Raw genomic sequence first — 72,089 nt, 5'->3', positions numbered from 1 at the left:
TCTCTGATTGAGTCTGGTTCCTCTTAAGGTTTCTTCCTATTGCCATCTCAGGGAGTTTTTCCTTGCCGCCACCAACACCGTGACCCTTGGCTTGCTCATCAGAGAAATTTCATTCATTCATCTCATTATTATCTAGACACATTTTTCCCACACATACACACTTCCAAATATTTTCTTTTCTAAAAAATTCTTTCATTTTTGTGAAGCTGCTTTGAGACAATGACCATTGTTAAAAGCGCTATAAATAAAATTAAAATTAAATTGAATTAAATTAAAGGGCCATGGACCTAAACATTTAAGCAATAATAAAAACACGAATGCCAAACTATCACTGACCACAGCATAACAACATCGGGTACGTAAACTCTAAGAACCATAGACACATGAAAGAATGAAAACATAAAAATAAAATAATGCATTAAGTGTTAAAAACTTTAACTGGAATTGTCAGTCCAATTCTGAAAAACTAAACTAGCTAAACACACGATTCCCCAGAGGAATTAGAATGAACAGAGGGTGGCCATTCCCCTGAACAAAAAAAATGTAGTTAGTCTTCTTCTCTGGGTTAGATAGTTAGTGTTTGTATTAATTTATATTGTCAAGTCAATCTGTCCTGTCTCTGCTAGCCAGCTAACTAGGCCTCTTGGTTAGCTAGTTTAGTGTCTCTGTTAATTTATGTTGTAAATGTATGTTGCATGTAGCACCTTGGTCCTGGAGGAACGTTGTTTCGTTTCACTGTGTACTAACTGTATAGGGTTGAAGTGTCAATAAAGCCTACTTGAACTTGAATTTGAACCCCCAGGCCTTAGCTGAGTCGTATCAGAGTTGGTATTCACGTCATGGTCCAATTCCAAGACAGAAAAACGAGTTTTAAAACCACCATGTAAAACTCAAGCAGCATATTTATATCAACCCCAGAATTTTTTGCTGGTTCATTATATCAATAAATCTTGTAACTGGTTTAAACAGTCTACCAACTCTTGATCTTACATGACTTAGTGACATTTCAGCAGAAACGTTGCGGCGAGCACTAATATTAGAACCTGAATTAGTTTCAACATGGTGGATAATATTAGGGGGCACCGGTGGCTCAGTGTTTCGATTGCCATGCGGAAGGCCTGGGTTCGATTCCCAGCCAAACCCCCCAGCCACTGGATGCAGTGCCAGTCCCAAACCCAGGTAAAATTGGAGGGTTGCGTCAGGAAGGGCATCCGACGTAAAACCTGTGCCAAGTTGTTGTGAGGACTGGATATTCCGCTGTGGCGACCCCTTGCCGGGAGCAGCCAAAAGACAACCAACAACAACATAATGAATAATATTAGGCCTTGCAGCACTAAAGGGAATAGGTGCAGATACAGTATTTCAACTTGCTCTGAAGTTGTTCCAGGTACACTCTTGTCCGTACCATCTGCTGGTGTGGGTCCACTGTGTTTTATAAAACAAAACAACCAAAACTTGTCCTTTTTTCCACCGGCAGGACAAGCTTTATGGAGATGTCCATTTAATTTTCCAGCAGGACTCAGCACCTGCTCACAGTGCCAGAACTACCACCAATTGTTTTGGTAACTGTGATACTACTGCGCTTGATTTGACCAGCCAACTCACCTGACCTGAATTCCATAGAGAAGAGCTACTGTATATTGTTAAGAGGAAGATGAAAAAGACTTAATACAGATAAAAGGAAGGCAGCCATCAAAGCAACCTGGTCTTCAGTGACGTCTCAGCCGTACCACAGGCTGATTACTTCCAGAACATCCAGCATTTATACAGTAATTCATGCTAAAGCAGCCCTAACCAAGGATAAGTTATCATTTCAGAATTGTAAATCATTTTTAAATTGATATTAGGAAATATTCTAATATTTTGAGATACTAAATTTATGTTTCTTAAGCTGCAATGATCAACACAAATAGGCCTAAAATATTTCACTTTACATGTACCAAATCTATGATATAGGAGTTTCAAATTCAAACAAATTAACCTTTTCACAATATTTTGATTTTGCACGATGCACTTGTACATAAACGCAAAACCTTAGCGATCTTCAAAACACATGTTCATTTTCCACTTGAAATACAACTCAGGTCCTGCAATCTGGCTTCATGTTCTCTCTCCTTCACTCCTTTTTCAAATGCGCAGTTTCAGTGCCTGTAGCTTTAAAAACCAACTGCCACTGAACGGGAGAAAAATGTGTGTTAATAGCTGATGTATCCTTAATATTTAGCGAAACATTAAAATACAACAAGAGCTGAAGAAGGCCATGTTAGCCGTTAGTTTGCTTTAAACTCAAAAGAAACACTGTTGTACCATTGAAAAGTCATTCATGGTTCACAGTAGAGCACTACAGGAAAGTGTTCTCCTTTCTACCAAGTAGAACCTTTTTTCAGGTGCAGGTGTGAAACTTGTTCTTTTCACTACCTAGAACCCTATGACTCTGACTTCCAAAACCTTTCAGATACTGTAGGGGTTTACACAGAGAACCTTTAAAGTATTTAAAAAAAAAAAAAAAAAAAAAAAAAAAAGCCCTCACAAAAAGCTTTACACAAAAGAGCTTTTATTGAGAATGAGCACTTTTTTCCCCCTCAAAAGACGGATGTTTCAGCATTTTTTTTTTTACATATTAAGGAGAAATAAAAAAAAAAGGTTTGTTACATGGTGGCACATTTCATCATATATACAGACACAGAAAAAACTAAACAAAATAACGCTTTTATTTGTCCTTGAATGACTGAACTATATACGGAGACAGCTTTCAGCCTGAATAACACCACCAAAAAAACCTAAACAAACAAAAAAGAAAGGAGATTCTAGATGAAATGCATATGGTTGGATTTAACGTCACAACCGAATGTCTACTGATCCTGTGAGTGCGAATATTCCCGTGGCGTCAAACTGACAGCAGCCAAGAATGCGTATGAACAACACTGCGCCTTAAAACGAAAGGCTGACATGACGGAGAAGTGAGCAGTGACATCACTACACTCAATACAGTCGAGCAGCAAGCACACAGGGGGACAAAAGAATTGAAACGAAACACTTTTACCCGTCGATCTGCAGAGCTCACAGAGTCTAGCTTTACTCATCACTCACCGCTCCGAAGTTTGTCATAAATATCTCACCCCTCCCTGTTCAGAATGGACCACTTTAACTCACTGTGCCAAGAAATTTATAAAATAATAGTAATAAACGCTCATAAAAATAATAAAAGTGTTTGTCTAGGGTGTGTCTCGGCATACGCGCAGGTCCGTCTGTCCGTTTTAGAAGAGCAGCGCCCCCATGCTGCCGACCTCGCTCTGCTCTTTAACGAAGATCTCAAAGTACTGGTAGATGATGGTGACGGCTAATAAGATCCCAGTGCCTGAGCCGATCGCTCCCAAAAAGTCAGCCATGACCGAGAGACCACCGATGCACAGGCCACCGAACGCAGCGGCTGTGGGGATGTACCTGCTCTCACACACAGGAAAATATAGATTAAAATTGCATCATGGATGTTATAAGTAGGAAATAAAAATGCAGTTCAAGGGAAATAATAAACAGTAATGTGCGATTATACGCCGTTCCTGTTGCCACGTTAAAGGTTGATAAATTTTTCTGCAACAACAGTTTTTTATTCCCCTTAACAATATAACACGCATAATATAACACATTGTTTAATCTCATTATACTTGCATATATGAAAGGTTAGTTTGAGTTTGTGTTCTCACTGTCTTACATTTGCTCTAAAATCAGTCTTTCCTTTATCTTTACTTTCTCTTAAAGCTTCTGACAAAATTTCAGCTTTTCAGTTTCCCCCCCTTAAGAGAATTACATAAAGCATAAAATCTAATCCAGTGTAAATCTTTGATAATGGAGACTCCTTCCATAAAAAACACCATATGAGCAATTATCCACATCATTATTCTTATTTTAGTATAGATGGGGGTGCACAGATTTTATGAGGCGATCTATAAACAGTCTGCAAAATTATTATTTCTTTAAATTAACTTTTGATTTTAGTTTGCATGAGGTCAAATGTTGCAGTTCCTCCATCATCCTACAGGTGGTGCTCTTTAACCTATTCACACATTGGCAGGCAGCAAAGCATCCTGTGTGGTATGAACAAATTATTTAAAAAAAGTCTTCAAAAAAAGTTCAATACCACATTGGGATATTTATAAAATTGTTATTCGTCAAAAAAAAAAAAAAAAAAAAATCTATAAAATCACCCCTAGATATCGTGATAATATTGTATGAGGCGATGCCCCCCCCCCTTTTATAACCATTTTATGGATAAGCAGCGCATTATAATAAACTGAAAATCAATCAACACTTTTGGACTAATCAGACTGAAGATAAAGCTGAATGACACAGACCTGTTGAGCTCGTGCACCATGGATGTCTCTCTGTGTCCCCTCATCACCATCTGCTGCTCCTTCAGCTGTTTCGCCACCTGAAACACAAGCAAACGCGTCGTCTCAGAAACACTTATTTACTAATGGAGCGCATGACAATTCCAGCACTGTTTCTTAAAAATTAATGAATTAAGTTAAATAAAAACCCTGAGACGTACATCTTTTGCAGATGATCCTGACACTTCGATCCACGTCTTGGAGAAGAACGCGCAGGAGCCCAGCATGAAGACGATGTAGATGACGGCGTGCACCGGATCATCTAACACGGAGCCGAATGATTCCGGAGGAGAGAGGTAGTAACACAGACCCCCCACGGGGTAAGCGCGGGCTGGACCGCCAGTCGATGTGTCCTGTTAAGCAAATAGGTGAGACTTAAACAAGTCTTGGCACTTGGGAATCAAAATACACACAGATTTTCTAGACTTTTAAAAATCATACATAAAGAATTTGTGAAGTTCTAAATGAAACCTGACGGCCAACATGAACACCAGTTTATTCCCCTAAACGTTACTTACAGACCAGGTTCCCAGCAGATTAACCAGGAAGTTTCCGCTGAAGCGAGTGGAGAGCATTTGAGATATGACGTAGAGGTTGGACACCAGCGCAGACTGCAGGATGATAGGAATATTGGAGGTGTAGAAAAGTTTGATGGGGTAGGTGTTGTACTGGCCACGGTAGCGTGCTGACTTGATGGGCAGGTCCACTCTGAAGCCCTGAGATCGAGACAGAGTTATTAATGAGGCTTTTTAAAATCACTCATCTGGTTTGTTCACATCACTCGGCCACAGACGCATCGAACTCACCTGGAAGTATATGACCACGGCGAAGACGAAGACGGTAGCGATGAGGTTCATGAGATTGGGCAGGTTCTGCCTGTAGAAGGCCTCTCTCAGTGCACGCACTTTATCTGTACGAGTGGCCAGCAAGTGGAACAGAGCGATGATGGCGCCTTCAAACTCTGTGCCTGGGAACACAACCGTCAACAAGGATTAGATTAAACTCATCACTGCCTGATTTATGGGGTTCATTCAAAGCGCTGTTGAATTTTAGATTCCGTTTATAGTAATGTGCTCAATCCAATATGCTGTGGTTTTTATAGTAACTCATCACAGTGACTCAGACTTAACATTAATGGAAGGAGTCTCCAGTGTCAGGGGGTTTGTATTATTCAAAAATAAATCTGTGGCGATAAATTTATTTTTTCTTGTTGCAGGGTAATACTACACTTTCTGTTATTGACTTATTTATAACTGCTTTAATTCCAGCATGTACTAACGTAGGTGTTCTAGTTACACCCTGTGGTCCTGTATCTGCTCTGTCTATACCTGTATACCTGTATTACTACACTGCTCACAGAGACAACCGTGCCCGATGTTTTTCCCAAGTTGTTAATGTTAACTAAAGCAGAAATGACAAAACATGGACGGTTACCCAAGTTAGAGGGGAAAAATGAACTCAGCAGCTAAATAAAACCCAAACCATGAACTTGAACGATCCATTGTTATTAACCCTTTGGTCCCACTTAATTCTTACAGGAAGACATTTTGGGTAGCAACTATCCAAAGTAACCATTATGCTAATCATTCTGCTAAAGTAATCATTCTGCTAATTATTGAGAGGTAAAACGCGAGGAATTAAAAGTTCGAGCTAATGCTAAGGAGTTACTCGCTGAGGTACAAGATGGGGGAAAAAAAAAAAAAAAACAAAAAAAAAACACCCATTCAGGGCTTGCTGTGACAATGGAATCAACATCAACGTTCCCGTCAATGCACGCCCAGAGTGTTTAAGTCTCCTGAATACATCATTAATCTCCCCTGACCCACTTATTCCACCTCCCTTTCATCAAGACCTTCCTTGTTCTACATCTAATAGGCAAAACCGTGCTGCAGGAGACAGGTCAAACATCAGCTGCAGAACAACACCTGGACTGATCATCACTGACCATGACGTGATGACGACCCGTACTAAGAGCGTACCTCTGCCAGTGTTCACTGTGGTTGGACTGAAGGCTTTCCACACGATGGTCTCACAGATGTTGGTGGCGATGAAGAGGGAGATACCCGAGCCCAAACCATATCCTTTCTGAAGCAGCTCGTCCAGCAGCAGCACGATCAGACCGGCCACAAACAACTGGGGAAAACAAAATAAATTAATTAATAAATATTCCACACTAATTCAAGGCTGCTTTCTAGACAAGGAAAGGACCTCGTCCCGTGTTTTTACATCTGCATTTAATGGAGGAAAGATGAGGGCGGAGCTAGATCAAGTTCAGAAATCATATAACATACAAAACTACTGCACAGACTACTTTTACAGGCGTTAAATACTCGATATTTTTTAAGGAGAACCTAAATACTCGATCTTAAAAACTACATAAAATAATAATACATTTTAGAAAATTAACCGACTTGATATTTGCGCCTGTTTAAAATGCAGCCTACAAGTTGCAGTGATAATTGTTGTATTCAGGACATATTACGATCAACAGTCATTTCTTTCACATGTAAATGAATAATAAGCCAAGATACTGTGAATGACGCAGCACTATATAAGCCAAGGGTAACATTAGGTGACGTGACATTTTTCAGGATGGAAATTCAGTGTTCCTGATAAGAGGTAAAGGAGAGTAAAGAAAGAGTAAAAAAGTCCCCTTGGACTCTCCTTTTGTTAAACTGCAAAAGCTTCTGAGGTTCCTGATTATTTAGAAAGAGCATCAGGAACATAATCATGGTTCCCAGGACAAGACACGGGATTGGACTTCGTTTTCTTCTAATTAATTAACTTTCTAAAAGCTGAAATGAAAAAGTTAAACTTTTGTTGGTTATATTTACAACAGACCAAAAGCAGAGCCATTTAGCGCAGAACTGCGTCTTATCGAATGTGTGTGTGTGTGTGTGTGTGTGCGTGTAGAAAAGTTTGACCTTGACACTGACCTTGACTGATCAGGTCAATCACGAGCAACCAGAAACCAGACAATGTGTGCCGTGTACTTTACCTGAATGATGATGAGGAGACAGATCCCAGCTCCCATCTCTGACGGGTCTCCGTACATCCCAGTCATCACGTACACGATCGCCTGGCCTATAGTGATGATCATCCCAAACACTACACAAAACACACACACACACATTTTATTAGCATTGTACGCTCCCACCTCACTCTTTTCTATATGCACCCCGATATAAAAATTAAAAGAAAGAACTCTCCTGACGTGACCACAGCTCACTGCAAAGAAAAGTCTAAGACAGAGGAACTGTGTGTACTCCCACACTCTCATGTTCACTGCTGTCAATCACAGAGACAGAGATACACCAATCAAAGTCATCAGTCAGCTTGTGTAGGCAAGTAGCGCTTTCCTCAGAGTGCATGAGCAGCATTTAAAAAGCCGGTGTCTATTAGTAATGAAATCACTGACGACCTTCTGATGCAATATTTCTCTGACCCCAAGGTGGCGATTCGATTTATATGGCGATTCTCTAAGTATCACAATTGTATAAATATCCTTATTCAGCAAATTTTCCCTAGATGTTGTGTGAATAGTTGTGCACCATCTGCAGGATTAGAAATGAACAGCAAGATTTTTACTATTCCAAAGCAACCATACATAAGTAAGACTCTATGGAATCCTAATGGCAGCAGATTCCAACATGTCTGCTCACATTCATTTCTTTTTCAGTAAGACTCCAAAAAGCCCCGGAGGGCCCTTGATGCCATAGGGCTGATGTCGTTGTGCTTGGGGACTGAAGATCACTATACCTAAGTTGATTCCTGAATGGACTGAATTTATTCAGACTCCTGCTGTAGTTTCCTACTTCACAGAAGGATCTCTGTAACTGTTTCAGCCATGTCCGGGTTTGTCTTACTTTAAATTGAGAGAAATACATTTCGTATTGCTGCAGCAGTCTTGTAGGAGTGCGTAAGCAGGTTCATCCGTAAAAAGGAACTCGACCTTCATGTGGTAATTTTATTTTATAACTAACAGCTCCCTGATAAAATAATCCAATCTGAACAGGGCTGCTGGTTTCCTCTGTCAGGAAGCTCCATCTGTGCCTTCACCTTACTGTACGTAGGAGGTAAAGATTATAAAAAAAAGCAGTTGAGCAGGACGCGCTTACATTTCTGTGCTCCGTTAAACAGCGCTCTGTCTTTGGGCGTGTCTCCGACCTCGATGATTTTAGCTCCAGCCAGCAGCTGCATGATCAGGCCTGAAGTCACGATGGGGGAGATACCCAGCTCCATCAGAGTCCCTGCAACACATTATAGTAACGCAACAACCTTAAATATGTTCTACTGTGCTGCAGTCATGCTTTTAGCTTGTTATAACACCATCGTAATGTGAAACAGCGATAAGGATAGATACTGAGATGGATACTGACCCCTGTTGGAAGCCAAAATGACTCTCATCCAGTAGAAGGGATCTGCTGAGTCTGAAGACATGATCCCAAACAGGGGGATCTTACAAAAAAATAAAAAATAAAGGATTTGTAACCATAAGCACCATCCTGACATCTTTTATACCACTTCTGTCACAGCAAGTTACTTAATAGAATTAAGAGATTTCCCTCAACATGTTTTATTCATCCTTTTTTCATGTATACAGATATCAGAAAACGAGTCATCAATACAGACAAACAAGCATCACTACGACAGAAAGTAAAGTAAATGTGTTAATAACGAGTGTGTTAATATAGAGTTCTGTGCAAAAGTTTTAAAACACATGCAAACAACTGGTGTAGAGCAAGAATATTTCTACATTAATTTTTTTTTTTTTTTTAAAGGCAATGACTGGTTACACGACCCTTTACTTAAAATACAGTCTCAGGTACAATGTGTGCAGTTTTATAAGAACATGAGATGCGTAGTTTGACTGAACATCCTGTAGAACCAGGGACCGTCCTCCTGAGGACTTTGTCACACCTGCTTATTTTCTCATGCAGCAAAACCCTAAAACTTTATTTGCGAAAACTGGCCTTTTACACAATGTGCTGCTTTCTTTTATGACCTACGGATATTTTCCTGTAAGATGTTTGGAAATCAGATTTTTTTTAATGAATCAATAATGAAGATAAATTTATAAAAGTTTGTACAAAAAAAATGGCTAACTAAGACTTTGGTGCAGTAATGTACAAAAACAAACATCGTCTGACCAAAGAGAATGTAGAATGCTACAACACTACACCTACGTCTTGTATTATTCATGATTAGCCGTGGGGATTAGTAAAATATTTTATGGGTTTAAATATTGTGGAGTTTAAGTGTTATATTATTAATTTTTATAATAATAATAATAAATACCTGGCAGCAGACGAGAAAGATAAACAAGGTGATGGCCGTCCATAGTACCTTTTCTCTGAACTGGATCTGAAGGAAATACGGGACAAGTTAAGACAAGTCAAAAGAGACAGGAGGACAGGATCATCCTCAAAATTCCATTTAAGTTAAAACACTATAAGACAAACCTTTCTTTCTGGTTTTTGGATCTCGGGTAAAACCGCACAGAAGGGCTTGATGACTTCCAAGAACTTAACTAAAAATAAACATAATTAATTAGAAAACAGTTCAACTAAGAGTAAGAAATTATTCATTGTCCTTGGAGCTGGATAACATACAGTGAACCTATTCACACTAGGCTTAAATATAGGCACTAAAAATACGGTAAAACAATATTACACTCAAGGTCATGCTGTCGTACTAAATATTAGCACTGCTGTGATACAGCCATAGACAGAAGTTGACTAATGACATCACAGCCATGCAGGTATGCAGGTATTCAGCACAACTTCGAGCGTGATATTGCTTTTATATTGTTTCACAAAAACTATTAGATTATGATTTGTTTGTTTGATTATTTATCCAGTTAACACATCCTTTCATGCCTGACATGATTAGTCTGGTTGGATTTTCCTGCTACGGAGCCTTAAAAGGGACATTTGTTTAACCCAAAATACCAACACTCTTAATCTGATGAAAATGTAAAAAGCATCTCATAAGCAGACAGGAAATGTATTTCCTGTTTTTAAGACATTACACCATGAGCTTATCTTTATCGCAAAAGTCATAAAAGTGTGCACTTAAAATTTTAACAAGATTTTAATTTACCAGTTTGTTTTCTCAAACGGTGAACGCACGCGCGCACACACAACGAGCCTCAAACCGTTGCCCTGCAAACCTTTCTGCCAAGTCTTTTTTTAATTATTATTTAGTTTTTTTAAATAAATAAATTAAAAGAAGTCTGTTTTGTTATATACATCAGAAGGTGTAAAAAAATTGTAATTAGTGACTGAATGCGATGTCACTTAATTAACCACTTTTCTGCTTTTCGAGCTTTGGCCCTAACAACACTTGGGCCCCTGATGATGATAACCTTTTTATTACTGCTAATTACACACTTATTTATTTTTAGTGAAAACCATTTTTGCTTATTTTATCAACTTAGTTTCTAAAAAAATCTGCAAATTACATTCTTATCTGTTTAAGTATTATTACCACCACCATCATCATCTGTAATAATAACCTTACTGCTGTAGTTTTTTTTATTATTTTTTTATCTGTTACACACACACACACACACACACACACACAGACTGACTCCCCTGACGTCAGGAAGTTTGTCTCATTTAATGTAAGAAAGAAAAAATTCCAGAGTTAACGCGTCGTCACCACACACACACACAGTGTAGTTAGCATTTAGATCATGACATCTGGATCTTACTGCTGTATAATAAACAGTCCTCACTGTCACGGTCATTATTTAATACACACTTTAATAATTAATATTCTTCTAAACAAAACAAAGTCTCACTCAGAAATCAACGCTGAGCAGAAAAGAGAAGAAGAGAAGAGGAGCTAGCTGATGTGTAGAGCTAATCAGAGCTAGCTAGCGACACAGAGCTACTGACAGGATTCTGAAGTCAAAAACAAACTTGTACCATAACTCTATATTTATAAAAACACTAGTCAAAGTGTGTGCGGGTTTTTTTTTTTATTTGTATTATTTTGGCGTATATAATTGCCTCGTATATAATAATGTTTTTCGTTGTTGGCTCGAGGACTTGCGCTAACTAGCTTAGCATCCAATCAATGGAGCGCTAGCGTTAAAATCAGCACACTTTAACCAGCTAAAGAGAAAAAACTAGCGGGTTAATACATTACCACAAAAAAAATGTGAATAAATTCGGTTTAAGCAGTACTCACTCCCCATGATGTTGTTAGTCCGTGTGAGACTCGGGCAGGATGTGTGCGCCGGCGGAGCGCCTTAAAGACACGTCACCTCTATACAGCGCCTAAATACACGTCAACCATGGTAGCCGTCCTAGCTAGCTTCAGAGATACGTCTACGCGTCAGCCATCTTAGAAAGGGCGCCCCAACCAATCAGAGCGGTTATTCCGTTACCATAAATACACCGTGTGTAGTATTCGTGATAATGTAGGAACTAGGACATTTCCGACACGACTGAGTTAGGTCAAAATAACATTTCTGACTTCCAAGTAGGCGTGAATAGTTTACGAAAACATGTATAACTCGTAATTCCTACGCAGTTCGGATTCCATGACGTCACATAAATAGCTAATATGGCGGCGCTCATAATAAGAACAATTTTATAATTACGGCGTGGTTTAAGCATGTAAAGCAGTCTTTTTCGTTTAAACTCGAACAAAGTTTATTTGATAAAAAATTAATTACCTATCATCACTATTAATGGTAAATTATCACATACAGTCTTTTCCTGAACCATGGGAAGTTGAATAATTCGAGTCGGGAATTTCCGAGTTCCCAGTTAACTTGTGAACGCTACTGTCATATGACCCGGATGGAGACTTCTTCCACAGATTCTCAATTAGAATTAAAAATGTAATGTGTGTAAAATTGAATGTAATCAGTGATATTATTATTTCATAAGGTACATGTCCGTCTGTAATGAATACAAACCACTTAATTTTTTAAAATGTCATTTTACAAAATTTGACAAGTTTATACGGTATTGGTTTCTTCTGGATTGGTGGCTAAATATTTGGAAACTGTACAAAATGTACATAGTCCATGAAAAGATTTTGAGATCTACTTTCATTTAATCTTATTACAATTAATGAAAAAGAGAAGATATAGAACAGTTTATGTTTACGCTTGTTTACACTAAGTTGTACTTCTTTAGTGTTCAGACAAATACACTCCATGTTTAGTAATCGGAGAGTGAATCACAGATGAGAAATCGAAAAAGTATCAAAGCATGCTTGTATATCAAAACACTCACAGCAAATTTCCCCCTAAGAAATAAAGAAAATTTTGATGATTCATTCCACAAACCCAAAAATATACTCTGTAAAAATAATAAATACAATATATAAGGTAAAAAAACAAACAAACTGCACTTAACCTTTGAAAATAATTCCGACAGAGCAGTGTTTCCATTTGTGTGTGTGCGTGTGTGTTGTGGAAATACTGCTCTGTCACAATTCTTTTCAAAGGTAAAGCACATGTTAATTTACTTTATTTTTACTTTACAGCAGTAATTTCCTTAGCATGTTTGTGCACGCCAGTGTCATGAAAAGTCTATGGACACTGTCCCGTGCACACACAACAACGTAATCTCTGCTTTCTGACAGGAAGAAGTGACTCTGGATCTTTAACAAGGAACTTCTCTAATGACACTTCCTTTTTTTACGCATACGTGCACACACGTGGTGACAATATTATAATAAACAGTACACGTGCCCACAATCCTTCACTTGTACTATTGTGATTTCACTTATAATGCAGGTTTAACTTCAGGCAAATACCAACATATTGCCAAAGTTTCATTAAATTTTGTTCAGCCAGTTTTGTTTTTTTTGCTGTGACATAATTTGGCTGGACAGACAGACAGACAGACATTTTTCTTAGACTAGTCCCTCCTTCAATATATGTAACGTAAAGATAACATTATAAGAGTTCTGACTAATGTACGGGGAAAAAATATTTTATTTATGCAGTTATAAGAATGCTTTACATTTAGAATCCGGATCAGTTGAGTCGATTCCACAATAATTATTTAATATACACGTAATCTTAAAAAAAAAAATCTTTTTTTTTTGGTAAGGTTGTGCTAATTCTGCAATTGTGTCAATATTTACTTTGCTCCAAATGACTCGATATATTACACTGGTCTGGTGTGATTCACTTTCCTGTGTGGATTCGACTCACTTTAAAGAATCGACTCTTTAGTGAATCGACTCGCTACTTGCTGTGTGCGCGCGTGCCTGTCGCTCGTGAGGTATTTTTTATCGTTTAAAAGCTGATTTCCATTTATGCTATAAGGTGAGTTATATATCTGTAAAATCATATATTACTATATATTTACGAACCTGCTTCGGTTAAAATTTAAACAGTAAGTAAATAAATTACACACAGGAAATTTTAAGTTCTGGTTGTTAAGCAAGTTGTTAATTACCACTTAATCTGTGGTGAAGGTGGGCTAGTTTCTGGCTGACTAGCCTTTAGCACAAACTGGACGCTGGAAATTTAGCAAACTTGACCCAAAACTAATGTTCTATCTTCAAAATGGTGCACAACAACACGTTTTATTTCAGTATAATATTAAATAGGTTTGTAAAATAGAAATAATCTGATTTTACTAGGTATGTAAAAAAAAATCCCCCAAAATAAAAAAAATATGTAACTTTATTTAAAAGAGAATGACCACAGAAACCAAATGATACCAAATGTATAAAAACCTCAAATAACTTCGCCATTTTTAAAAATATGATAATGAAATTTTGCAACTGGGTGTATAATTTGTCATTATTAATTTAGACAGAAGCAGAATTATTTTATATGAATAACATTTTAATATCACCTCATTAAATCATGGTAACATACAGAATTCTTCATTAAAGCTTTCTAAAGCCAAAGTATACACACCGAGACGAGAGAGGAGAGACATACTTGGAGAATATACCAGTAACCCAATGAAATGAATAGCTTAAAGTGCTTCTTTGTTTTTTAAACACAGCAAAATTCAAATTCAAATTTTATTTGTCACATACACAGTCATACACAGTACCAAATGTAGTAAAATGCTTATACGACTGCCAGTGACCCTAAAAAAGAATTAAAGTTTACAATAAGAAATAAATATGAATAAAAGAAATACGATAGAAAAAATTAAATAGAAAAATTAAATTAAACTAGGAAAAATAGAACTAAAAATAAAAATGGAAATATGATGTACATAAAAATAGAAATATACTGTACAAATTGAAATATACTGTACTGAGAAATATACTGTACAAATTGAAATATACTGTACTGAGAAATATACTGTACAAATTAAAATATACTGTACTGGGTGTGCAAATATGCATAGAACAAAGTGTCTTTGTGCAAAGGTTATTAAAGTGTCTTTGTGCACTGGTCCAGGATGTAAACGTAAACATGTAGTGTAGTTGTAAAGGTAGGTGTGCAAAGTTATTAAAGTGTCTTTGTGCAATGGTCCAGGATGTAAACGTACAACATGTAGTGTAGATATGTAGGAAGGTGTGCGTGTAATTGTCCATAGTGTCCATGGATGTAAAAAGATTGATTGATTGATCAATTATGAAAAGATTGTGTTAGTTCTGCATAGTGGTGTGGTTGAGAGACCTTATCGCCTGCGGGAAGAAGCTCCTCCTCAGTCTCTCTGTGTTGGCCTTTAGAGGGCGGAATCGCTTCCCAGACCGCAACAGAGTGAACAGTCCATTGTTGGGGTGGCTGAGGTCCTTCACGATCTTCCTGGCCTTGGTCAAGCACCGCTTGCTGTAGATCGAGTGCAGGTCAGGGAGCTCGATGCGGATGATGCGCTCAGCTGATCGCACCACCCTCTGTAAAGCTCGTCTGTCCTGCATGGTGCTGTTTCCGAACCAGGTCGTGATATTTCCCGTCAGGATGCTCTCTATGGTGCAGGAGTAGAAATTCCTGAGCACCTTGGAGGGCAGTCTAAAGTCTCTCAAGCATCTGAGGTGGTAGTGACGCTGCCGGGCCTTTTTATACCATGGTGTTGATGTGACAGGACCATGCCAGGTCCTGCGTGATGTGAACACCGAGGTATCTGAAGCTGTCCACTCTCTCCACTGGGCTCCTGTTGATGATGGGGGTCTGGTAGTTCCTCACCTGCTTTGTACTGAAGTCCACTATCAGCTCCTTTGTCTTACTGACGTTCAGGAGGAGATTGTTCCTCTGGCACCAGTTCTCCAGATTTCCAACCTCCTTCAGGTAGGCCGTCTCATCGTTGTTCGTGATCAGGCCCACCACAACAGTGTCGTCAGCAAACTTGATGATGGTGGTGGAGTTGGTAGTGGCCACGCAGTCATGGGTGTACAGAGAGTACAGCAGGGGGCTCAGAACACAACCCTGGGGGGCTCCAGTGCTGAGAGTGAGGGAGGCTGAGACATGTCCGCCCATCCTTACTGCCTGTGGTCTGCCAGTCAGAAAATTGGAGATCCACTGACACATGGATGAGTTGAGTCCCAGGTGCTCCAGCTTGGTGGTAAGTGTGGAGGGAATTATGGTATTAAATGCAGAGCTGTAGTCGACGAAGAGCATTTTCACATAATTCCCCCTCCGAGTTTCCAGGTGAGTGAGAGATGTATGGAGGAGATGAGAGATTGCATCGTCCGTGGAACGGTTTGGACGATAAGCGAACTGTAGTGGGTCCAGTGTGTCTGCACGTCGACCAATCAGATGGGGCCATTGGGTCACATGACCCGTTGTTATAAAATTGATTTAAAATATCACATTAGAAATCCACATCTGTTAACTAAACATATGTTTAAATATACAGCATAAATGACCAAATTAAGAGCCAAATGCCGTCAAGTTTTTGTAGAAGGCAATTTGTGGGATGGCATCAATGTTTCAAATAGTTTAATAGAGCCTAGATTCAAGGCTCCTTCTGTCATGATGCATTTACAGCTTCCTTGAAAATGATAGAGTAAATTCCAGATAAATAGATATGTTTACTAGATACAATTCTACATACCTTTCAATAAATACTGTTATCCAATGAAGTTTTAGTTTGTTGAAGTGAAGACAAATTTTCAAATCGTTCGTATCTTGTGAAAAACCTTAACTCGATCTAAAAGCCAATGAAAAACTCAGCTTACAAGCCAATGATAAACCCCATTGAATGAAGTAAAACTCGGTGTACTTTGCAAATTCCACAGCAGCTACCGGACGACAAATGCGTTGAACATTATTGCGTTTTGTAACATGCCTTTTTTATACACACTTGCCATAAATTTGTTTAAATTAATCTTATGCAGCACATTTGGTTTTGTGCAGTGCATCAAGTTGTGCACGTTTCATAACTAAGATGGATTTTCTAATAAGCATTATAGATCTTTAACAGGCATGTCACTACAAGAGGATACATCTTTAAGACTAAATCACTCCACCTGCTGATGATTAATTAATCTCCATCCACAGATTGTGGTCCTAAACAGTAGCAGCTCTTCTGATCGGTCAGGTGTTGAGCATCTCATCAAGCTGGAGATGTTTTCAGAGGAAAACTATGTGGAACAAAAGACCATGCACAAGCAGGATGGAGAGGCTGATAATGCTGAAGCTTCATCTCCTCTGCGAAATGTCTCAACTCCAGCAGTCACGTTGACCCCACAAACTTCATTTGACATGCCATGGATGGACACGTCCCACAAACGTGTCAGTTCCTCTTGGAGCCCGTTGAGAGAGCGTGACTCGACTGGCAGGAGAGGTACGCATCGACACAGTAATCCAGTGGTAGCATTGGGGCGGTTCCTCAGTCCTAAGATCGGATCGACTTCATCATTGACATCTTGCTCAATTTCTCCAAACGAGCTGTGTGGGTTCTCGCCGCTCTTTAACCACCAGTCCTCATGCACACACATGCGCTATGAGTTAACCACGTCCCATACCGATGACCCTATCACCCGCAGACGGTCAGTGGGCTCAGAGCCTCTCTGGCTGTCAGAACCCACCTCACCGGGCTTCATCGACACCCACTGTCACCTGGATATGCTCTTTGGGAAGTTGGGCTTCCATGGAAGCTTCCAGAGTTTCCGTGAAAAATTTAGCAGCAGTTTCCCTGCGGAGTTTCGCGGCTGCATTACGGACTTCTGCAATCCGAAGGTCATGGAGAAAGAAGCCATCTGGGAGGGGCTGATAGAGGAGGAGTTTGTATGGGGGGCTTTTGGATGCCACCCCCACTTTGCCAAGGAGTACAACTCCAGGTATGAGCAAAGCATCATGGAAGCCATGCGCCACCCCAAGACCGTTGCGTTCGGGGAAATCGGTCTGGATTACTCGCATAAGAATACAACCCACCCCAACACACAGAAAAAGGTAGATCTGCTCATGGTCATAATTAACATTCTGAAACGTCTACAAAGTATTTTATTGTTATTATTTTCTAACCTGATCCATTAGTCAAAGTGAAAACACAGTCATTCCCTTGGAGTTTGTGTGTGCAGGTGTTTGAGCGTCAGTTGCGCTTGGCTGTGTCTCTGGATAAGCCTCTGGTTATACACTGCCGGGACGCTGATGATGATTTGCTGGACGTCATGAAGAAGTGTGTTCCCCGAGACTACAAGATACACAGGTTAAAAAAAAAAAACTGTACGTTAAAGGATTTCACTCATGCTTTGTTGTGACGTGTCGCTTTTTAATCTTTTTGTGTGTGTGTGCATTACAGACACTGTTTCACCAACAGCTACTCCGTAATCGAGCCTTTCCTGAGTGAATTCCCGAACCTACATGTAGGTTTTACGGCGTTGCTGACGAACCCCAAAGCCAAAGACCCCCGAGACGCCGTGAGAAAAATTCCACTGGACCGAATATTGCTGGAAACCGACGCACCCTACTTCCGACCCAGACAGGTATCACACAGCCTCAGTCTTCAGGGGCACACACCTTAATCTACAAGGTGATCCAAAAAATTATCTTCATCCCACAGCATTAAGTTTAATTATAAGAGGATGAAAATCTGATTGTGATGATTTAGGAAATTAATTAAGTGGTTAATTAATTGTGGTTTCAAGCTCTGCGCTTCATCACATCTCCATGGTGGTGATTATTTATCTATAATATTTCTACTCTCCCCTGCAGGTCCCTCAGGCTGTGTGCAGGTTTTCTCACCCGGGCATGGGCGTACACACCCTACGAGAAATAAGCATCCTGAAGGGAGAGCTTTTTTCTAACGTGCTGCAAAAGATCCGCGGAAACACCACACACATCTACGGCCTGTAGGTGTGTGTCAGAAATGGTTTCTTTTTTTCTTTTTCTTTTTTCACAAGATAAACACTGACAACTTTGCCATGTTATCATTTTATTTTCATATTTCACATACAGTTGTTTTAATGTTGTTGATTTTGCACACACGTTTTCATTAAGTATCCTTTCCACTGGAATTAATATGGTCTGTCTGAAACAAGAACAAAAAAGAACAAGCAGCACATGTGACTTCATTGTCTCAGTATTATTAATTAAGAAAGTGTGTGTGTGTGTGTGTGGTATCAGAACGCACCCGGGGTCAGTGGATCTCCCAGGACATCCAGTAAGATCTTCTGCAGCACAGGACCGTAATCCTCATACTCTGTGTCAGTGAGAGACACGGCCAGCTGGAACGGTGCGCTCACCTGCAGAGCCACCAGAAACATTCACAATGATCGCTGTAAACCTTTCAAACCCACTCACACAAACTGACTGAGAATCCTGGCCTCGGCTAGAGACATGCGTAGACGTGTGTAAATCTTAATTTTGTTTAGGAATCTGTTGTTTTGGTTTAGTTCAGTTTTCCCAAAATGCGAGTCAAAAATTATCTGCATTCTGGCTGTGTTTTTTATTCTTTTACTTTTTGAAAAAACAAATATGTAATTTTTTCAACATAATTGCATTCCTTCACAGTACACTCTGTCCATCTGTCATCTTCATCAGAAGTGAATCTTTGTCCTTGTACGGCTGCTTTCAAGCGACCAAACAGCTACAAGTCTGATGGAGCGAGATCAGGACTATAGGGAGGATGCTTTAACACCTCAAAGTGTGGGCAGATATGTGCTGTTTCCTGGTAATGTTCCAATACTTCTGGTTCTTGGGAATCCAAAAAGACTGTAAGCGTCGATGAATTTTTCAGCTGATGAAAAATTGTTGATTTAAAAGTTGACTTTTAAACTTGACCCTTGGTGTTTCCACTTCATACTCTGCCGTTTACTCTCAGGCTCGTAGTGATTAATCCGTGTCTCGTCATCAGTAATAATTCTTTCCACTGAAAGAAACTTTCACCGTCTTTCGGTGTAAGTATCCGTCCAAATTTTGTTTGCAAATATCCAAACTCTTTCGTTTATGCTCTTCTGTTAGTTGTTTTGGCACCAGGTACAGCGAGGCCTACTGAAGATCTGATATAACCAGAATGCGGATCATTTTTAACTCGCCATCTAACGTGACCCTTATGAAGCAGTGACTAAGAATAAACGAGTGCTGTAACTCTTCACACAGCTCTGAATGTGTGCTTTATTTGTCCTGAAAGATTCAGATCTGTCCTGAACTCTCAACACCTTCTCAGTCGAACTTTATTTCTGTGTTGCGGAGGCGCATGTGTGTGTTACTGACTAAACTGAAGCTTAACTGATCATTTGATAAACAGTTGTTATTTTAATCAGTGTAGATGGTGTGTGTGTGTGTGTCGTGAACCACTGAAGAAAGTGAAATGTTGTTAATGTCATGTTTTTACTTCTTCTTTTACTTTTGGCCTGAACGTTTGCGTACCATCATTTTATCCTGTGAAGGAAGAGGAGCCTCGAGTTCAGGTGAAGTCCTCCGTCCCACTCGAGGAGGCTTTCGGTCACTGCGATTCTAACGCGCGCGCACACACACACACACACACACACACACACAGATCTATGGAGTGAAACAATTTTTATCCTCTCTAAATATAACTGTAGACAGAAACAGAGAAACAAGTCTTCAAGTGTACACAGGTGCACACAGATTTATTTTCTGTCCTTATGAGCAACCTTAATGTAACTAATTATTAATATTACTGATTGACTTGAATTTAACCCTAATCTTTACTTCTCTGATCCAATATGTTATTTATATTACTGTGAGAACATTTTAACTAGAACTGACACACACACACACACATACTGACCTGTGGTCTCTGGGCTGGACTGAGGAAGCTTGAGCCGCACATCACTGTTTCAGTCCACAGAGATGAAGCACAGAGGAGCAAAACCACATGACAGATACGACCCTGATCCAACATGGTGATCTCTCTCTCTCTCTCTCGTTGGCGTCGATCTAAAGCAGTAAATCAACAGCATTTAATAAAGTAAAAATTAAAAATCCAACACTGTGATAACATCAGAGATTGGAATCACTGACAATTCACAATAAACCACAAGCACATCAGGAACGTCACTTCTCTAATACTCATACAATGTCTGTAAAGTCTAATCTAATCCAGCTGTATCTGATACATGCACACTACTGTTTAATGCTCTGTTGGATCGGGGAAAAAAAACAGATAGAAGGGAAGATATTTCTCTCCCCAGTTTGATCACCGCCAGCAATCGAGGAGGACTCATCTACATACATGAGCTCCAACACCTTGTCTTAAGTTATTCTCCTTGATCAGTCCATCCACATCTCTTTTTTACTACCTTGCTTTTTTAGACGTCATTATTAATAATGTTCGCTTAAATAATTAAAACACAGATACGTCTGTAAGCGTGATGTCTTACCTGGAGTCGGGATGGTGTTATGTGATGTTCTGCTCCACTCGATCCTCTTAAATACGCTGAACCTCTGAGACTACAGCCACAGGAAGACAAACACCGGAGAATATCACTTTATCTATGAACACACTAAATATTTCCAACTCTACAATAACAGGGCTGTTTAAATATCTGAGGTGTGTGTGTTTAAGCCATATCAGCTCTGATATGAAATTCCAAGAGGAGATGAAAAGATTTCTTACGAAAAACATGGTATGATAAACATAATGATGTTTGTTCAAATTCAAACAGCTGCTTGTCTCTGGGAACCAAACCATCTCACAGTAATGGAGACGAGTCTCGTCAAACATTTTATCTATGGTGCAGCAGAGAGGCAGGAAGCTGGAGCCGAAGATCTTGACAGCTTGTTTACTGAAGGCGACGTTGCTCTAGTTGTTCTTCTCTGTACATTATTCATTGTTTAATCTCACTACTATGTTGTAAATTAAAGAGTTTAGGATTATCTTCCAGAAACTCCAGAATGAAGGATGGCAGATTGTATTGAGCAGAGATCTTCTTGAGATAGAGGTCTTACAGAAAATGGCACAGACTGAAGAGTCTGAGGATGTATAAGAGCAAGAGGTGAAAAACAGAATTTTAAAGTTCCAGTACAGATATTTTATATTTATGCTCGGTCAGTTTAAAGAAATCAGACATCTTGAGCAGGAAGTGAGTGGAAGAAGAACTGGAGCAGTGGAGGAACATTCTGCAGAACAGTTTATCTGGACTGAAGACCGATCTGTGAACGTGATTTGAAATCTCACACTGAAGTGACTTCAATTTGTCACTGATTCTTCTCTTTGCATCCTGTTTCTTATGTGTTTTTAATGCCCTGGGTTCCTCCACTGGTTCGATATTTGATTGTGTCCACTTGTTCGGCGTTAGTCCTATGAAACAGACAGATTTAGAAAAAATCTGGAGATAAGAACAAAACTCTAAATCAGATTCTAGCTGATTTTATGAGGAAAAAATACAATTGCTTCCAAACCACCAGAGGGCAACCTCATACTTGATTTTGACTTGTTTATTTAGCTGACACACACCTGCTTCCCGTCTTTGTGCACACTGGTTTTGAGACCCCACTGGATTGTTTGCAGTATTTAAGTTCTGTCCACATCTCTGTATTCTCCCGAGGCATCCGCTGTGATCACGCCACCTTTTATTCCACCGTACAGCAGAACTGACATTGACATTGACTCCTGTGAACTTGTAGTTCTGCTTCGACTTCTTTGTAATGCACTATGAGCTTTTCCATGCATTACTTCATAAACCTGAATGCGAACCCAAAACCCTGACAGTTATAATGCCAGATCTTTCTCTGTGGTAAAAAAGCAAGCTGTGGTCAGACTATGCACATTACTGTACGTCAGTCACAGTTTCACTATTATTATTATCATTATTATAGTTGAGTTAGTTACCACAGTAACACCACAATAATATGGCAGTAAAGACGCGGCCAAACCAGAGTTATCATAAGATACCACTGTAAATTTGTGGCAGGTAAATATGCAGTAACTAGTCATCATGAAAACACTATTTCATGAGATTTAGTGAAGGATAATATGCACATTCCTTGACTAGTATTGTTAAAGGCCAGTGGTTTAAATGAGATATAATCCACAGATATTTTCTATAAACTGAGCATCTTAAGAAATATACAGTGTGTGTAAACGATCTAATGGAACAACAATGTACAGAGAACAATATCTGTGTGAAACAGCCATCCATGACCTCAAGAGACTCGTTTTACTCCACAAAAAGGTGAAAATTTACAGTATTTATCATTTAACTGAACACATCTGCTTCACATAAAAACCTGACTACAGATTTATTTGTTGATTTTAGCTAACTGCTTATCTGTCTCTGTCTATCTACCCATCTATCTAAAGGTCTCTCTCTCTCTCTCTCTCTCTCTCTCTCTCTCTCTCTCTCTATTTATCTATCTATACTGTAAAAATTAGCTGCCTAAACATAAAACTTTTTAAATATTTAAGTCAGCTTAAGTAGTTCTGTTTGTGGGCTAAACTAATAATATTTTTCCAGAGTTGACTTGGCCCAACTTTTCATCTACTCAAAAAAGATAAGTTGTCTCCCATTTTATCCCATTGATGTAGTTTTTTTGTGTAAGAACAAGGTGCCTAACAACAATTAAATTTAAAAACCTTAAGTAAGTTAAAACATAAAACAGAATAAAAACGTAAAACAGGAGAATACAGATTCGACTTAAAATACGATAAAATACCTGAATAACACCAGATGCTTATTAGTCTTTTACTTATTGTTAAATATTACAATATCATAACCATTCTTAAAAACTAGCAAAGAACATTTTTTTCTCAATGTGTCAGACACAAAAGAGTCTCTATGGCAACAAGAGACTTTTTTTTTTCTCAGCATGTGAATCTGAGGACAGCGTGTCTCTTCAAGTTCAATAATAATTGTTTGGACGGCTTCATAGGTGTATGTCCTGTCCTTTTGGAATTAAATGTTTAGAGCACAGACCTGAGCAAACATCACTCCTGAAGCTGCTGCATGTGCATGTACCCAGGTGCTCAAGGACGACTACAACTTCAGCTTGTTGATGCTCCTCCAGTAGCTCCAAAAGGCCAGTCGTCACCCCTCTGTAGAAAATATAACTGTATAAGATAAGAACGAAATATATATCAAACTGAATTTAGATAGAAATATCCAGGGAGTGTGCTAATATGCATGAATGTATATATGCAATGTCCATAAATGAAATAGAACAGTCCAGGGTGTGTAATATAATGTTAATTTATTCAACATTTATCTAGTTTTTTTTTATGGTGTACTTGTCTGTTTGTCCCTCTATCTACTCTGTCTGTCTATTCATCTATTTAATTGTCTGTCTATCTTTAAGACAGAGGGTGAGCGATAAGGTGCTGGTGATGGATCGAGTGTCTATCTCCTATAGTATAATACAGGTGGCAGATTGTTGTAGTATAAGAGGAATACAATTTTTATTTTTATACCAAGTATTTTACTCCTAACATATGCTAAAGATTTCATGCTGTTTTTTTTTCAGTTTGTGAAGAAGACAACACAGTAAGGCTTTAGATTTTATGTTGCATGAATAATTTCACGTCTATGCTGTCAGACTCAACATTCCTTCAGTAAATGAGGTAATCTGAGTAAATCAAACACGGAAAGGTCAGGTCTGTGATGTCACGTACATGCAATCCTGCTCTCCTTGTCCCTGCAGTTCAGTTCACACCCACTCACTTCTTTATTTTTCAGTAGGTGTCATCTTATCTTTACAGAGTTTCATTATGACAGAGGTGTGAATTCTTTATTATTATGGTAGGATGATGAAAACCATTGAAGGTGCGGCGCAACAGCGTCAGGTTTGTAACACACAGCCAGTCGTTGTGAGCGCGGTGTCTCACCTGTGTCCACTTGTCCCATCTGAAATGTGTCATATGGCAAAGACTGGAACAACTGATGTCACTGTCATTATACCTGACTCACTTATCCTCAGGTATGTCCGAGGTATGAACACACACACACACACACACACACACACACACACACTCACACATACCACTAATACAGATGCTGTTCTCCAAACCTGATCCACATACACTGCCCTTGTAACCAACCTAGAATTACTACAGATTAAAACAGATAAAAGGTTTATTCTACACCCACCGCGCACACACACCCACTGCGCACACACACACACACACACACACACACAACTGTCTGTAATTGTCTATCTTTCTATCTGCCTGCCTGAAACTCTAAATTCTTCGCTTGAAATTGTCCATCACTCGGGCCAACAGCTGTTCATCAATTGTGAGCACTTCTTATCGGATGGCATCCTACAATTCACTTAAATTATGGGGTTTGTGAGTATAAACACGGCTGTTCGCATACCGCCATAGGAAGGAATAACATGGTGAAAAGTCAATTCACTTCAATTTAATTTTATGTTATTTGTATAGCGCTTTTAACAATAGTCATTGTTGCAAAGCAGCTTTATACAACCAATAGACTGTTATGGAAATGTGTATGAAATGTGAAAATTGTGAATGAATCATAATGATCAGATTTACGCTGATAAATAAGCCAAGGGCGATGGTGCTGATGGAAAAACCCCCTGAGGAGGAAATAGAAAGAACCCTTAAGAGGAACCGGATTCAACAGGGAACCCATCCTCATTTGGGTGATAACGGACAGCTGGGATTGATCTGCAGCCATACTGTGTGTAAGGAGACTAAAAGTTCAGTAGAACAGCAGATGTGTTTAAATTAATATGGAGTCCAGTTCATTATGAAAGGCTCAGGTAGACTGTTGAGAGACTATCGACTTTCGAGCAACTACAGTCAAAAGTCCTCATAGAACCGTCTTCATGGTAAAGTGGAACCGTCTCCAGTCACCACACTCTTCCCTGACAGACCACATGGGGCATCCATTTGATGAGATCTCCAACCAGGACGAGCCAGACAGGTCCAGAGGGCAGAGGGGGTCGGATGACGGGGGAAGGGGGACAGGGTAAACACCTAGCTCGTCCTCCTCCCATTACCACTCACCGTGTAGTACCTGTTCTAAAAATGTCCGACGCCCGTTGCTCATCCTGTACTTTCGTTTCTTTTAAACTGCAGTAAAAAAAAACAAAAAAAACACAGGCATTAAAGTCCTGCCTTCATTCTCTAGGTTTCTAATTAATCACGTTTGAGACAGATGTCTCGAAACCAAGCGTAACACAGAAGGCCGATCTCTTATATATTTCTCCTCTATATATATTTTATAGAAGCTGGCTAACAGATTGCAATTTAAATTATAAAATTTTTTTTTTATTTCTATAATCATCATAATGAATAAATCCCTAAACTAAACATATATATGGTTTAGACTGACACTGAGATTTAATAATTACAAACATTTCGGCTAAAAACACACTGATTTAGATCACACTCTTATGCGCTAGGTTTTTATAAATGGGACTTAATTCTTCCAACCGATCATAATGCAGAGTGCAGGATCTCTTAACTTCACAGAGGCTTGCTATCAGTTCTGCAGTTATTTTTTTGTTTTGATTGTTTTGTAAATTAATTTACAAAAAAGATAAACAAAAACAAATTACTTGTCTAGTGCGTCCACTGTGCTTCTGTAAAGTCTTCAGTAAATGTCAATCAGTTTTACGCCTTCATTCACCAGGCAAGTCCTGGTTTGACTTGAACGGCCCTTGTATTTTTACATTTATTTGGAAATGTATATGTTAGAGGTTTATAGATGCAGTTTAAGAAGTGCAGGTCTGACCTGAATCAACTAAGAAAAAAACTGTAATGAAACTGTAAACTGAAAACAGAAATATGACACTTCTTTTTTTTCGCTTGAAGTTATTGCATTTCCTCATTACGTGAAGTAAAAGGTGTACACAGAACTTAAATGCCTTCACACGCCTGAATTCATCCCCCCCAACACACATACGTGTGTTTCGTTTCATTTTTAATGACCACGCTTGTTGATAAAGCTCTGTATAACCCCTAGTGTGTCTTCGTAATCAGTCATGTTTATCAGAGTTATATAACAAAGCTGGCGTTTATGAGTCCGAACTAACGAATACAAAATCACTCACTCAGCTGAAACAGTGGACAGACTCTGTACTGTATAAACTACTTTCTTTCACTGACTTCATTTTTTAAAAATATACTTATCTAAAGTTTTATAACTTGATAAATGTGTGTTAATCTTACAAACTCCAGGCTTTAAACATTTCAGCGATTTTAGAGCGTCTCACATACATTGACCTTTAAAGCTGGGGACATTTGGTGAACTTTGTCCAGCTCCAAGAGGAGAAGGAGGAGGAGGTGGTGAACGGCATGTTCACAGTCATCGCCAGGAACAAAGTCTCTCTGTGTGTCTCCTAGAAAATGGAAATGCAACTATCAGTGAAAATAAATAGGCCATCACGAGTATGCTACAAAAATCAGTGACAACAGGAAATAAGAGGAATAAAACATTTCTTGGTGTGCGGAAAAAAAGGGAAACCAGTAAACGTTGGATTCATAAATGTAACTCCACTTCATTACTCCTCTCCATCACTGATCACTTTCCTATAACAACACATAGATTATTTCCAGCCTTGTCATCCCATCCATGGTACGTTCCTTCTTTGTTGACAGTTTTCCAGCAACTTTGGCATTTATTCCACCACCCTGGTCAGGACAGAGGGCTTCTGACAATGAATGAGCGGTTTAATTCATAATGACCATGTTCTTGAAATTACTCTATATACTGTATCATTACAAAAATATATAATAATAATACAAAAGGAATTACAAGAGGATATTGTGACTTTTTTATCAAGTCGAACTTGAAGCACAGTACGGTAATGAGACTCTTGAAACATTTGAACGGTGCAAACGTCTTAAAGAATTCTGTACGTCTGTGAATGACGATCCTGACTGTGATGGCTTGGAGTCTGGTCCTAGAAAATCAATAGATAACTTGTCGCAAACTTGTGGAAGTAAGAGACGCATCTGTCTGTGGGAACTGAACACACAATCATTCACCAACAGCGCTTGCACATTACAGGAACCTGGCTGGGAGTTATCGCCACATCACGTGTACAGTCCTGACCTCGTTCCAAGACATTTACACATGTTTGAAAAGCCATTAAAGGAGTTCCTGGGAGGCCAGCATTTCAGACGTGAAGCAGGCAGTCTGATCATGGTTTTCCGGCGTACTGCGAAAACTTTCTCCCTTGATGGTGTCCAAGCACTACTTAAACCATGAGATAAGTGTATTAGTGTAGTAGATGATTATATATATAGATTATATAGAGAAATAAAGGGGTCAGGGATTAAACAAAAGGTAATAACGAAATTCTTGATGGCTAATTTAATGGAGTGATCTCATCTCTGGAATGACTATGAACCAAAAATTTTGACACATTTGATGAAACACTAAACTTGCTTATTAATGGAATTTAAAATCTGTAATAAATGTAACACACTCACACACACATACTACAGATACAGTGGATAGAATTTAGTGTGAAACACACCAGCGTATTCCTTCCATGCTGAAACCCTTGTTTTGCCTCAGTACTGTGGCTTTGCACACCAGCTAGCCAAGTTAAGGAGAAGAAGTGTTCTTTAATTCAGTAACATCAGGAACATGCCTAAGTATGTGCACAAGTACAGTGCATCCGGAAAGTATTCACAGCGCATCACTTTTTCCACATTTTGTTACGTCACAGCCTTATTATAAAATGGATTAAATGAAGTTCTACACACAACACCCCATAATAACAACATACAAAAAGTTCACTTGAGATTTTTTGCAAATTTATTACAAATAAAAAAATTGAGAAAGCACATGTACATAAGTTATCACACCCTTTGCCATGAAGCTCAAAATTGAGCTCAGGCGCATCCTGTTTCCCCTGATCATCCTGTTTCCCCTGATCATCCTTGAGATGTTTCTGCAGCTTAATTGGAGTCCACTTGTGGTAAATTCAGTTAATTGGACATGACTTGGAAAGACACACACCTGTCTATATAAGGTCCCACAGTTGACAGTTCATGTCAGAGCACAAACCAAGCATGAAGTCAAAGGAATTGTCTGTAGACCTCCGAGAAGGATTGTCTCGAGGCACAAATCTGGGGAAGGTTACAGAAATATTTGCTGCTTTGAAGGTCCCAATGAGCACAGTGGAATCATCATCCGTAAGTGGAAGAAGTTCAAAACCACCAGAGCTTCCTAGAGCTGGCTGGCCATCTAAACTAAGCAATCGGGGGAGAAGGGCCTCAGTCAGGGAGGTGACCAAGAACCTGATGGTTACTCTGTCAGAGCTCCAGAGGTTCTCTGTGGAGAGAGGAGAACCTTTCAGAAGGACAATCATCTCTGCAGCAATCCACCAATCAGGCCTGTATGGTAGAGTGGCCAGGGAGTCTCATCAGACCTGAGAATTTTGTTTCTTATGATCTGAGAGTCCTTCAGGTGCATTTTGGCAAACTCCAGTCGGGCTGCCATGTGCCTTTTACTAAGGAGTGGCTTCCGGCCACTCCACCATATAGGCCTGATATAAGCAAAAATCTCAAGTAAACTTTTTTCATGTTGTCATTATGGGGTGTTGTGTGTAGAATTCTGAGGTAAAATTTTTTTTTATCCATTTTATAAAAAGGCTGTGACATACTGTAACAAAATGTGAAAAAAGTGATGGGATGTGAATACTTTCAGGGTGCACTGTATATGTATATACGTTTAAAGGAGAGGACGTTGTACCTGACTACTGTGCTTTGCAATAGCATTGGTGTGAAAAGTCACCACTAACTTTAGCACATCACTCGTTATTGTAGGTCTCTTTCTGTCTTCATTTGTAATTAAATATTTGCAATTAATTGTTAGACACTTAACGAAAAAATCATTAACATGAGAACTGAGAGACAGATGCAGATATACTTTGAAGATTAGTTAGAGATACAGTATGCAGAAGCAAACTAGATTCTTCTGCAGTCCTTCATGCCATCACCACAAAAATACAGAAACTGTTGCCATAGCGATCCATCTCTATTGTAGATCTTATTCCCATGGCAACAAGAAGCAAGGAAATAGGATTGCAATGCAGCTGGGATAGTGCTGATTTACTCTACCCCTCTCTCCCTCTCTCTCTCTCTCTCTCTCTCTCTCACACACACACACACACACACACACACAAACACATACACACTCTTGCACGTGCAGCACGTGTGTCCTGACACTCGATAAATTTGATCAAAATAAAAAGCCTTGAAGAGTCCTCTCATTTTAGATGCTTTTATGTACGCCGAGTTTAGTGTGCGTTTCTGAAAACACCGCAGTCACACTCACAAAGAGAGCGAGGTGACCTCGGGCCGCTTCCCAGTGTATTTTTGTAGACATGAGTTGCTAACCTGAGCTAGAGCATAAAGCTGTAGCTTTGCAGAACAGGCATGTGGTGTACATGAGACTAACACAACATAAGGGGGAAATGAATTTGATGCACAAAATATCAATCAGCACTTAGTATAGTATAATTATCTATAAAGTATACCGTTTCTTCCAGGTCCATGTTCTCCAGTCACAGGCAATCATTTTGTGATTGCTTTATGTATTTTGCAAAGCTTTCTTTATCTTTTACCATTGCTAATTATTGCAAGAATTTCATGAAGACATTTTTAGTCCTACTTACCCACCTCATTTAATAGTGTGGTTGCTATGGTAATGTTATATATTTTTATATTTTTATATTTATATATATATTATCTCTGCTGTTAATTGATTTCTTGATAATAGGAAGTGGCGGCATGGTGGTGTAATGGTTAGCACTGTTGCCTTGCACCTCCAGGGACCGGATTCGATTTCCCGGCCAGACTCTTCCCTGGGTTTCCTCCCTGTACTCCGGTTTCCTCCCACATATCCAAAGATATGCAGGTTAAGCTAATTAGTGTTCCCAAATTGCCCGTAGTGTGTGAGTGTGTGTATGTGTGTGTGTGCCCTACGATGGATTGGCACCCTGTCCAGGGTGTACCCTGCCTCGTGCCCTAATTGTCCTGGGATAGGCCCCAGGTCCCCGCGACCCTGAATACAGGATAAAGTGTTATAGAAGTTGAGTGAGTGAGAATAGGTAGGCACAACTCCGATAGTGGTGTTAAGCTGGTGCAAAATGTGACTATAGGTTTTAGCTAAGGATCTACAGTAGGGTGACAAGATGACATTATCATCTGCACGTTCATGTACGTTTGTGGCTCTTTAGGAGTTTTCAAGATATTTGTAGATCACATTTAGTAGGTGCTTGAACATCAGTATACATTCTGTTTTTCATTACTCGTTACTTGTTTCAGGTCTGCAAGTCATGATGTTGCAGCATCAGCTCAAACCTCAGGAGGATCTGGGATTGTTTTGGTTTCCTCATCGGGTCATATCAGGACACAGCAGGCACCCGGAGACCTGGGTTAAATCCTCTGGGAACGTCTGCTCTGATTTCCACTCAGTAGCCTGCAGGGATCTTGGGAGATAAAACATCTCTTAGTAGGAAATTTGTTTTGTGGAAAAATCTTTTAAAAGGATTCTGTCATATATGCAGGCAAGTTAGCATCCTCTAAGGTACGATTCTAAACTACTCAAATGAATGCCAACATAAGATGAATGTATCTTGCTATTAAACAACTGACCTAATATCAATTGCAGGAATCCTGTTTGTTTAATAATTACTTAAGAAGGTCTTTATTTATTCATTTTCTTTAAGAAACAAATACTATTAAAATAAACCTGGATGTCAAAGCTCAAAACTTTATCCATACCCCATGCACATTTATCTTTTATTCATTTATGCTAATATTCAGAAAGGGTGCCAATAGTTATGGAGCCGAATATAAGCTTTACCGTAAGCCTGGTGGTGACACGGTTGTGCTGTGTGTGTGTGTGTGTTCTTTCCGATGTGGGATTTGAGAGCTTAATCCTGAGAGGTTTATTCAGAGCAGCAACAGACTGTTCCTCTAACCTGATTCGAGGACAAACACACTTACACGGAGATATGCGCGGAGAGCTGAGATTGCACTGAATAATTTAATCAATTAAATGAAAATAGCTAATGTGCCAGACTACGATAAGTGAAAAGCAACAGAACATGATGCAGGGGTTAAAACATAATGGATTTTGCTTGCTGAAGTTGTGTAACGCTAGGTGCTGAGGAACGGTGCTGGGGAACACTGCTGGGGAACGGTGCTGAGCTGGTGTGACCAGAGCCTGGACTGGTCTAATGTTAACGCACAAACCCACACACACGGTCTGACCTCGAAGGACTAAAGGTGATTAATGCTTCCGCGTCAGTTCTAGGCTTCTAAGTGCCCTACGTTGCTGTGAGCATTTACACTTCTGAGCTGGTGTGTGTGTGTGTGTGTCACTCTGCAATCACGCACAATTAAACCACCAGTTTGCGGTGGGGTTTCTATGATGAGTCTCTTTGCCAAAATTTTGTGAGTTTTTTGTGTACTACAAATAATGGTGAATAAAACATGATAAGCAGATCTTGTTGAAGATGGATCTAAGAGATGTTGAACCAGAGTTACTTTTACTGAAATTACAGCAATGCAGAAATGAGAGATGTCGAATTTGATGATCAGTTTGACGTTCAACTCAATGAAAAATGAAAGAAGTTGGGAATGCGCTGCTACCAGGAGTACCGATCAGAGTTTGTACGTTTGTCTGTAGCTATATATCTATGGGGGTTGACATCAGGCTACACTGTGGGGTACGGCATCGAGCATACGACCTATGGTGTATACCTGACACAGAAGCATAAATCAGCCTTATGGTTGGTCTTGCAGGGCTGGACACAGAAAGATGATATTTGGGGCTTGAAGAAAGCCGATCAAAGCTGTCACACCTGGCAGCTGTCCGCGCTCGAATGGAGAATGCAAAAATCCTAGACCAGGGAAAATCCTACTTGTTGGGATGATGTGCGGGTGTGGAGATGCCGGCTGTGTCAACGAGTCTAGGTGTGTGCAGGACACCGTCTAGCTGTTCAACCCATAAGGGTCAGTTTTCCACCAGATTACGTCTTCCATTGAATATTCAGTTCCTCTATGCATATTGAATATGCATTTTATTACAGCATTAATATAAACCAGCGATCTACAGCTGCACTACCATCAGAGCTGCTGTTACACGCAAATAATCAGCACCTTCTGACCAATCAGAATCGAGAACCTAAACACCAGGCCACTCATTATTTTAACATGAAACGTGCAATTGTAAGCAATCATTCACCATCATTAAAAGATATACACAGTTCTGCACAGGTTTTAGCAGTGTTTAGTAGAACACAAGTCCTTTATTTCTGTTGTATAGTGTTATACAGAGACAGAACACAGTGAAAACCAGGATTGAATCGTATAAATCACACATAATAACGACAGTACAGTAGGATGGAATGTCATACAGTCCTTTTAAGTTCATCTTCATATTAAGAAATATGCCTATTAATAAATAAAGTCTGCTTTATATTCATTTGCTTTATATCACATCTAATGAACTATGGAATGAAGTGTAAAGATAAACAAGTGTTGTAAAGCATCTGTGATGAAATCAGTCCAATAAATTATCGTCCACAGGAGGTTTTTTATGCCCTTTAAATAAGAGTCTCTTTCCTTTTCGTTCCTTATAATAAATCTCTCTTGGTCTTGATGGCCGTTCTAAAGCACCTTGATGTGTGTGAATAGTTCTTATCATAATGGCTTGTCTTTCTTTTGTGCTAATGATAAAAAATTATTAATTATTTTTTTTTTTTTGCATTGCTACAAATCCACATCTCATTCGAAGTATGAATGCATGTGCAAAAAAAGTGTCTTTTTCTTGCTTAGGTTTCATAAACCCACTCAGAGTGAGAACAGATAAAGACATCTGCCAGACCGTTAATGGTGGTCTGCCTTTATTTTTCTGTCATGTAGAGGAGAGAGGGACCACACAAGATATTGCAAAAAAAACAAACAAACCAAAAAAAACCCCTATCAAACGTGTGAGAAGTTCAGTCCCTTCATCTCCTGAAGGCCATTTGGGGTTTGACCTTCCACCCTTCCTTGATCCTCTGGTGCCACGTCTTCGGGGCGTGACTAAAGCTCAGAGGGATCGGAACATAGCCTTCAGCCCTGATGCCTTCATCAGGGTATCCACTAGAAGCCTAGCATAGCGGTCGATGCACCAACAACATGTGTAATGACCCACAGGTTTAATCGTTGCTATGCTCCTCAAGCTGCGACAGAATGCTGATGAGATTCTGCAGGCCAAAGATATAGCCGCTGTCTCCGCCCTCGTGCACGACGCTGTCCTCGCCGTAATCGCGGCACGTCGTGTGTGCAAAATCGATCATTCTCACGTCCACCAGCGGGGAGTTCGATCCCGATCCACTGGAACAGTCACGGTGCTGGGAACGGCCCCCGTACGCTCCTTCCTCCTCATCCTCATCCTCATCTTCATCCTCGTCTTCCTCCTCTCCTCCACGAGAGGGTCGAGATCGTGCGGGAGCTGGTGCCGGTGCCCCGTCGTAGATGATCAGGAGAGAAGAAGAGAAAAAGCGGTAGCTCTCACAGGCCTCCAGGACGGCTCGCATCTCTTTGAGCCTGTGGAGAACCGAAGTGAGGAGCTCTCTACGGAGAACACGTCCGTCACTGAAGAACTGACACAGGGCTTCCTTAAAGCCGGACAGACTCAACTTGCGGCCGTGGTACTTGTTCATGAACATCAGCTGCCCCGTCACACTGTGGTACACCTACACACAGATAACAAAAACAGATTGATATAGTCTGACTGTTACAGGAAGTCTCAAAAGAAGCTACCAAACTCCAACGTCTTTAATATCGTAGTGGATGCTTCACTATTTTACGTGTAATATTAAGCGTGTTGTTACCTGCATCCCACAGAGCCGCACTCCGATTGTCGAGGACGTGCTCTGCTGGCATTTGCGGATTTGGTTTGCTTTCTTCTCTTCTGACGCGTCGTCACCATGCTGCCGGGTTCCCATTTTTAGATCAAGAACACAAGGAACCCTATAGCGCCATGTCAGGTTCTCCAGGAGAATGAACTCTGAAAAGGGCTTTGAGTTAAGGAAATCAAAATTATACACATCTCAACCTAAGCACATCCGTCTATCTCATCGCTAGCACAAGGGGTATTTTTAAAGAGGTCTGGCCAACCTCACAGCGATGCCACATACAGTAACTCATACAGTACTCATCAAAAGATGGGACACACCTTCATGGTCTTTTCTGATCTTTATTTCTCTCTACCTTGTTAAACAATGCTGAAGGCACCAGGTTTTAATCTGAGGTGCTGGTTGTTAATTGGTGATTTCTGAGGCTGGTGACTCTTAATGAACTTCTCCCCTGCAGCAGAGCTCAGTTTTAGTCTCGCTTTCCTGGGAAGGTCTTCATGAGAACCAGTTTCATTATGGAGCTTGATGGGTTTTGCAAACGCGCTTGACACAACTCTGTTCTTGCAAGAAATGTTCCAGGACAGCTGAGCTTCGTGGCTTAAAATAACAACTGACTGTTGTTGTTGTTACTTTATTATTACATAATGCCATATGTGTTATTAAATAGTTTTGAAATCTCCAGGGTCTTTCTAGAATGTCGAAAAATTAATCGCTAAACAAAAAAAACATAATAATAACATTACACAATGAGTATTTAGAGAAATTCATAAGTTATGGGAATAAGACTAACTATTCAAAAGTATTGGCACTCGCTAAATTCCATTTCCACACAGAACTAAAACTCGAGTTGCTAAAAAAAAATAGCAAGTTTTGGATTTAATGTCAGTTTGTACATCTGTCTCGTCCTGTTAATTTATTTTTAGTTGTTGACTCGAACCCTGGTGCACGTATCCCCTCACACTGTGTTGCTGTTGGGTTGTGTGAATTTTGGCACACACACACACACACACACACACACACACACACACACACACACACACACACACACACACACACACACACAGACAGACAGACACAGGGACTGTTCCAAATGAATGTATCAAAAGCTATAAAGGATACTGTGCTGGTTTCTGTGTTTGGAGTTCTCTTTCATCCTTTGCAGATGCTGCTGGTGGCACTGCAGACTCCAGGGGTTGTGTTTAATCTGAGGTGACATGTTTCCTTTCTCCAGGCTGTAGTACAACACCTCTGCTTTATCCTCACGATAGCTGCCGAGATAGAACCCAATTCCCGTATGAGTGTCTGATATACAGCTTCGTGATCTCCAGTAGCTCACTATACCAGAGTCTAATATTTACGGCTCACCTTTTGCTCTTGTCCTCTTTGCGGCTCTGTCTGGTTCTCTCGTTCTCCGTCAGGGCCGACGGCTTCTTCTTGCTCCACTTCAACAGCTTGCTCTTGGGTTCTCCGTCGGACAAGGGTTCCGTGTTCTCCTGATCGGACGGATCGCTGTGCAGAGGGTACGCTATCAAACACAGGTTGCCTTCCTCATCCTCCTCGAAGCTCACTGATACCACACCTACAGCAAGAAGAGGGAAAACAACAGCAAAGCAGACAGGACGTGAGGGCACATTCTCTTCTCACTAATCTGGAACCGTTCAGCAAATTTCCTCTCTTCATTTCGTTTCCATGACAACTCCTTGAGTTCATTACATGAGAATGTTAAATTAAGATAAGAACGCAGCGCACAGAAAAAAAATAATACTGCAGCAACAAATCAAGGGATCAAGGAGGGACATGATTTCACTAGCTGTCAGGAGAAAAGGCTAGAAGCAAGAAATAATTCTAAAATCAAGCTGCTCTACAGCTGTTGTTTGTTTGTCATGCTGTGTGTACAAGCTGGAGGAACTGACTTGTAAAATGTGTTCTTGAAAACAGAAGTACAACTTGTACAAAAGCCTTCTGGTTGTTGTTAGGACAGCACTGACGTTAGCACTCTGAATCAGAGTGACAGGTGTGTCCTTTTCCCAAATCTCCATAAACGACAGAAACTTGATCGAATTACTGTTTGACCTTCTGACCTTACATACATGTACTGTACACACCCCTGCGTTATAACAGGACTACGATGGGGTGACATGAACCAAAGCTTTGTTTTTTCAACAATATGATATTATATTACGATTTAAACCCCGCACACGATCAGTATTTTGGGAAACAAAGAAGAAAATACGTTTATTCTTTTCACTTGATTTGCTTCGCAGTGTGTGTCTTAAGATTTCATGTCTCTTCCATATTATTTTCAGTCTTAGTCCTTTTTTATGTTTTTTTCTTATTTTTTAAACAGAAAAGTTACAAATATAGCATTTATAAGATAACGCTCCTGGATTCTGGATTCTGATTGGTGGGTTGATTTACTTTATACAAGAAGTCACATGTTTGTTAATTAACATGCTCATTATAGTACGTAATTGTTTCTATAGAAAAAGTCCACAAGCAGACGGACAGACTGTAGGAGACGGTTAATCCATATTAAGGGAAGGAGTCTCCAGCGTCAGAGCTGTGTATCAGTCTGAGCTAATGGAGTAGCTTCATGTTTCATGACTAAAGAGTTTACTCTGCTTGGTAACATGAACTAACATGAGCTAACATGAACTCACAGGCCTTGAGGACATTCCACAACATGAAAATATCTATAAAGGGATAAAACAATGACAACATCTCAAAATTGTAAAAGGAATGTGGAACGTTCATGTCGTATAAGAGGAATAAAACACTCAGGATGTGCTGTTATAGAGAAACGAATTAACTTAGGATGTGTTGTTATAAACATTTATTAACTTTGTGATGATATTAACTCGTCTTCATCGCAGTGTCTTTTATTCCTGAAGCAAATCTGAATTAGTCTTCAGAGCAAAAGCAAAAAAAAAAAAGAAAAAGGAAAAGGGGATCTTCACATCATGGTATGTGTCTTGTGTGCATTAGGACCCTGAGGCTTCCCTGTAATGTGCAGAACGGTTGATGGGGTGATGTCACCAGTTGTGATGTCATAGGTTCATGCATGCACGCTCAGCTGCTGAGTCAAAACGGTTTGTATGTGTGTGTGTGTGTGTGTGTGTGTGTTTGTCTGAATGAGGGGTCGTCAGTGATTATGTTTTTTTTAAATAATGTGTTTGTGGGCATGTAAAGAGTGAGTGAGTGAGAGAGAGAGACACAGAGAGAGAGAGCGAGAGAGAGAGTGCTCTACTTCTTTCCAGTCTCATGTCGGCTCCTGGCTTATATTTAGGCCGTATGTCGGTCAGAGACACTGACAGCACACACGGCTACTGACTTTTAAAAAAATACCTTCATTTAATCACACGCACATTGAGAATGACTCAGAGCGTGTGTGTGTGTGTGTGTGTGTGTGTGTGTGTGTGTGTGTGTGTGTCATGGGGTCAGTAAATCATCCTGAAAGTGATCTCGCATTAGAGATGCTTGGCTCACATGCATATGAGGGCTGAATTTCTTTCATCAGAGCTCCTTCTAGTATTGATCCATATTTAGGTGTAACTCAATCGAGTTCATGTCGTGCGTCTTGCATCAGTCTGTGTGCGTTTTCCATAACATCTTACGATAGAATCGGTAAATAATATAAGCATATACGTGCAACATTTTCCCTATAATACCCAAGTGTGATATTTGATCATGATCTCTACCTATCTATCTTTGGAATACCTAAATACAGTATAGAATACAGTATAGTCACCCTGGTGTGTGAAAAAAAATGAAAAGAAAGATATATATATTTTAATATGTGTAATAAAAATCCCAGGAAACAGATTTCAGATTAAACCAAACTGAAGGATGTTCGCGTTTTTTTTTTTGGAATGTAAGTATGACCAACTCCAAAAGGTTTGTGGCAGGTTCTCTAAAATTTCTTAAATAAAAAATCTTCCGAAAAAAATTACACCAGAGTGAACATCACCAAAGCTCTTTCCTGTTTAAGCCTTTTTCTTTCTTTTTTTAAGACTGATCACGGCAAATATTAACCTGGTTTGTACAGATAAAGCTATTTTTACTTTAAGATTTCCTTTTACATAATTAAGACAGTACTGTATGTATATACTCCTATACTGTATATTACAGAGGGCCCTAGTTATAATATGTTATTATATACATACATAATTTAAATGGGAATAAAATTATTCTATAAAAGTATTCTATATTCAAAACGAGCAAGAAAAAGGGAGATCAGGAGAGACAGACAATGACCGAGAAAGCTCAGAAGTATAACAGCACACCAGCACGAGCAGGCCTGAATTGTGTGTTGGTGTGTATGTTGTGCTCGTACCTTTGTACTGAGGTGTGAATCTGCGGATCTCTGGCGGCAGACTCTTGTAGAACTGGTGTTCTCGGGGGATCAGTGGCTTGCAGATGGTCTGCTCCCCAAAGCGCAGTACACACGAATGGCCCCCGACCTGATGAACAAACGGTTCCAACATCACTCCACCTTTCTTCTGGCCTTTCCCTGGGTATCTACACCCCTCCATCAGCGCCTTTAAGGCTGGACTCATCCTCCAAATACATGCGTCGCTCTCCGGGTATGAGGTTCTGTGCCTGTCCTCACACCTTTACCTCAACACAAAGAGAGGCACATGAAGGGAATAACAAAATTCCTAGATCCTTTAATTCCTAGATTCTTCTACTTAAAGGAACGTCTAGCAGGCAGTGATTGTGCGGTGTGTGTGTGTGCGTTTTCAGTGTGATTCTACACTGTGTATGCCTTACTGGCTCTGCTGAGACTGAGCAGTCTGTTCCAGGCAGAGAGGAGAAATAGCACAACAACTCACTTCGCCCCTCCTTCCTCTCCGGTTTCAGCCAATCAGAGCCGGGCAGCTGTTGTCGGTCGGGTGGGGATTCAGAGAGAAAAGGAGACTGAGCAAACAAAGGGTGAGAAACGGGTGGAGGGAGAGAGAGGAAAGCACAAACAAAAGCAGAGGAAGGAAAGAGAAAGTGCACAGCTGTTCCCAGCTCGTTTCTGTCCAGGACATGGCTTCCTGTTAATCAGGAAACAGAAAGAGAAGACACACACATACACACACACACACAGGACTTCAAATGACCGAAAAAGTGACACCTACCACCATCACGTACCCCATTTCTGTTTCTTCTGACAACATTTCCAGTAAGGCTGAGTCACATGAGCACCATTGTAATTACTAGATTCTACTAAACACACACTCAAACGATCACACAGCTACTGAAGCGCAGTAAAAACACCTGCACACCTGAACCATCATGCAGTTATTATTATACAATGCATCGAATCATGCAGACAACACACCAGCAGGTTCAGGAGATATTCACATCAACCATCAGCATAGAGGAAATTTAATCTCAATGACCCTGACATGCTTGTTGGTACCAGTCGGGCTGGTTTGACTGTTTAAGAAACCGCTGATCTCTTGGAATTTTTACACAGTGAAGGTTTCTAGAGTCAACACAGAATGGTGTGAAAAACAAAACAAAAAAATGCTCAAGGCAACAGTAACTCAAATAGCAACTCTTTACAGCTGCGGTGAGCATAAAAAACATTTTCACAAGATTTTTTTCAGTGCACTCTCTTTCTTTATAGCTGAAACACTGGCCTCCCAGGAATTCCTTTAATCCCCAAAACATGTGGAAATTTCATATGGGGTGAGGTCAGGACTGTACGGGGGATGTGGCTATTCCTCCCAGCCGAGTTCCTGTAACGTGCAAGTGGTGTCGGTGAATGATGTTTTGTACAGTTCCCACACACACACACACACACACACACACACACACACACACACACACAGACACGTCTCTTCTGCAAGATAGCAAAGTTAGGATCGTCATTTACGGACAACAGTTTTCTTTAAAACATTTGCACGTTGTCCATAAGGTTGCCAGATTAACATCACAACATCTAAGATTCCTGCTCTTTGTACCTGCTAACCTGATGCTGACTTTATTTCCTCAGTTAAAACTTTTGTTCATTAAATTTCCAACATAAAATTTTAAATGTTTGCCTGAATACGTCCGTCTTTAACTACGTAAAAGTTCAATACATTATGTATATATTTTTAAAGTTCAGTATAATGTACTGTACACTGTTAACCTAAATATTGGTTCTGTGCAAACCGTTTGCGTAAATCTCACTTCAAAAAGTGAGTTTTTACTTAAACAGTATGAGTATATGAGGCAGTCACTAGGTAAACTAGGTATTTCTTTACGTTTAACAAACTTAAACGTGTCAATCTTTCCTTGGGGCCACACCCTGTTTTCAGCGCTGCAGCACTTTCCCAGATTGCGATGGGCCAATTCACTCACGACTAGTCTGGGTTTGTTAGTTTGAAGTTACTGAGAAAGCTGCACCTTTTTCTTATGTTCACAGAGTAAATTTGGTCTTCAATTTACCTTCTTATAGGGCAAATATAGTTTTTGCCTGGAACATTAACATGCAGTTGGAAAACAAAAGCGCCATTTGCAGTGTTCTGTTTTCCAGACAGCAGACTGCAGTAAACACGCAGCCGTTCTCTCCCTAAGTCTGTTAACATTCCTAATATAAGGGTCATTGTGGCAAAACGTAATGAAGTATATTCTTATGAAAGTTAAAAAAAAAAAAAGGCAAAAAAACTATTCTTACTGTTTAAAGCAGATTTTAAAAACTGGGGTTTCACAAACAGCATTATCAATGATATTTCCTGCTTTGTTGTGTGTTTCAATAATGATAAAAAGTTATACTACATTGTGTGCTGTCCCAATTATTTTTGTACAAATAATATTGTTTCAAAGTAAATGAAAAATATAGTTTTCACTTAAAATATTAATGCTTTTTTGCCCTTAAGTTGATTCTATTTTAAAACTTTATTATTATTATTATTATTATTATTATTATTATTATTATTATTGTTGTTGATGATTACCTAATTATCTGAGGCAATCATTTGTCCAGCTGTACAGTGAAGTCGATTAACACTTAAACAACATGTTGCAGTTTTTTTTCAGTTTTTTTTTTTTTTTTTACCTACAAAGAGAGCTATCATATCTATAAGATAAAATTCTATCCTTGGTATTATAAGGATGTTTTGGAACCATGTTGTCACTTTCACTGAACCAGTAAGACCAGTATGTTGGATGACGCAACACAACCACACAGAGAGGAAAGACCTGTTTACATGTTGCTGACCTACAGGCTGACCTTTTATAATGTATTATATTATTGTGGTGTGAGGGAAAGTTTGAGTCCATCCATACAGTATAACACGATTTCAGTTGTTTCGCTAAACATCTGTGGTCACATTACACCAACATTTTATTGACCCACCCATAGAAATGCAGTAATGACTGAACTTCCTGTTCACATTGTAATTGACATGTAAGTGTAATGTGTAATTCTGTTGCAAATATATATTTACAAAACCACAATGAACAAATCTGCAACCTATGAACTTCATTTCGTTTCACCGCCTTGAGTCAATACGTACCCGCTTTGCAATTACACCCTGGCAGAGCTCTTAATTCCAAAATATCTTCCCAAATATCCTGAAATCCTGAAATCGCTGCCTTCTTGTGACAATTACTCGTGTTCTGTCAGTTCAGGTAGACAATGTTGATGAGCACCAGTTTAACAGTCTGCCATAGATTAGGACTCAGATTTTCAAAAACATTCAGATGTTTAGACAATTCCAGCACTGCACTGACAGTTTGCTTTTGGTCAACGTCCTGTTCAAAAGGGAGACTTTGATCTGACTGGAACAGGTTTTATTTTTTTAAGGGTTGCCTCATTTTGAGCTTCATCCAACTTGACCTCAACTTTGAACATGGAAAGCATATCCATGACGTGATGCCACCATCACCACCACCACCACCACCACCACCACCACCACCATGTTTCAGCATGACAGTGGTGTTCTCAATGTCATATTGTTTTGTTCCCCGGCCAGATAGTTGTGTGTTTGTCATATTAGATGCCTTATTGTTTTGTTTAGTAACAGAAGCGTTGACACTGAGTATATAATGACACATTTGTTTAGCTGTTTGTGGCACAGTGGCATAGTGGTTAGCACTGTGGCCTCACACCTCCAGGGATGAAGGTTCAAGCCCCGCCTTCGAATCTGTGTACATGGAGTTTGCATGTTCTCTCTCTGTGCTTGGTGGATTTCCTCCCACAGTCCAAATATATTCCTAATAGACTGATTGACGTTTCCAATTTGCCTGGATTGGCTCCCTGGCCCGGGTGTATCTTTGCCTTGTACCCTGAGTCCCCCAGGATAGGCCCTAGGCTAGTGCACTATGTAGGGTTGTTCAGGAGCTAGAGAGGGATTTAGGTCTCAGCCTTGTAGTTAGCTTTGTAGCTCGTGTTGAGGTGAGTCATGAACCCATCGAGGAGTGATGGGTGACGCTTGCACTAACACTAATGGAAAACCGAAGCATAACACAGAAAATTCTGAGGCAATTTGGAATTACTTAGAAGCAATTATTAAGGTGGCGTGGTGTAGTTTAGGATAATATAATAATATCAAATGTTTTTTTTTTTTTTTTGCTGAAAGTGCTTCCGTGACTAGTTTTAAATGCGGGTTTTGGCAGGCAGCCGCTCTCTGCACTTTCAAGTTCTCCAGACTGCCACAGAACCTTTTAGTGGTCTGCAGTACTGGACCGTACTGGACTACTTACGCAAAACCAGCAGCGACAAAGAAAAACCCCTGAGAAAACATGAGGAAGAAACCTTGACCTTCAAACGACCTTGACAAGATCGTACATATCTTGCTACTTAGCCATTTGCTTCTTTCTTACACTATAAAATTCTTCCTGTAACCACTGACCAAATACATCCTGCTGACGCATGGAAATGGTTGAACGCGTCCTATAATCTATTTAAAAAAAAAAAGAGTTGTATCATCATCTGGGAAACCCCATCATACAGAAGCACAAACTTTCAGACACAAACAAAACACCTCGGCTCATTCACGCTTACGGTACAAGATTTTTCTCAAACTCCTGCGTTTGTCTTAGAATCAGTAGAGCGTGTAAAGTCGTCCATCCTTATCATCTGTTTACAGAAAACACGTAGATTGGAATCACATGCTGGTGTTGGACAATAACAAACGGGTCCCGTTTCAACACGAGGTTCTTGTTTTCAGAACTTACCTTCATTTAAAAAAAAAAAACACCACAACTGTGTGAGTGTGTGTCTGGGTTTCTCCACGATGTCACTCCGTAATGATACAACCGTTAATCATACGGGGTGACCTGAGATTCTGGGAATCCCTGTGTTTATTCTGTCTCTGGGTTCATCGTTCTGTCTTGCTAGCAGAGCTCTGTGCATATGGAAAAGTATTCTTGCTCTTTTGCTTTTTTTTCTGTTATTCTTGGAAGTCCCTTCTTCAGCATAGTGGTTAAAGGCTCGGGGCTCCTGCATACTGTTTAAAACAACCTCTGTTTGAACCATTTACATTCTTTCCTTCTTTTTTTCCTGGAAGTTCTCATCCGTCTTATTTTTCTTGCTTTGACTGAGCCCCGTCTGTTATTACCATGATTATTATGATGATTTTAGTTATACTGTGTGCGTTTCAGCAGGAACTGTTTAAGTTTAATAATAAGACGCCACACGTTTCATTGTAGAACGTTTGTGAGACACATTTCTGTTATTCATCTAACGACCTCCCTTTTTATTCAGTCTGTCTCAAAGTTAACAACAAACATAAAAAAACACAGTTACAGCTTTATGTCTTATTGTTAAAATGTCTAATAAACGTCTCCTTTTTTATTCTGCGCTATTGTCCGACTATTATGTAAAATGTACTTTTTAGTCATTTCCGCTGTATGCTTTTTTTTTTTTTACCATTTTTTCCATTTTTGTATTGGCTGGGGATTATTGGTCATTAGACGTATCGGCAATTATGACTTAATAAGAAGATACACCCTCCCCGGTTTATCGCTCAGCTGTCCTGTCCTCTGGTCCGTCATGGCTCGGCACAAGCTCGTTTACATAGAATGCTGAAGCATTAATTAACAGACACACTTGTGTGTTAATTTGTTACATAGTAAAATAGGGGACCTTTAAAGAAGTTAATGAACATCTTCTGATCTTCTGAATCAAGAATTCAAACACTACTGTGCATCTGAAATAATTAACATTACTTTTTCTAATAACATACAGAAATACATCATTCAAAGTTATTTATTTATAAAGCGCACATGTATTGTGATGGACTGTTATTGTGAGGAGACTTTATCACGTCACACCACAACTGAAACTGTCTCACAAATATCACCTTCAGAAAACCTGTTTTTCACAAACACGCATGATTTCGCATACAGTCTGAGCCATCAGTTTCTAAATGAGGCTGGAACTTTGAAACACACACACACACACACACACACACACACACACACACACACACACACACACACACACACACACACACATATACACACACGCACGTCAGTGGAAAGCAGTGTCACAAGGAAGGATAGACCTACTGTAACTGACACTGTAAATGCGACCCTTCACCTTCAGAGGAAGTGGAACAGCAGGAACGTGTGTGTGTGTGTGTGTGTGTGTGTGTGTGTGTGTGTGTGTGTGTGCTTGGCAATCTACATTCTGCATACAAGAAGCTTGTGCAGACTAATTTTAAAATATTTTTTTTTTTTTTACAAAATTTAAAAACACTTAGCCTTAAATGGACAATCGCAATTAAATAAAAACTTTTAGAAACAATTGCATCATTTTGTGAAAGTGTTAAGGATTGATTGATTGATTGATTGATTGATTGATTGATTGATTTCTTTTTCCTGATTTTCTCCCTTAACGAGGTAGGCCCAATTCCCACCCGTTTTGGCGGCTCTCCCTTATCACACGTCAGCTCCCAACTAGTGAGGACGAGGACGAGGGCTATCATGTGTCTTAGGGAAGCCAGGGAAGCTTCTTTTTGATCCACTGCTCATGTGGCATTAAGGGTTGAAGAGAAGAGCTATTTACTGGTGAAGCTGCAGCCAGTTAATTACTGTATCTTTGCAGTAAAAAGTTTTACAGTGTTTTTAATATGACTGATATAAGCATGCGTATAGGGAGAGCACTGCTGAAATCACGGCCAGTTTGACTCCTTTACACTTCCGGTTGTGGCATTTTGAATTTGCAATTTTGAAACTTAAAAAAAAAAAGTTTTACGTTTGGTCTTCATCCTGTAATTAGCTGAGTAACAGTCAATAGTTTGATACCTTAATGGTACCCGTTGTGCCATGTGCAGAAGGGCAAGTTCATTGAATGGAGTGTATAATCGAAATGATACTTATCCATGTACTGTACCGAGCTGCGTAAGAGATTTTGAACTCGGGCACTCTAAGAGTCCAAATGTTCCTGTCTCTGAGTGTTTGTATGAGTTGTTGCTTAGTAGCCATGTTATGCTCGTGAGTATACATAGCACTACGCTCCATAACAGGAATAATTGTTTATGACTTATTAACCTGTTAGGGACTATGCATGTAAAAATACATTATTCAGAAAGGCAACATGAGTACAGACCAAATCGAATACTTGCACAATCTCTATAATAGTAACATGTATTACAGAAAGGTTTAACAGAGTACTCTTAATAAAGGTTTTGTTTTTTTAGTTCTTATAAAGGATGCCCAAGGACAGGATCATGTGCATAAAGTTTATCCTTTATTTATGTTGTTACCGAAAATGTTACACAAAGGCTAAGTGTTTCAGAGAAGTGTCGTAGGACCTCTAGTGATTTATGTGCCACCATTCCTGAGAAATAACACACTGGCTTGGTGTGAAGGGAACAGCGTGTAGGATCGTCAGGAAGGATAGGATGTTCTGGAAAAGTATAATTTATGTGCTGTTTCTGCATTATAAAAAATAATGGTAAATTAACTATGGACATTACAACATATTTGTCAGTTGAGTTAAATTTTGTGAAAGATGTCTACTTTTTTGTCTCTTTGTCATATATTAGTCAAACTGGGGCTTGTCATGAAATTTCTAATAAATGAGGACAATAAGGTGATGAGACTCGTAGCCGCAGTAAAACAATTGAATGGTGCAAACGTTAAAAGAAGAAGGCTGTACATCCGTGAATTCGAGTTGCCTCAGAGCCCTCTGCAGTCGCTCCCGTGAACATTCAGCGAGAATCCAAAATCGATGGATTTTCTTGTGGAAGAGACACATCTGTCTGTGGGAACTGTACACACAATCATTCACCAACACCACATACACATTACAAGAACTTGGTCGTTAAAGGAGTTCCTGGAAGGCCGGCGTTTGAGACGTGAAACAGGCAATCTGATCATGGGCAAGAAATCTTCCTACCTTGATGGTGTCCAAGCACTAGTGAAACACTGGGATAAAGACATTCGTGTAACAGAGGATTATATAGAGAAATAAAAAGAGCTTTTACGCTCCCAAGTGTGTTCTGTTATTCTGCACAATAAAAAAAAGTCTTGCTTTGACTTGAACGCCATTGTCTGTTCAGAATTATTTTGAACAGTGCTACAGATTCTAAATGGGGTTCATATCTGGATTTTGTAAAACATTTACATCATTTTGTTTTTACCCTGTAATTGGGAAAGTGGAAAAATGAATGTCACTTGTACTACCCCTGTACTCGTCACCATCCATCCTGCTTTCAATTTTGACAAGAATCTGAGGATGAACACTATGCTGTTTTCCATAAAAAATGTTTTAATAGAGACATGGCCCTTGGGTTTGCATGGAAACCTTTAGAACTTACCCAGATTCAGTATCTGTAGGTTTAAACCCTCTCACATCATTGGTTCTATCTCATTCTTTCCACTATCGAATCCTCCAGATGGTTCATTTCTGTACTTTATATCACCTTCAGACTGACTGTTGGCCTGACCCCACTGTAAATCCTCACAGTTTACACAAATGGATTTTGTGCATCTAGCATACAGTACATTATAATAATTGACTAAACCAAAGTGCTTGAGAGAGAGAGAGATCATAAAATCTTGCGTCAGTTGTACTAATAATAGTCACATTAATGAACGCCATCCAGCTAAAAGCTTTGAGTTGGAAGCTTTTTTAAAACAGAGAAAAAAAGTTTCGATTTACAGTGCTGACTCTGTTTTAGTTCTGAGGAACAGCCTTGTCTAGGTAACGGTCCCACTTCCTCCCCGTTGATCCGACAGCGTTTCCTGGAATGTCTGGACTTCTAGATATAACTTTCTATCCTATTCCAGAGTCATGACCTTATCTTTAACTTCTTTTGAATGCTTTGCTTTTCTTCACTCCTTTCCTGCAGACTGACAGTCTGGGACCTGCTTTAATATTTCAATAGTCAGTCGTGTCCTTTTTAAGTTATCTCTCAGCTAAAGGTTTCACCACCTTGGAAAACCTTCACATCCTTGAAAGCAGAAAATGTTCAGTTTTGGGACAGCTTTTAATTATTTGCAGCACAGTTCATTTAGCAATAAAGAAGAATATCTAAAAAATACCAAGGGGGTTGAATACTTTTGCAATATGGCTACTCATCCACATGCAAGTAAATACATCTCTTTCACATGGCTTTTTTGTGACATCAAGCTGCGACATGGACTATTTATATTTTTCAGTGCACATGTTTATTTAGAGTAATGTCTTCGCACCGCGGTGTCTCTCTGCCTCGTGCATTTTGTTCATGTGTCTCCGGTGACCCCTTTAACACACAGCTTTCAAATAATCATCACAGCCTTTATGTGGAACAGCACATCGACTGGATGCACACATGCCCTGCAGGAACAAAAACACACTGAGCACGTGCAGAACCATGGGCCATGTGTGCGTCCTCAGGAAGGAATTTTTGACAGACAAGAGGTCATGGGAAGATCAGTAAAATGTGCGTAATCATGCACATTAAGACAATCTGGAGAGATGCAAACATGTAAGAAAGATTTCTGAGGAAGCATAGGAGTTGAAAAAAAAAAGGGGAAAACAGTGTTTAATCCAGAGACAGAGTGTGTCCCTCTCTCTCTTCTCATTCAGCCAGCTGGAGGGCAGTGTGCTTTTCACAGATGTTCCAAAGTTCCTAGTTTTCTTGGAAATGCTTGGACTTAGGCACGAGTTATCTAATGGGCGTTTGTGTGTATACATACGTGTGTATGTTTGCATGTGTTCTGTTGCATCACCGGTCAACCTCGGGACAGCCTCAGGAAGTTTTCAAAACATAGTGTTATTAATTTAAATAGATAAACGGCACCAGAGCACAGGGTAAATAAGCACGGCATTGTGTTTTTTTACAAACAGTATGGTACGTACCGCAGTTGATCTGACTGCTGATGTGGAATATACTGCTCCACCACTAATCATTTTAAAAGGTGGTCGTAAAAGTGACAGTGGGGAATATTTTAACGAGAGAGAACAGGGCGGGAGTCGAGTATCCATGACCCGAGTCTGGAGTCTGGAGTCTTCGCTCTGAGCCAAAACTTAAGAGTACATTATGTTTCACTCGGAATATACCCACAATCCAACTGGCCTGGACTGCCGGCGCACCACAGAGTGAAGGGAGAGCGTGACAAGAATGATGACTCAGCAGTGTGACACACACACACACACACACACACACATAATCATACAGAAATCTTTGGCAAGAAAGCTCTGAAGGTAAATATCTGAAGGTCTGTCATAAACTCCAGTCTATATATAACCGCACTTCGGCTCTTTAAATCGCTCGCTCTTTGGACACGCTGCCAGACGCCCAGACGCTTATGTGTGCAAAAGGTTAAAAGGCATAAAATAAATCCGGTTTGGAAATATTTCTGTATATCCGCTCACACAAAACATAACAAACCACATGCACATAAATCATAATATGCAATCAGACAAAAATCCTGAATCTTTCTGAATCCAGTATTTGATTTATATTCATGTCAGATTTTTAAATCACTAGCAGCTTTTCAAGATGTTTTAGATTTCCCCTTAATTAAGTTTTTGGGTATTCTTGTGTTCATGGACATATCGATTATATAAAGTATACTTTTACCTACTGTACTTGGATAAAAACTTTTATACCATAAAATACCATCATTTTTTTTCCTGCGCTACTCGTATTACCAATTCAGTTCCAAGAAATGTGTGAGGAATCATCGCCCTTCCCAAATGACGAACCCCTCCTCTTACTCCCCACATACGCTCGCCCCTTCTTTTATGTTTTGTAAATGTCGCTATGACAGGTGCTCATTTAAGTTCCTCAGCCAGGCAGAAAGCACCTCTGCTCCGTGTTGAAGAATAGCATGAACACAGTCAGCATGTTTAAATGGCGATGTGTTAGTGCGGCTAGAACCGGATATGTTAGTCCAACTAAAATCATGCTGAATCGAACTCCTTAAAGGGAGACTAGCACATCCAAGTAATGCATTTGGGAGTTGAGCTATTTGGCATGCATAACTCAATCAGACACAGAAATTAGCCTAGTGCATGCCCCATAACACCATATGACACATAACACACTTCAAATGACACCATAACCATAACCATAACCATACGATGATTTGCAACGGTGACCATTCGTAAAAGCACTATATAAATACATTTTTAGTGAACTAAATTAAATAATGTGCATTGCAATTTTCCAAAAGTAAGGCATACTGTACAGAATGTCCGAAATGTTGAGTGCTGTTAGATTGCCCATATTTTCACCACTCAACATGCTACCAGTTTGTCACTAGCGAACTTGTTTGTCGATTGCTTTGATCAGTGACGTACAGTCAGGGGTGAACTGGGAATAAAGTATTACCAAGCTGAGAATTAGCAGAATTTAATGGAGTCCGACTTCCTTTTGTCAATAAACCGATTTCCCTAATGAACTTGTATAATAGGACGAGGACAGTAGTTCAATAAAATGGCCTAGTAGAGCTCTAACTGCAGCTCCACTTAACTGTCCTTATAAATGTACTGAATGTAGAGGAGCCTCACAGACTGGACCAAAAATCTACCTCCTTGGGCAGCATTCCTTAAATAAAATTTTATATTTGATTTTATTTTAGATGGTAAGATGGCTTTGAAACTAACACATGAAGATGTAACAAAACGAGTCAACTTTAATCTTTGGGCTGATCTGAAGGTGGTAGTTTATCAGAATCAACCCAGAACATTCGCTACACTCAAGGAGGAAAACATTAATTCAGAAAACATCAGTTCTGATAGTTTAAAAAAAAGATCAGTTTGAGCATTTATACTAATAAATGCGTTTTGCATATGAACCCAGACTGGTGTTTCTGGTGATGTTGGTGGAGAGTTTGAATGTGCCTTCCAAGCAGTTGGTTAAATTCCTCGCCAATGACTGCAATCGTGCTCTGTGCTGTATGTTGTGTATAGTTTTGTGTCATTCTGCGTCGGTTCATGTCGCACCATGGTCCAATGGACCAATGTTTCATTTCACTGCGTTCTGTTTAAAATAACAATAAATGCCCCTTGAATAGATGTAACTTGACTCAGATGTTTATATATATCGTGGCTGGTTAATAGACTTCTGAGACGTAACACGAGTCTTCTCGGTACCAGAAATATGATACGATGGGAACTTCCACCTCAGGCTAAAGGCGCTTCAGGAAGCGAGGAATTCTCTATATGAGTGTTTAGAAATGGCATGTGGACGATGTATGCACCATACAAATGAAGCACAAATAGTGTTGTCTGAGTTCTGAGTACTATGCATCAAGAAACACTACACTACAACAACATAGGTGACTATGTGTAATGTGCATTAGTGCCATAAGAGATTTCCATATGTACTGTACATGAAATAATTACCTCAAAATGTAACTTTACTCTTTCTTTTTTGTGGTTGTAAGTATGAACCATATAAGCATACACCATATAAGGCGGGTGCTTATATGGTGTAAGCAAGCACAGGAATTGTTGTCCTTTTCTACAATAAAGGTGGTGTATAAAGACAATAAAAAGCAATTCCTCTGTTTCTAGTCCTTAGTTCCTTGAAATGTAAACCCAGTGTGAGGTGCTTGTTTGGTGGAACCGCTTGACTGCTATGCAGCTGTGTGATGAATGAAATGATGGAGTGATTGTAATAGATTACATTTGGAAGTGCTAGTTTGGAGAGGACAAGCAGGGGATTGTCATTTGGACCGAATTGGAATTCTTGTGCCTTTCTAGGAATTGCTGTGTTAAATGATGAGTGATTACTGTTCTTGTTTTCTGTTCGCATGCACGAGTCTTCATTTGTTTTAACACTCCCTTTTGTTAGTGTGTGTATTTATGTGTCTTTTAATCTACACATATATGAATAATTCAGTTCCTAATTGAATTTCTCGCTTATCAGTCTTTCATAATAAAGTTATAAAATAAAGGATAAGCGCTTTGATTAATCCTGATGAGTATGCTTCATCATCACGCTCGAGTCTAAGATTCACAAACCTCCAGCTTACATCCTTCATCCCACTCAGTATTACACTCTCCTCCTCGTCCACCTCGACATCACACACTGTGCTTAAAATAGAAGCCACATTATATGACTCAAGCAAAAATATAAAATAAAGAACACATGAAAAATATTTTTTCTCAGAACAGAGGCGTGAATTACAGTTCACAAATATATCATGTACGTTCACGTAAAACGTGCAATTAAGACTTTCCTTCAGCTTGGCTTTCACACCCCTGTCAGACAGGCAAATAGCATCCTTCAGCATCCAAGCATTCACTAGATGTGTTTAATATCCCTGTGCAGCTTTATCCATGAACAAACTTTTAAGCAATAGTCAGAGCTGCTAAAATCAGATGGCAAAAATCAAATCCCTGATCAGTTTCTTCATTCATTTCTTTTAACACAAGACTTGAAAAGGAATAAACATCTTTACAGTAAGTCCCTTACATATGAAAATTTAAGTTACTTTCGAAGATACGAACAAGCATGTTAAATGTCCGGTGTACATTGTCACAGTGGCATGCATCCCAGGATGTCCAGGAACAAACGTAAAAGCAGCGGCGATGAAGCTGGTACTGCTCAGAAGCACTGAGACAAAAGTGAAAATAATTGAGAGAACGAAGCAAGGTGAAAAGATGGCAGACATTGCTCGTTCTTTTAACATGAATCGTTCAACCATATACACAAATCTGAAGAACATGGACGAGATCATGGAGATTTAGTTTTATACTGTGTTTAACCAGTTGTGTTAGTATCCTAGTGCCTAAACAATGTTTGTTGGACTTACGAACAAATTGGACTTACGAACAGAATGCTCTCAGAAGAGAACTCATTCGTATGTTGGGGACTTACTGTTTTTCCTGTTTTGTCATGAATATCATGTCAGAAATTGACTGAACATTTTTAAGATATCTTGCTTTAAAACAACAGCTTAGTATCTGTGGTCTTTTCTAAACTATAGCCCACTGATTTAGTTTTTTTCCATCTGAATCCTTGTTTCAAGTTGAGCCGAATTTAGTGCAATAACCCTGATATTATTGATTTCTTGATAGATCATATAGATATTATACAACTGAGCTGTACTGAGATCGACAGCTTGTTACTGCTGATGAGTATTGGGTCACAGTCACATCAGATCTTTCACCCCATGCTGTTTTCCTCGCTGACGGTCACAGGAAGTCCTCATGGTGTGTGATTTTTGGAGAGAATGTTGGGGTTACTATTGTAGTAGTGTCCGTTTATGTATTTTCCAAATGATCTGTTAGTTTACAAATCAGTCTAGACAATCCAGAAGTCTGGTACTCAGAACAAGCAATGCGATAGGTCTGGGGGTGATGTGTAAGGCATTTTAAAATCGTTTAAAGTTGCAGAGAACATGAGTATGTGATTTGAGACATGACATGTGGTTGTTTAGTCAGTTGTGGATGCAGTGTCGAATTGTGGTATTTTGGCCTTACTAGTGTATTAATGCCTTTGTAGGTCCTTTCAGTGGCTACAAACAAAGGAAATTTGCATTCCAACAAGAATTACCTCAGGCTACATTACCTTATGTAAATGTCATCTTGTAGAGTAATGACTCTAACTAGAGTTAAACACGAGTTAATGACTCAAGAATGCTTGCGTTTGTAGCGCACACGTTATAGCAGGTAAGGTTAAATATAGCATTGTCTTCTTTAAGTATGGATATGTGTCTTAAGGTTTGTCCCACCACCTAAAAATAATCAACAATACTTTGTTGATCCAGGTGAAACAACATTAGGTGATAAATCCAGTAAGCAACAGATATGTCTGAATGGCGAGTGGCAAAAGGCGTGTGCCTGCTATTTTATCATGGAAAGCAAGTTCGAACAAAGCAAACGTGAAATTCTGTGTGAAACTGGGCACAGAGACATTTAACGTGATGCAGCAAGTTTACGACAATGCTGCAATGAGAAAAGTACACTTTAAGAGCGGTAGAACATCACTGGAATACATCATGTTGTGCATGATGATTGAAAGAGAACATTCCACAACATTGCTGCCAATGTGGGTGTGTGTCATACGGAACAGTCACGGCAATCCTCACGTGTGATTTGAACAAACGCCAGGTTGCTGCCAAGTTCGTCCCCAGGCTGCTGACTCAGGAGCGAAAGGAACATTGCGTCAAAGTCTGCCAAGAACTTCTTCAGCATGCCCTCATGACCCAAAACTAGGGTGAACGAGTACGACCCTGAGATGAAGCAATAGTCTTCACAATGGAAGAGCCCATCATTTCCACGACCAAAAAAGGCGCGACAGGTCTGCAGCTTGACCGAGTGTCATTGTCTTTTTCCACATTCACGGCATTGTGCATCAAGAATTCGTCCCCAGGCACCAGAGAATCAATAGTGAATTCTACTGCCAGGTCTTAAGGTGTCCGAGGGAGGACGTACGGTTAAAAAAAAAACAAATGTAGAACTTGTGATAAGAACTAACCTTGAAACTTTTTGATAAAAAGACACTTATGAGATTTACAGGACTGTCCACCACTTTCATGGTTTATTCTTATTATCTATGAGTGTCTGTTCCCATACATTTATGTTATTTTTTTGTTTCTATTCCAGATAAACTGATATGTTCTTCTTTTATTGTTAAAAAAAACTACCCCACAGTGTAGTAGTTGTGTATAGTACCTGATATACACACTGTATCACACATACTACAAATGTAGTAGATAAAAAAACTCCTTGGAAACTCTGGAGTATTCCTCTCAAACTTTAGCGCTTAATCATTCATATTAGCATCAAACTGACACTTCCACAGGAGGAATATCTCATCCTTCATCACTTACGTGTTATTAACGAGACTTGTGGCTCATTTTAACAAATCTGTCATCGTTGAATGTTTGTTCAGACACAGGATTTCCTTCACTCAAATGTGTTATTTTTATTTATTTATTTATTTATTTATTTTCATTTTTCTACTTCCGCTGTGCACGTCCACAACATAAACCATTTAGATGCTTGTACTCAAATTTATTAAGGTAAGTTATTGTTCTTTTTCCTATTTATATGGTGTATCTTTACTTATGTTCGACAGTGTGCAGAAGTTGCTCACTTAAAACTTTTATTGTGCTAAAGGTGTAACCGCTCGCCTTTAAAGAGGGGTGTCGAGTTAAACTGGGACTTTTTATTGTGCAGAATAACAGAACAGTTATGAGAGTAAAAACTCCCTTTATTTCTCTATATAATTCCCTGCAACACGAATGCACTTATCCCAGTGGTTCACTAGTGCTTTGACACCATCAAGGTAGTAAGTTTTCTCACCCACGATCAGACTGCAGTGACTCAGTACACCGGAGCCGTGATCACAAATTTTATCACAAATCCCGATTTGACTTGAGTGACCCTTATAATATCTTATATATAATTTACCTTTATAAAAAACAAGTTATTGACAAACCTATTGTGTGAGTTATTAACATTATATAGATTTGTCATTTATTATTTTATAATACAAATGTATATAAAATAATATAAAACGACTAGATACACTTACTGGAGATGTTAGGGCTGAAGTCGGAGTTGAAAGATGAATAAGATAAACGTGTGTGTGTGTGTGTGTGTGTGTGTGTGTCTGGCTGACTCACTGTATGTACTGCAGTGGAAATTTACCGAGTCCTCAGTCCTGGTGTGTGTGTGTGTGTGTGTGTGTGTGTGTGTGTGTGTGTGCTGCATTTTCTTTCTTCTTCTCAAAAACCCCAACAGACTCACAATGAAAATAAGGTTTCTGAGGAGGCACAGGTCATTATGATCATAGTGCATGTGTGTGTGTGTGTGTGTGTGTGTGGGAGAGAAAGAGAGAGAGAGTGAGAGAGAGTGACAGCCTGACAGTCTGTCTTCTGAAAAATAAGGAGTGATTACTGCTTGATCGTTCGTGCGATGGTGCGATTAGGAAGAGTGTGAACAGTGTGTTCCTGGCACACACACACACACACACACACCTTGCTGTTAGACATTATTCAGGCATTCTTAGTCAGATTATCGCACCTCAGCTGAAGTCCATCCAGTCTTCTTGTCACTCTTTTGTGCTCGATCTCTGTTATTAGAGCATTGGGCTGTTCATTGTCTCCTAATCCCTGGTCTTAGTGGGTCAGTACTGGACGTTATGTAACACTGATCCTGAGCCCCATCACTGACACACACACACACACACACACACACACACACACACACACACACACACACACACACACACACACACACACACACAGGCATAACCCTAAGAACACAGGCTTTCCATGTTAGTTTAAGTGAGCCAGGATGAATAATCCTGCAGGTGCATGTGTGTGTGTGTGTGTGTGTGTGTGTGTGTGTGTGTGTACTAATGCTACCAGGACTAATGTGTTTATATTAACACTATTCACCATTTCCGATAATCTGAGCTTTACTGCTTCGTAAGCTTTCTCGCTGAGTCAAGTCTTAAAAAAAAACGAGTCTTTTTTCACGTAACCGCTGTGTCACATGATGACGTGGAAAAAAGGCTTCTGAACAGTATAGACATTTATGACGTTAACTTATCTACAGCATTATGGTATTTACGGTCACTCTGCTGCAAATACCATAATAAAGGGTGTGTACAGTATAAAGTATAATAATATATGAATATAAACTTGACTAAAAAAACATAAAATCCAAAAGACCTTGACTCTGAATAATTACAGTAAATCTACTCTGACACTTTTAAGTTTATGAAAAATTATTATTATTATTATTATTATTATTATTATTATTATTGCTTAAGAAAGTTCTCAGTGTTTTTGGTTAGTGTGAAACAGATGCATAAAGATGTTCTCTGTATCTGTGATGACGGGTATGATCATTTATTTTTATGTCTATATATTAAAAAGTCATTATATTCGTCAGACAGTACAGCAGCATATCTACAGTTCAAATTTTTACCATTATTTAAAATATTTCTGTTGTTCTGCACAATCAAAAGTCCTGCTTTGACTTGAACGGCCCTTGTACTAAACACATGTACATTTTTATAGTTGTGTCTTATCTTCTCCCTGTCTCATGATTGACGCGTTTCCTGACTTTGGTATCGTCCAAATGTCTCCCTTGGGTTCTCTTTTGAGTCTGGTTCCTCTCAGGGATTCGCCATTGTCATTTTTGTTGATAATCTCCTTTTTTTTTTTTTTTGAAACCACTACTTTGCATCAATACCATCATATGGATTTAATTGTTCCTGGTTTTATTTGACCTGCATTGAGTTTTTAATTAAAAGTGTCGTCATTGAGCCATGTCCTCTGTTTCTCTGTTTCTCTGTTTCCAGTTTGACTTCAGTTTCTTGTCTATGATTATAGATTAACCCTGTTTCAGCCTCTGGGTGTTTTGACTCTGACACTTTGAGACTTTGAGAGTGTGTGTTTGACTAGGCTTAGCCAAGTAAATGCTGACTTTATACACTTGTGCCCAGTTTGCACAGTACACACACATACAGTGTGTCTTCTACTCTACTCTTCTTCTATTACTGTATGTCAGAATAACTGCTCCAGTTCGGTGCGTTATGTATAGTGTGGTTTAAAACGTAGTGTAGTTATTTGCCATGGGTTTGTTACAGAACCGTAAAACACAATGATCTGCAGTCGCACCAACAACCTTCGTACTGCGTGCAACAGAAAACGCATTCATATAAAGTATAAAACTAAATGAGATGTTTTTCGACATGTGATCAGTTTATCGGGACGTTACAATATCATAACTCAGGACCACCTATAGTGAAAAAAAATTAATATATATATTTTGAGATGAGAAAGCATAAAAAATGCCTGCAGGTTCTGTGTCCTCTTGTCCTCAGTCTGAACAGAAACTCTGCACTGTTCCTGAAAATCTGCAGTCTGAATCATTACTGCACTCACACAGAGCGCGTCAGCTCGAAGATTCACACTGACGTCAAGCAGCGGTGCGCAATGTCACTACAGTGACACACACACACACACACACACACACACACTCCTGCAGAGTAACTTCTCACCGCATATATTCACAGATGTGCTACCTACTGTTAGTGCTATCAGTGTCTCTCTCTCTCTCTCTCTCTCTCTCTCACACACACACACACACACACACACACACACACACACACACACACTCATACACACAAGATCACCTCTATAGACTCCATGGAAATGTTTTCTCTCTCTCTCACACTCAATGAAAGAGATTTATTGGATTTAAAGTTGAGCATGCTACAAATCAGTCCGCTAATTACGTGTTAATCCGTTTTCCCTTGAAGAACAGCGTAGTGTACCTGCCACACTTCTGTAAATCTGTTGCAGTAGCTTAGCCTCCAAACCGTGTAAGGATGATGTTCGTGGCCATCAATCGCTTTTAAGACATGATGTTATTCAGGGTAGAGCATCAGTAATACTAGGCTAGCTACACCTTGTGTAAACTAACAGCGTGTGTAAGTGATAGTTACATTTATAATGCTGCTGCTCCGTACTGTGTGTAGTCTCTGTGTAGTCTCGTACACCATTACAAATGTGTGTTACTATAAATGGAAGGAAAAAAAAAAATACACTCAGAATGCTTTCGACTTCGCTACACACAACGCCAAACCATCATAAACATTCACAAGTAACTTGGAGTGCCTACAACACCACATTGTTTATAATGAATCGTTAAGACTTGTCAGGTACTCCTACGATTCCTCTTGAACCGACAGCCTTCCGTTCTGGATTTCTGTGTTCGAACATGTGTATTATTAACACGTAAATCCAAATGGTGCAACATTCATATCTATCCAAGCATATAGCTGGTGAAAAATGTTGGACTGTAAGACGCTGCAAAGTTCCTGAAGACAACATTTTATAATGGGTTGCTTATGTAACAGCCTCAGCAACAACCTCATTTCCCCTCTCGTCTCTTCCAAACACTCAGCAGTGAACTTATCACCGGCCTGATCATCTGTCATCATCTGCACCTGTTTCTCCCTGGATCATGATTTATGTTAGATGCTTTTTTTATGCTGAAATTATTTATAGATTATTGTGTGGCTTAAACAACAAAAAACATTCCTCTGTAACTGCTCCCGTACAGGGACTGGGCTGAAAATGAGAATCAGGGACTTGCCCAAATTGAGAGACAGAAAAAAAGTCCTGGATGGCTATTCTTTAAGACTAAAACTCTGGCACTTGGCACTTGAAAGAAAGGAAGGAAAGAAAGGAATTGGAAGAAAAACATGCTTAATGCTCTTAAAATTTTACAATACAATTGAACAACAACTTTTTTTTTTTTAAGGGGGCGGGTTGGATTAATTAACTTAACCAAAGTATTTAGTATTTCTTTTTTTTTTTTTTTTTACACAAAAGATCCCTTAAATCTGTAAAAGTATACTTCCTGTATGCGTTCTTTAATCAACTCACTTTTCCACGTGTACAATTTATTTAATTATTTTCATTGACATGTCATATGCAAGTGTTAAAAATTTTATATCATGCTAATCAAATATTCTGAAGATCATTTAAAAAAATATCTCTTGGAATTAAAAAAAAAATCTTTAGATCTTTAAATGCCTGAATTTAAACCTCTATTATTTTTAATACATTTCCATTTCCTATATGTATAAGCTGTGTAAAATAAATGCCATTACATTACACAAGTTATGCATAACTAGATAATAAATGGCAAAACTTTGTAGGTCCTCAGGACAAATCCAAGAAATGTACTTCACACCACAATTCATTTTCAGAATTACACACAAACACCTTTTTTTGTAATCAATAAACAACTTGTCACATTATAGGTATATTTTTATTTTGTCCTTGTTCCTTGCCAAATTTTTACAAAAAAAAAAGTGAAGGCACAATGATGAAGACATTTCAATCCAGGAAAAACCCGTGAATGTATTAAAGCTGTCACTTTACACACGTGTAGTTTAATACACAAAAGCTTAGCAGTGAGATTCTGTTTAAAAACCATCTCAAGCCATTCGGGTTTCAGCATGCCTGTGTACCGACGCATGGAGAGCAGATCTCTGTACTGTACTGTGATTTTGCACTTTGATTCTGCTGGATCTTTTCCAAAGGGGCCGCCATAACACACAAAACCTGATCGATTAGTGACTGAACCCAACGACCCAGCAGTCATGACCGAGCTTGCCAAAGCAGATGTTGAGCGGTTGGCTTGAAACGGGAGTCTGGCTCGTTCTCAAGCACCAGAAATAACTCAGAGAGCTTCTGTTATCAGAGTCAGATATCAGCACATCGTTTTCTCTTACAGTCTGAGCCATGTGATCATGTACATTCTTTATAATTTATATATCTGCTCACGTTTAACATACGATTCTATTTAAAGTGTTCTTAAAGCATGGATGATTCCCCCCATAACTGTGTAGCTGTGTATATATAGATGTGCAGACACACAGAGGTATATTAAAACCTTGTGCTTGCAGTTACAGTGAGATGCTTATTGAAGAGGTGAAGCCCAAATTTAAACACAGAGGACTGTGCTACTGCTACTGCTTTTTTATCTTGATGATATCCAATTACTCGTGAAACGTCCCTCCTATTATATTTTATAATGTATAATAATGTATAAAGATTTTCAACACAGGTTAGGTTTCCTTTCTCTATCCATGTTACAGATAGATCACAAAAATAATCATTTAAATCCTTACACAGCACTTTACCTGTCCCAGCCCACTATGAGTACACTTTAACTTTAAAATAAAAACTTTTCAGAAATTGGACTTTTGTAGTATTATGCAAATATGTTTAATCTCACATGCTCAGTTACCCCTAGACTATATTTGGAACATTTCACAAGTCACATGGTGACACATGAAGTTACATAATCCCAATTTCCTGAAGATTGTAGGAAAAAAAAGAAAGCATGGTATGTTCTCTTTTTTATTTTATTTTTAGTAATATTAACTGACTAAATTCAAATTCAAATTAAAATTGTATTTGTCACATACACAAACATACACAGTACGAAATGTAGTGAAATGCATTATACGGCTGCCATTGACCCTAGAAGAGAATTAAAGTTTACAAATAAGAAATAAATATGAATAAAAGAAATACGATAGAAATTAAATAAAACATTTAATTAAACTAGGAAAAATAGAACTAAAAATAAAAATAGAAATATGATGTGCAAAAATAGAAATATACTGTACAAATTAAAATATACTGTGCTGTGTGTGCAAATATGCATAGAACAAAGTGACTCAATCTAGCATAAGTACCCGTCGTTGATGGTTAAAGAGTTAAAAAGGTAAAGCTAATGTAATCTGATGAGCTTTAATGTAATCAGTGATATTATTATTTCAGGTTAAAGCCAATTTAGATGTCTGTCTATCTTTCTGTACAGCAGAACTCACTGTCTAACTTATTAATACAAATAATTGTTTTGTGTTTTTTCTATTTCTGTGCTACTAATTAAAATGCAGAAATGAATAAATGAAGGCTTGCTTGTTTTTCTGTTACTGCTGTAGTGCAGTTTAGTGTTTGAGTTTTCTTTGGCACTAGTAAATTTCCTACCTACCAATTTCATAAGAGGTTTCCGTGACAGAATTGTGAATGTTTAAATGTATTTTTTCCAGATAAAGATAGAGTTTTTTTTATAGTTACAAATACTGAACATACTGTATGTACAATCATGTAATCACCCTGACAACTTTAAAATTAAGAGCTGATGATGTCCTGGAAGGTAATAAATTTTAATTTTTTAATCGTGAACACGTTCTGTCTGTATTTTGACTGAAAGATCTGTGCGTGTTTTCCATGTTTGTGCTTCCCTCATGTCCTTAAGGAAAGAGCAAAGTGCCTACAAACCTTATGTCCTCGGGTCCCTGCAAAACATTTACCACCAAAGGTTAAAGCTATATGTGTGTTACCAAGGAAAGAGCTCCTATTAGGACAGACAGTAAATTATAGTATATCATGAACACCATAGTTTACGTTAGTAGTCTGATGCACACGTCATTAACCACGTCTAACTGTGTGTGTATGTTTATGTATTTATTATATAAGAACAGAAAATATATGTGTATTTACATTTAACCTCCAGACAACAAAAAAAAACAGTAGTACATTGTACCTGATGTACCTGGATTCTTTAACTATAGAGTATCTATTCTATATCCCACCACCTGCTGCACATATATATATATATATATTATTAAAAGAAAAGATGCTTTTAAGACTGTGTGTGAGATATGATGAGCTTTTTTGTTAAGGGCGAAGCCATTATACACTAAATCATTTTCAATGCACTTGAAATTTTCTACCACGTTTTAAGCAGTGTGATGGTTTATAATGTGGTTTGTGTCCACATACTGTATACAACTAACTAGCCTGAAATACATTTTCCATTGTTATCTAACACTTCGGATAGGTATGAGATCGAGAAATTTCTTCTTCTTCTTTTTTTTTTTTTTTTTTTACTTTTTGGTTCTGAAAAGAATTTTTTTGGTTTGTTTAAAATACTAGCTTTAATAAGAGTGATTTAAATTATTTAGTAAAGTTGTTGGGTTAAAATGATGTATTAGACAAATATAGTGGAACCTCTGCATACGAATACCTTCCCTCAGGAATTTCTAAAGAAATTTGCATCAGCATATGAACCATTTTTGTCATATGAACCATTTTTGTCATATGAACAATCAAACCGCACCAAACCAAATGCTGGCAAAGTTGCATCTATGTACCGTTCAAAACTTGTTTGCATCAGTTGAAAGGCAAGTAAAGCGTTTTTTTTTTTTTTCATTTTATGCAAGATTAAGTGAAGGCATAGCACCATGGGTCCCAAGAATTTAAAGGACGGTAGCAAAAAGTAAAGGGAGCCGCTTTCAGTTTGGTTTTTAAAGCAGTTGCTGCCAGGAGGAATCATATATTATTAAGTGAGGTTTAATGTCTAATTATTTTATATTTTCATATTTCATATTACATGTCTTTTTCGAAATGTTTTGATTGTTTTTATATGTAAAAATATGATTATAATGTTTGGAATTGGCAATATTTATAATATTTTTGGGTGCCGGGAACGGATTATCTGCATTTACATTAATTTCTCAAGAAATGTGTTTCGTAATACAAAATTTTACCTTAAGAAATCGCCTCTGGTATAAATTAAATTTGCATCTCGAGGTTCACATTTACTGGTAAAAATGTACTACCAAAAATTATTACATATTATTTCATCTAAAATCCAATAGGAAGTGTTAAACATAACTAACTTTGTTATTTCTACTTGCAGTCTCTTGCCTTAAGATCCTTTCTACATGTTTACACTGAAGTGCTGAAAATAAAGCTGAAGTCATCAGGAACTTTCCCCCCCTGCAGGTCTGCTTTTCCAGTGTAAATATATGTAACTTGACAGGCTAACTTTAGACTTTACCCACCTTAAGGGCATTTAAAACTCTTACCCTCTTTTACTATGTCAGCAGTTTTTACATGTTTTGTTTTTTCCAACAATGCCAGAAGATGAAAGAATAACTCGGACATAAACAACATCAACAATAATTTCTAGGAAGATTACTGTTTATGAATCGTGTGTCTAAAAGTGTGTGGCTGTGTATGTATGTGTGTGAGTGTATGTGGGAACAGCACACCAGCACCATCTCCAGAAGATAATGACCATGTAACCATAGACACCATTATAGCGCTAAGAACACATGCTAAGTGCTGACCTCCGTATAAATAAATAAGTATAAATAAATAAATAAAACTAAAATAAAATACTTATTAATATTACTGATATAAAACACTACACTACTTGCACAAACCAACATGCACACACACACACCCTGCTGATTCATGGATTTTACTATACTATAGTGCTGAGTAAAAGCAAAATGATCGTTCATTTCCAAAGAAGACGAAGACCTGCAGAAAATGACTGAATCAGCAAATGTCCTCCAACTTTAAGGACAAATACAGGACACTGGGTTGCAAAATCAGACATCTGTGTTGACTCAAATGCAGTGTGTGATGTTACATCATTGTGGTTACATGATTTTGCACTGATAGCTTTTCTCAACAATTAAAGTGCAGTAAGTAGTGAGTTATCACGAGCTCGGTCTGGTTTCATTATTAGACTGACACACTAAAAGACAGATGAAGCAGTCATGAATCATGCACTATTTCACATTTGGAAAATTGTTTTGAATTTGCACTGATCAGTCATAACATTATGACCACCTGCCTAGTCGTAAGTATTAGTGTAAAAACATACTGTAAAATATACAATAATTTACTGGCAAAAAAGTTGCCAATAAAATCCTGTAAAATAGCCGTTAATTGCTGTAAAATGGATTACAGTATAATACTGTTTTTTTTACAATAAATTGATGTTTGCAGAATACAGTATTTTTTTTAACAAGATTATTAAATTAAACTTAAGAGGCATAACTGGGTTTTTTTGTACTTATGCTAAATTACAGTACTTACCTGGCAACAAAAGTTGGCAATAAAATCCTGTGAATTCAACAAAGGCCAAGATGTAGCTGTAACAGTTTTACTATGAAACGTCTGTAAATAACTACAGTGGATTTTTTTTTTTATTACGCGCGCACACATAACACACACACTTAAACACTGACACACAATAATGATGAGAGCGCTGCAATAACTCTGCAGCGCAAGAGAAAAAAAACCACACACACACACTCAAACACTGACAGTAAAGGCGAGAGAAAGAGAGCGTGTGTGTGTGTTTGTGTGTGAACCGGCGCGGTGTCAAATTATGTGCGCACACACACATAACACACACTCTGCAGCGCAAAAGAAAGAAAAACACACGCACACGGATGTTGATTATACCAGTAGGAGAGGATCACTAAGACCCAGCAGGGGAGATGATTACCCGTTGGCTTAGTTGTGATTATGTGACCATCGGCATCAAATAAAAAATGTATTCAAAATCGTTGCTCGTCTTGCGGAACACTCGTAATCCGAGGTTTCGCTGTATTTTAACTGTGAACTGTACTGTGCTGTGAACTGTAACTGTACTTTATTATTATACTAATGTAAATGCATTAAAACAAAGAATGTTGTAAGAAAACTGTTTATTAAAGCTGACACCTGACAACACTTCAGCACTGTCACTGGTAACATAATTTAACTTTTTCAACTACAGAAAAACTTGTAAAAAATCAGCTGTTACAAAACAACTAAAAACAACTCAAGATTAAAGCATAAAGCAATAGTTAAATAAAAGTTAAAGGGACAGTTTGCCTAAAAATAAAAATGGTCATTATTTACTCTCCCTTAAGTTGTTCCAAAACTATGATTTTCTTTTTTGTGTTAAATACAAAAGATTGTATTTTAATGAAGTTTATAACCAGACAAGTAACATAGCTAACTTTTTTGCTAGTAAATTATTGTAAATTCTACAGTGTGTTCTTTACAGTGCAGAATTTTGGAACAACTGAAGGTGAGTAAATGATGGCAATCCCTTTAAGCTTAAACAACAGAATGGCATTTTGGTACCAAAACAAATCCGACTTCAGTTAAAACTCACAGCAAGTCATACAGTATTTCTGCTTAAAAGAAATAAATGTTCAAATCTGTCACAAATGCTACTGATTGTGCTGATTCGTTAAACCTAGAATACTCTAACAAACATTTAGTCATTTTTAAAACATTTAACATTCTTTTCTTAGAAAATAAACTTAACGTTTTGAGAGAACTCTTCTAGCGATGGTAATATTAATGTTTTTTCTATCAGCAAAGACAACTGAGCACTTCATGTAACGTTAATTTTACATTGTTTACAGTGTAGGTCCTCCCCTTTGCCACCAAAACAGTGATGTTCTACTGAATGTGTTCTGACTCCTTTCTGTTGGAACCAGCATTAACCTTTTCAACAATTTGATCTACACTAGCGCTTCTATTGGATCAGACTACACGGGCCAGCCTTTACTCCCCATGTGCATCAAGTGAGCCCTGGGCGCCCATGACGCTGTCACCAGTTCACCGGTTTCCCTTCCCTGGATCACTTTTGGTTTGTCCTGAACACTGCAGCTGGGAACATCCCACAAGAGCTACAGTTTTGGAGTTGCTCTGACCCAGTGCTCTATCTGGCACAATCTGGCCCTCAGTAGCTACAGTTTCAATATCTCGTTACAATGGTGGCTGGATGTGGGTGGGATATACTGTACTGTATTAGGCAGAAAGTGAACCTTTTTTTCCTGGCGTTGATGTGTTAGAAGCAGAATAAAGTGCATGAAGTATGCAATCTGATTGGCTCTGCACTTCCATGTGCTCTTTTTTTTATAACAGCAAAATATAATCACAGGACGGATTTAAGTTCTTGTTTTTATAAGCTGTTAAAGTGGTTTGTTTGAAGCAATCAGTGATGAGCAAATAAGCTCTTGTGTGTAAATGTATATGGCTCTAAACTGTGTTTAAAAAAAAATAATATTTATATATTGCATGTTATTAGACACTCTGGTGATTGCTGTATCTAATATGCGAGTGCAGTTTTACACAGAAGGAAGTTATGTTCATTTGTATTTCATTCTTCCAGACTTGACATCATCATGATGTGAACTGTGCAATTCTTATTTAACTTCGGACACACACTCTGTCTCTGTGCCTTTCTGTCTCTTGTACGTGCACACACACACACGTGTTAGATTTAAAGGCCAGTAGCCTTCAGGCTCCTCTGGGAAACTGAGAACACACCTTTTTTTCTTGGAAGAGCCTCTGCACATTTCCTTCCTAAGGAAGAAGTAATGGTTTAAAAAAAACACACACACGTAGCTAGAATTCTTTGTAATTAATTAGTATTAAGATTTTGCATTTAGTATGTTTTTTCATGTTGAATATGTTGAAAACTATCTTTATTTTTTAAACCTTATATGTTTTCAAATATATTTAACTATATGCATCTTAATGCATCATATTTATTTAAATTTCCATAAGGAAAACTTTTCTGAAACATATGAAAAGATCAGAATATGCTAAGAATATGTTTATTAACTGATTACATCATTTATTCATGTTCAGTATTTTTATCCACACAGGTCAATGTTGTAATGATGATAAATTAATGATATACTGTGCGTTAAACAAGAGTCTGAAGAAAATGAGAGAGATCTACGAGAAACACACTATTGAATGTAAGAGGTTCTTTAAACAGGTGACTGGTTTGGAAGGTTTACTTGCAGTATGGTCATGTAATTATATAATAACCTCAGGCCAATCCCATGTGATTACAGTTTAGCTTGCAGACCCATCATTGCAGGAGGACAGCTGCAGAAAGTAAACTGACTCACCAACAGATTATGACCCTTATGAAACACACAAACACAGAGAAAAGACCTCACACACAGCCTGCTGCTAAATAAATTATTAACAGAATGCTTATATAAAGTGACAGAGCAATAAAGTGATGAAGGATGTGAGGGGGAACAGTCCTAATTCACATATTTTTATTATGCTTGTGTGTCTATGAAACATAAGAGATTTTCTCCCCTCCGTGTATTTTTATAACTTTTTTCCACATCTCCACCTCGCATGCTGTTTCAAGGTTGTTGATTGCTGACTGCTTGTCCACGCCAGAACCTTAACCAGGCCTCGTTTATAATTCACATAAAATTAAACAACATTCTCCAAAAAAAAATTGCAATTTTTGGAGAGATTGTTTTCTTCCTTCAGTTGTTTGCTTTCACTTGTTTACTGTTTTTCTTCATTACTCTTTTACTTATTTTATTAGTTGATACATTTTTACTTTGATTCCACGACATCTACAACTATTATCTGTACTTCTACTTCACTACATTTCCGTAAGGCGTTATGTTGCGTACCCTTAGTGGTGTGTAAGATTTGAAGTAGTAATTTCGTCAACTGCTAATTATTCTTAAAACTTGTCTTTTTTAGAAGATTTGCCTTTCCTCTGTAAAATGCGCAGTTATGTTGCAGGTTTTTGGAATCAGTAGCGAAGATGGTTGGAGTTGGGACATGCAGACAGACAAGAGAGACAGACAGACAGATAGACAGAGAGACACTTACTGTGAGCTAATAGAAGCTCAGTATATTTGATACTCACGTAATAGAAATATTACTATTACAAGAAATATTTTATTACAGAAATACAATACTCTTATTCAAGTTAATGATTTGTGATACGTTGCACCACTCACTGCCTGCTTGACAATTAAGAAAAGGCATCAGAGCACATTTGTTGTGGCACAGGTTTTATACCAGATTCCCCGTCCTGACACAACACTCCCCATTTATCCAGGTTTGTTGTCCGGCACTAGAAGAGCACTGGCTTGTGAACCCACCAGTACTTGGGCTTGGTTCCCTGACCAGGAACCAAACCCGGTTCACAGTGTTGAGGACACCAGATGCTATAAAATCATCCATCTGAAAACATCAGGACTGGTCTGTTTATCACAAATTAAACTTATCCTATTGTCTCAGGCTCACTGCCGCTGATGGCCCCTTGTGGTCTGCTTGGGTTTTGTGTGGCGACTGAGGACGGTTCCACTTGACCATGAAGACGGTCTAACCTTCACACGGTCTAACCCCAACACACACTGTGCACAGAGATCAATCTCTGCTATCCATTATTATCTAAATGAGGATGGGTTCCCAATTGAGTCTGGTTCCTCTCGAGGTTTCTCTCTGTTGCCATCTCAGGGAGTTTTTTTTCTCACCACTGTTGCCCTTGGTTCGATCATCAGGGACTATCTGATCATTATAGTTCATACAACTTTAATATTATTGAGCTGATTTCCTATATTTTTTTTTGCCGGTTCTGTAAAGCTGCTTTGAGGAAATGAGTAGTGGTAAAAATCCTGTATACATACAATTAAATTGAACTGAATTGAGACTTTTTCAGCCGTTTAATAATAAAGGAAGCAACACATTTACAATTTACAGATTAAAAGGAAACCTAAACCTAATCAGAAACATAACATGCAGATCCTCCATGTTGTCCAACTCAAACACATGACTCACATTTACACTAACAGCTCAGATTTAGAAAAGAGGCTTCCATGGAAGCATTTTGATTAAATTATACTTTAAAAGTAACTGCGATGTGAATATTTACTTAAATTGAAACAAATAATAATGATATGAGTCACTTCTGAAAAACCTAAAAGAGCCAACGCAACGAGCTGAAACTTGCACAATGAGGGATATTAACAGTTTACTCACCTGTGTGTCACTGGGCATTTCACCATTTCCCAGGAGTGAGCATGCTAATTACAGACTGGCTGTAAAGTGCAGGGTGTAAAAGGAAACTTATAGGGAGGCAGTTTTTGGTCACAGATCATATTTTACCGCAGTGAATGTAGTGGAGGCAGCGGGGACGGAGGGATTCGTGGCCTTCTCTAATGCGACAGGGAGAATTACAGCCATCAACTCACCACTCATTTAGACTTAGACCTTTCAAATGTGTGCTTATTCATTTCAACCTACCACTGCGATGACTAAAGAAACTAATCAGTGGGCTTTGTGATGAATGTTACACAGCCTTGAGAAGGAAGATGAAAAAGAAGAATGTTTCTCTTTGTTCAACCAAACTTTTTGGCTGTCTTTGTTTTCTTACTTTGTATGTGTGTTTAATTTTTATTATACAATTACTTATTACTTATTTAACTTATTCATTAAAAGTAAATTGGTACAAATCTGTGCTAGCAAAAAGGCATTGGCCAATGATGATTTATGTCATAAATGGTTTATATGTAAGCCTTGCTGGTGTGTTAACACTGAGGCTTCAGACATCAAACTCTGCATTTGGGTTCTCGGATGTCAGGTACAACCAAAGTTATCATATTTTCATTGTCATTCAACTTATATAATGAGTCATTTTTACTGCTACCACAATATGGTAGCAGTTAAAAAAACAGTTATGTTACTCTGTACAGTGAAACCTTGGATTGTGAGCATAATTTGACCCAGAAGTGTCCTTGTATACCAAAGCACTCGTATATCAAAGCAAATTTTCCCATAAAAAATGATGACAGTTTGTTCCACAACCCAAAAATATTCATATAAAAATAATTAATAAAAATTATAAAGTAATAAAAAGAATAAAAATTAGTAGGACAACTTTCATGCACAAACACACACACACACACTTTAACGGAAACACTGCTCCGTCGAGAAACTTCTTTAACAAAGAACCTCTGTAATGACACTCGCGTGCACACACATTCAGTGTTATAGTAAACAGTACACATGTACATGGATGTTGACTATACGAATGACGCACGAGCACTGAGACCGAGCACCCCTGAGACGATTACCCACAATCCCACAGCGTGCGAGAGCGAGGACCCATTGGTTCAGTTGTGATCATGTGATGCTCGACAGACAAAGCACACGCCTACTACTTGTATTTCAAGACTTTGCTTTTTATCAAGCTAAAAATTTTTTTTTTATTTTGCTCATTTTGCAAAACTTGTGTTACTCACAATCCCAGGTTCCACTGTGCTGCATGATCCTGAGCATTATATATGCCTATTAAAAAAATAAATAAAAAACCCAGCAAAACAAAAAATTGTTTGAAAAATTTATTGTTAACTAAAGTTGGTAATTTAGTCATGGATTCAATATTTATCTTGCGTCTCGTATCTTAGTTTTAAATTGCTTTTACACATGAAGGAAATTTCATAACAGAACAAATTTATATTATTATTATTATTATTATTATTATTATTATTATTATTAGTCCGCTCTGATAACCCCTTAGTGAAAGCAGATGACAAAAACAACAACAACATTATTATTAGTAGTACTAGTAGTGGTAATAGCAGTACTCCAATATTGATGTATTTTAATGATATAAAACAAGTAATAAAAATACACACATTACTAATTTGACACTGCTCTCAGGTGATATATATATTTAATTAATATAATCTAATATTGTTTTTAATATAAATTTGTACGTTCCAGCTTGTTATAAAAAAAATACAGAGAGAGAGATGTGTGTGTGTGTTGGGGGGGTCCAGACTATCCAGTAAACTCCAGTTGTGTCCAGAATCTTCTCAAGTAATGTGTGTGTGTAAAGATGGGAAGCCGGTGTCGTCCAGTTGCGTCCTCTGCTGGTGATACGTTGCATGTACAGCTGTAGTGTAAAAGTGTTACTTTACCTACTTTACCTAACCTGAGGAAGGAATATAATGAATCTACTTGAAGGAATTCATGTTGTTTGGGAGAGAAGAAAATGTAAAAAAAAAATAAAAAGCCTGTGGATGAATTTAAAATAGTTTTTATTTTAGGTGCTAAAACACAAAGCACAGAGTCTGTTTTGTTTCCAGTCTACAGATTTAAGGCTCTGAGTTACTGATCTGTTGGGCCCTTGATCAAGGCCCTTAACCCTGTCTGCACCAGGGACGCGGTGTAAAGGCCGACCCTGTGCTCTGACCCCGGCCTACTAACATGAAGCTGGAAAATACAAAGAATAAAGAATTTCACTGTGCAGTTGTGTTAATCTGGTCAATAATGATTAAAATGTGGTTTAAAAACTAATAAAATATGTCTTTATTTTCGTCAACATTTCATTTTCGTCACAATCCGCTCGGCGATACAGTGTTTTATTCATTATGGCGCGAACTGTAGTGTTTGAATATTAACACACAGCTATAGTAATACACAGACAGCAGGAGTGACACGTGCGCTGGTTATCGCAGCGCCGAAATAGCTCAGTTGGGAGAGCGTTAGACTGAAGATCTAAAGGTCCCTGGTTCGATCCCGGGTTTCGGCAGATTTGAGGCGGCATTTTAAATTTGTACTACGTTACAGTATTATTAACCTCACTGTGCAAATCCAACTTAAAACAAAGTTTATATATATTAATATAGTCACACACATACATGTGTTCAGTCAAGTTTTAGTCCACTAAAATCTGGAGGTTTAAGTCTAGTTTTAGTCAGAGGAACCCATAAGTATTTTCATTTAGTCTAAGATTGTGTAATGGGGCCAATTCGTGCATTTCGGAAATTACAAGCTCAGTCATTTTTAACTCTACGTCATTACAGCGGTGTTACTCGGACCGAAGAGAAGAGACGATATTTTAGGCCCATTTTTATATGGGGCCCGCTTAAATCAAACTTCACTCAAACACACACACGAACTCTCCGTGCTCACACACACCTATGAGAAAAATGTAAAAGTTTTTAAATAAATAT

At 38.7% G+C, this 72,089-nt stretch overlaps 4 protein-coding genes across 5 annotated transcripts; 1 reads left to right on the top strand and 3 right to left on the bottom strand.

Moving 5' to 3' along the window:
* Positions 1–2,537: 2,537 nt before the first annotated feature.
* On the bottom strand, positions 2,538–11,738 carry sec61a1 (SEC61 translocon subunit alpha 1). Its single transcript, XM_053498912.1, has 12 exons — positions 11,586–11,738; positions 9,851–9,918; positions 9,687–9,752; positions 8,768–8,846; positions 8,507–8,638; positions 7,387–7,496; positions 6,368–6,521; positions 5,195–5,355; positions 4,907–5,104; positions 4,550–4,741; positions 4,353–4,429; positions 2,538–3,444 (listed from the first exon to the last, which is right to left on the bottom strand). The coding sequence occupies exons 1-12, from the start codon at positions 11,590–11,592 to the stop codon at positions 3,258–3,260; spliced, it is 1,431 nt and encodes a 476-aa protein (XP_053354887.1). The 5' UTR covers positions 11,593–11,738; the 3' UTR covers positions 2,538–3,257.
* A 1,880-nt stretch (positions 11,739–13,618) lies between these two features.
* On the top strand, positions 13,619–18,986 carry tatdn2 (TatD DNase domain containing 2). The gene is made up of 6 exons (XM_053499022.1): positions 13,619–13,686; positions 16,831–17,724; positions 17,853–17,980; positions 18,074–18,257; positions 18,487–18,627; positions 18,898–18,986. Exons 2-5 carry the CDS (start codon positions 16,897–16,899, stop codon positions 18,625–18,627), a joined length of 1,281 nt encoding a protein of 426 aa, XP_053354997.1. The 5' UTR covers positions 13,619–13,686; positions 16,831–16,896; the 3' UTR covers positions 18,898–18,986.
* On the bottom strand, positions 18,659–20,658 carry LOC128526847 (ghrelin-like). The gene is made up of 4 exons (XM_053499023.1): positions 20,528–20,658; positions 20,143–20,229; positions 18,905–19,016; positions 18,659–18,802 (listed from the first exon to the last, which is right to left on the bottom strand). The coding sequence occupies exons 1-4, from the start codon at positions 20,639–20,641 to the stop codon at positions 18,789–18,791; spliced, it is 327 nt and encodes a 108-aa protein (XP_053354998.1). The 5' UTR covers positions 20,642–20,658; the 3' UTR covers positions 18,659–18,788.
* A 12,287-nt stretch (positions 20,659–32,945) lies between these two features.
* ip6k2b (inositol hexakisphosphate kinase 2b) lies at positions 32,946–39,293 on the bottom strand. Of its 2 annotated transcripts, none has more exons than XM_053499352.1 (5): positions 38,906–39,293; positions 35,939–36,151; positions 35,692–35,844; positions 34,549–34,724; positions 32,946–34,410 (listed from the first exon to the last, which is right to left on the bottom strand). In XM_053499352.1, the coding sequence occupies exons 1-5, from the start codon at positions 39,126–39,128 to the stop codon at positions 33,871–33,873; spliced, it is 1,305 nt and encodes a 434-aa protein (XP_053355327.1). In that variant the 5' UTR covers positions 39,129–39,293; the 3' UTR covers positions 32,946–33,870. The 2 variants fall into 2 exon arrangements, with proteins under 2 accessions (XP_053355327.1, XP_053355328.1); XM_053499353.1 differs by having other exon boundaries at positions 35,692–35,840; positions 35,938–36,151; positions 38,906–39,292.
* Positions 39,294–72,089: the final 32,796 nt, after the last annotated feature.

Source organism: Clarias gariepinus, chromosome 6 (genome assembly GCF_024256425.1).
Source record: "Clarias gariepinus isolate MV-2021 ecotype Netherlands chromosome 6, CGAR_prim_01v2, whole genome shotgun sequence".
Lineage (NCBI taxonomy): Eukaryota > Metazoa > Chordata > Actinopteri > Siluriformes > Clariidae > Clarias > Clarias gariepinus.
Note: the sequence above shows the minus strand (reverse complement) of the source record. Positions and strands in the feature narration are given on the sequence as shown.

Coding starts and splice junctions, on each gene's coding strand:
- sec61a1 (XM_053498912.1), bottom strand. Junction 5,356..6,367: donor CACAGTGAACACTGGCAGAG/GTACGCTCTTAG, acceptor TTGTGTTCCCAG/GCACAGAGTTTGAAGGCGCC. Junction 5,105..5,194: donor CCGTGGTCATATACTTCCAG/GTGAGTTCGATG, acceptor TCTCGATCTCAG/GGCTTCAGAGTGGACCTGCC.
- tatdn2 (XM_053499022.1), top strand. CDS start 16,897: ATGTTTTCAGAGGAAAACTATGTGGAACAAAAGACCATGCACAAGCAG. Junction 17,725..17,852: donor ACCCCAACACACAGAAAAAG/GTAGATCTGCTC, acceptor TTGTGTGTGCAG/GTGTTTGAGCGTCAGTTGCG. Junction 17,981..18,073: donor CGAGACTACAAGATACACAG/GTTAAAAAAAAA, acceptor TGTGCATTACAG/ACACTGTTTCACCAACAGCT.
- LOC128526847 (XM_053499023.1), bottom strand. CDS start 20,641: ATGTTGGATCAGGGTCGTATCTGTCATGTGGTTTTGCTCCTCTGTGCT. Junction 20,230..20,527: donor GTCCAGCCCAGAGACCACAG/GTCAGTATGTGT, acceptor CGCGCGCGTTAG/AATCGCAGTGACCGAAAGCC. Junction 19,017..20,142: donor CTTCACAGGATAAAATGATG/GTACGCAAACGT, acceptor GTGGCTCTGCAG/GTGAGCGCACCGTTCCAGCT.
- ip6k2b (XM_053499352.1), bottom strand. CDS start 39,128: ATGAGTCCAGCCTTAAAGGCGCTGATGGAGGGGTGTAGATACCCAGGG. Junction 36,152..38,905: donor ATTCACACCTCAGTACAAAG/GTACGAGCACAA, acceptor TTCTTGCTGTAG/GTGTGGTATCAGTGAGCTTC. Junction 34,411..34,548: donor TGCGGCTCTGTGGGATGCAG/GTAACAACACGC, acceptor ATCTGTGTGTAG/GTGTACCACAGTGTGACGGG.